Here is a 64,857-nt window from a genome sequence, read left to right on the forward strand (position 1 = left end):
GCGTATCGGCGTGGGGGTGGGCCGGCGACACACAGCGGCGTGGGGGTGGGCCGGCGGCGCGTGTTGTGACCGGCGGCAGGACGTTGAGATGGGATTGTTTTTTTACGGGATTGGGAGGCAGGGACGTGCGGGTGGGTGGGTGGGTTATTTCTTTTTCTCTCTTGTCAGTATCGCTTCAGGTTGACTTATAATAGTACTGCGGGTTGAATAGCCAAAATAGCAGGGGGGTTTCTGTAAAAATGCCGATGACGTACGACAGAAACCCTACATGCTTTATTATTAGGTAAAGATACACAGCATGTTGTGCAAAGTTGTAACACCGTGGCAAGAAAAGAAGAAAATAAAAAGAGAAATTTTTAGGGTACGAGACGTATCCTTAACTATCAGTTTTTCTGTCGCGTGTATTCATCGTACTGTGATGTGATCGATCCTGTGGACGGAATTCCAACACAGGTAAACCAACTAGGGTATGACCTAGGGTTTTCATCCCGGAGCCCGAGACCAGGTACTCAAGGAGCACCACCCATTCGAAGTCATCATGTGTTGTATCCTCCACTTGCCTCATCCCGGCAGCTGCATACTCGCAAGGTCCTAACGCCAGCAAAGGCCATGCCTGCACAAGTGGGCTGACGAGCCGCGGCAAGAGCCACTTACCACAACATGGCGAAGTCTTTGACAGGGAGTAAGGACATCGACACCACCAAAATCCTCAGTTTGGGACGATTTGGAGGCCTCGCACCGTCCACACAAGCGGCAATGGATGGTTGATCTGCATAAGACAACACCACCCACGCGCTGCCACTAACTCCGTTGTCCTCGCTTATGGCAGCACAGACCGTATCGAGGGAAAGGACATGACCGCCATCATGCACAGCCATCCAACACGCACTGCCAGCCCACTAGGGAACCATGGACAGCTCCACACCTCTGATTGCAGATCTGGACTGAACTAACTCGTCAAGGCCGACGTTGCCGCTGGATCAGAAGGTCGAAGTCCCTTGGGCGACATTCGTAAGGCCGATGCCGCCTGACCTTGAGCACGAGTCCGAGCGGAGGCCGCCAGGCGCGGAAACCGCTGCTTGCCTGCTTGGCCATCACCTCCGCAAGCTACACGCTATGCTCGGCGCCAAAGAGGTACTCAGGACTCAGGAGAAGTGGCCCTCTCATGGGCGCGATCTCCAGGTTGAATCATGGCTGTTGCAGGTCCCGCCTTCAACGAGGCCATCGCCTAGCCAAGAAACACATCCATGTAGTCCGCACGAGGGTGTCGCCCACATCCACGAACTGTCGCCGCCACTGCAACTTCCCTCCTTCAGAGCGTCTAGCCGCTGCCTGCAACTCATCAAACGCTGCCCAAAATGCCCAAACGATGCAGGCAGGGGCTAGACAGCGGCTAGAAATTGGGCAACGCTGTTTCATCCACTTAGAGAGCCAAAGTCGTCCGTCTGCATCGGCATCAACAGGGATCCACCACGTGTGGTGTGACCCATCGGCCACCAGCACCGGCGTCTTCACCAGACGAAATAGAAGAAGTGCAGCGGTGCCACCCGTGCCAACGGCCAAAGCTGCCTCGAGCCAACTGCCTTTCTGTTACCCCACACCTGCATAGGATGGGAAAAATTGTGGAAGACGATGAGTTGGACATAGAAGAGGAAAAACAGAGGTAAGGGATAGCAGAGGAGGGGCAACACATTGGATAAGTTAATCGCACCACCACCAAACTTGTCGCTAATATTGCAGCAGAAGTACCGGCCGCCGCCATAGAGATTCAGAGGACGCCATCAGTAGTCCAGATCCACGCGGATGAGCATGGCGACCCACCACTGCTCCAGGAGGTTGGCATGAACGTTACAGAGGAGATAGGGGAGGGGGTGATATGACATGCGCTCGCGAGCCCAGAAGAACGCCCGAGCTCTAACTACGCCGCCCCCGGAGAGGGTATACCATCGTCGGGCCTTGATTTTGTCAGGTTTGGAATGCTGGAAGGGCTAGATGAGCTGATGGGAGTGGCATTTGCGGGTAATTTCATAGGAACTTTAGTAACATCGAAGCTGTCTGTTTCAAATCTGATGGTTGAGATGGTCAGAAGGCAGACACACCATCATCACCAACTGTATTTTTTATAGGAGTAGAGATAAACTTGTTTTCACTGAGTACAACCGTCTTTGCCAAGTAGGGAACCGTCTTTGCAAACCACTACATTACCGAGTAGTACACTTTTCCGTCTGAGCGAAGCAAAGCCATCACAACCGAAGCGCGAGCCCGACACTTTTTCGTGTAGTACACTTTTTCGTGTGAGCGAAGCAAAGCCATCGCAGCCGAAGCGCGAGCTCGGCACACTCGAGATCGCGAACACCCAGACCGTACTCTATCGGACGGAGACATGCCGTCAGTTGACGTGGCAGTGCCCTCCATTGGCAACAACGCGCCCAACCCAAGGAACCCCCTCTATATCTTCTCAAGTTGCCTGAGAGTTTTTTTGGGGCAGCGACCCCGAGCATCTGACATGCTGGGATTGCGCTAAACACGATTTTGTTTCATCAACTACAGCTACCATGCTGGGAGTCGTCTGGCAATCGAATCGACGAGGGATTGCAGCCGGGCAGCAGAGGGGCATCGTGTCGTCAGCGGGATGCCAAGGTAAGTGATGGCTACCTCCACTTTTGGGGAATCCCAACTGCGCTATCATCTCGACAGCCAACACATCGCCATGAAGAACGGTGGCCGAGCTCTTGGCGTAGTTCACCTGTAGGCCAGAGGCCATGCCGAATAGGGATAGGATTCCCTTGACAACGGCTACGTCACCCGGCATGGCATGGCAGAAAAGCATCACGTCATCAGCGTAAAGGGAGATCGCCAAGACCTCCCGCAGGGGATGGAACTGCTGCAAGATATGCCGGGTTGAAGGGCGTGTCGCATCAAACGGCCAAGGGTGTCCACGGCGAGCACGAATAGCTATGGGGGTAGGGGGTCACCTTGGTTGAGCCCACGGCGATGCCAAATTGGCGGGGCGGGGTCTCCATTAAGTAGGGCTCGAGTGCTGGACGTCGACACGAGGATTGCTAGCCACTCCCGGGAGTTATTGGCGCAAAACCTCGAAGAGGAATGGCTGGGATATAGAGTCGAAGGCGCGTGTTTAAGTCCAGTTTGAGCGTCACACTCGGGGTGAAACATATGGTGAACGTCAGCAAAGAAGACAAACAAATAGTGACAGCAGCCGCACGACATTGACCAAATCGAGTACAACACGTTAAAAAGTTTGCTTATTCAACTTGTAGAACAAACTATACTGCCATAATCAGAGGTGATTTGGAAGACCATAAACTAGGGGTCCGTTCGGAAACACTCCGGCTCCCAGCTCCGCGGAGCGGAAGTGGAGGAGCGGAGTGGAGCGCAGTTCATATTTCCGGAGCTGCTATTCTGTCACTCCGCGTTCCAGCGCTGAGCGGAGCGGAGTAGCCAGAGCGGTGCGTTGCCGAACAGGCACTAGGACAGAAGAACTAGCGTACAGCGATAATCATTTTTTTCGCTCTTCCTGGAAAACAAACCTGGCATGGCGCTCAATATTGGTGCCAAGATGCATAAGAACATCTCCAACAGGTGCGGCAAAAGGCGCGCCCGGACAGTAAAATTGGATTTTAGCACGCGCCGGCTGGTTTCGCGCGCTCCAACGGTGACGGGAACTTACCGCGTGCGGGAAGAGTTTGCGCGCGCGCGGAGAAAGCGGCACGCGGCGCGGTAGATTTAGCGCGCCGCTTCGCGCGCGCCTATAAAATCCCACGCTCGCCACGCGCACAGCACACAGCCACACGCCCTCCCCTCGCCACCTCGCCACCTCGCCGCTTCGCCGCTTCACCGCTTTCCCCGCCACCACCGCGCCACCATGCCGCCGCGCCACCGGGGTTCTTCGGGCTACCGCGGCGTCCGCGAGCGCCCCAACGGCAGGTACTCCGCGGAGATCCGGTCCGGCGACGTCTGTCTTGGCCTCGGCTCGTTCCAGAGCGCGCACGAGGCAGCTCGCGCATATGACGCGGCGGCGTGGCGCTTGGACAGGCCCCGGTCGCGGGTGAACTTTCGCGGCGTCTTCACGCGCGAGCAGGCGCAGCGCGTCGCTCCTCCGTCGCGTCTAATCACCGACCAGGACCGTGCGGACCACGTGCGGCAGCAGCGCCGCCTCCTCATCGTCGAGGAGGACGAGCGAGCCATGGCGGAGTGGCGCCGTCCCCACCCTTAGGACGTCGTCGCCGAGAACGAGTTCTGGGCAGGGAGGACCGCAAGGCGCCGCGCGGAGCGTGCTGACAGGCGTCGACGCAAGGCACTGGCTTTTATCGCAGTCATGGTTTTGGTAACCGCTCGAGATATTCGGTTACCGCGTTTACCGCTCCCCCACGATAAGCACTCATACCGAGCAAAAAATCCTGAACTTTTTGAAAATTTTGAATTCAAACGCTCACCTTATAGTTAAATAAGCTGCATCTGTATTCTTAATGGAGAACTTATCATGGCCCAGTGGTAAAGGTGTTGTATCCCCAGACCTAAGTCGCGGGTTCGAGTCTGGCTACGCACTGCCGTTTTAACTTTTTGAGATGCAAAAGTTTTTACCTATGAAAAATTCTAACTAGAGAATACAGGGATCGAACTCGAGGCGTCTGAGCAAGGGATAGCTGCGGGTTGAGAGCCACTACGGTAGAGCAACTTCACTGACTATTAATAGTTAAACGCTTATCTATATCCAATTCAAAAAAATTGAATTCAAAATTTGGTTTTAAATTTCGTTCGAAATTTTTTGGTAATTCATGGTTACCGAGAATCTCGGTTCCCTCGAGAAAAAAGCTTCACTTGGGATCCAAAACCTTGATCGCAGTGCAATATCGTCGAGAACGGCGGGCAGTCTATCTTCTCCCCCAACGATCTGCGTTGGGAAGACATGTGGCTCGACACCTCGGACGACACCACCGAGGATGATGACGGTGATGATGATGGTGGCTGGGAATCACCGTAGTTTGTCATTGCATCGTAGTTTCTATTTAGTTGCACCGTAGTTCTATCTATCTATGCTTTCGAACGATGTAAAATACCTTTGTATCCGTAGTTTCTATCTAGTTCCACCGTAGTTTTATCTATGCTATGAACTATGTATCGTGTTTTATGCTAGAACTATGTATTGTTTTTTTATCTATGCAAAGTTTTCATACAAAAAAATGTTGTAGCATGCGCGCGCGCTGCATTTTAGCGTGGCCGCTGGAGCCACCATTGCGCGCCACGTGAAACCAGGCGATGGGCACGCGGCAAAGTAGTTTTTAGCGTGCGGCGCGTCCGGCGGCTGTTGAACATGCTTTAAGTACAGTACTAAACAGTAGACCTGCTTTTTACTTCATTTCCAAGGAAAATAGGAACATAACAACACACGTGGACAGTTGACCAAGCACAAAGAAACAAAGAAGAATTTCAATTGAATAAAATCTACTGCAAAAGAATCATACTTTGGTGACATTCTTTTGCGGTTGCAGATCAGCCACAAAGTGAAGAACTCTCGAACCCCCTTTTGGTTCTTAGATTAAAAAAAATCAATTTCTTCTAGTATATATACCCCTTTTTCCCGCTTAGCCTAGAGTTTCTACTACTCCCTCCATTCCAAATTACTTGTCGTGGTTTTAGTTCAAAATTTAAACTAAAACCATGACGAGTAATTTGGAACGGAGGGAGTAGTATCTGTACCAAAGTGAAGAATCCTTCTTTCTAGTATTATCGACCTTATAGCGCGCTGATATGAAGACTGAAACCAAATTAAACTTCAACAGGGAATACCCATGCAGGGAACCTTCGGATCCACGGCATCGACTCAGCCACCGCCGTGGGCTCTGGCAGCAGCGGCCGCGTGATCGCCCCATCTCTCATGTTGTACACCCCGGAACCGCCGATGGGATTGTCCGGGTTCCTCCGACCCCACTGGTGCACGAAGTAGACGCACGCCATGACAGAGTCCGGCCGGCTAGTGCGTTCTGAAGGCAGCGAACTAGCTCAGCCACACTAGCCGGCCGGACTCCGCGCGCGCTCGCTGGCCGCCCGCACTTGTCCTCGGTTTCTCGTGCTTGCCGGCCACCCATGCCACCACGCCCGCCTGCCGCGCTCGCCGGTCGCTTGTGCCACACTCGCAACAAAAACAGATTATGTTGTAGCAAAAATAGATTACAGTGGTAGTAAAAATGCTCGCCGTCGATGCTTGCCAGCGACGCTGGCAACAAAATTACCCAAGGTAGTTATGAGTCAACGTCCCATTGGATCCTTTGAAAAATACTGGTTCCAGCAAAAAAAAACTACGGTGGTAGCAAAAGATGTTTCCAGCAAAAATAATATCAGAAGAACAAATCTGGAGAAAGGTCGATTGTAGCAAAAAAAAAAGCCAGTTTCAGCAAAAAAATCACTGGTTCCAGCAAAAAGTTCTCCCCAGCAAAAACACTGCTAGTCGATTGTAGCAACAGAAAAAGGCAGTTCCAGCAAAATTTGATGATGGTTCCAGCAAAATAAAAATCTCATCACCAAATATATGTGTCGATTGTAGCAAAGAAAAGAACTACTTCCAGCAAAAATCGTTGTCGGATGCAGCTCCTCGTCACCGCGGTTGCAGCTCCATGAACCTGGGGTTGCAAGTCCTGTCGCCGCCGGGAGCATCAAGTCGTGGCACCTCGTCGCAGAAGCGAGGCCCCCAGTTGCATCCACCGCCTGTCTCCGCGCGTATGCGCTGCTCCTCTGCACGCGGTGCCGATGGTCGCCGAGGCCGGTGCCAGTGGTGGCCTTGTAGCACCCGTGGTAGTCGTCCCGCGTTGCCGCCGGTGACCGCATCTGCAGCAGCCAAAAAGGTGGGTGGGGAGAAGAACGAGAGAGGATATGCATCATGCCAGAGAGAGAAGGGAGTGGCTGAGAAATCTCCCCGTGAAGAGATAAGATAAGGTCGAGGCAAAGCGGTGGGCAGTTACTAGAGCAATAAGAACGGTTGATTTTCATCTGATGTAACGACGCGCGCTCGGCCAGCCGAACTTTCAGCCGGCGTGCCGGTTTCAAACGTTTCCCTTAAACGAGTCCTCATGATATGCTGCGGACTTGCGGTACCAGTTGGGTTTCGTAGGTTGACCCATAATTACGGTAATGTGGACTATATGGCATTCTCGTAACAGAATGACCCATGATAGAGATCCGATTGATCCAGCCACTTAGGTTTTTTTTTAGGTAATGGGCAGCTACACCCTTTCATTCATTCATAATTAATTCATTACAGATAATGGTCCTAATTATATCAGGAAACTCATTAATCCAGCAGGACCAAACATCATGCTCTGCTGATTTCGCCAGAACATGTGTTACCTCATTACAAGTACGACACATTTTCTAATATCATGGACTATGGCTCCAATAGGGGACCTATCAAAACCTAAACCCTTGACCTTGTTGATCAATAACAGGCAATCAGATGCTACCATGATGTTCCGTATGCCAAGGTTATTGGCAAGGATTAAGGCTTGACGAAGTGCCATGGCTTCTGCTACTTCAGGAATTTGAATTCGTTCAAAGTAACCTCTATTTGCCGCCTGCACCCTTCCCCGGTGATCGTGTATTACCACACCAAAACCCGCTCTTGCAGGTTGGGAGAAATTCGCTGCATCCACATTGATAAGCATCGACCCATCCGGCGGCGGAGACCATTTTTGGTTTGACTTCAAGGTCTCACGTCTAATGGAAGTGGTCGAACTAAAAGAATGCATATTGATAAATTCAACATAAGCTTTGATCTTTCCCACCACACGAAGAGGATGATTTAAAGTTTTGCCATTACAGTAGGCATTTTTATTTTCCCATATGTGCCATATTGCCACTACCATAACCATAGAGTGAAAATCTGTAGCATTTTGTATCCACTCTAAAACCCATTGCCTAATGTGAATAAAATTTTTCAGTTTCAAAAAAAATGGCATACTCTTTTTTAAGCTCTTTCCAGATTTCGTTAACATAGTGGCACTGCAAAAAGCAATGTTCAACCGTTTCCTCCCTATTGCAAAAATGACAATCATACCTTGTGGGTATTGATCTCACTTGAAGTTGAGCGCCTGTTGGAAGACAGTTATGGGTGAGTCTCCATAGAACTACCTTCATTTTATTTGGGCATTGGATTGCCCAAAGTTTCCTCCAAATTTTCTCCATGATCTTCTGATCTGAAATAGCCCCTTTGTCATTTGTACTCCTGTCACTCCAAAAGTTTAGTGTTCTCAGAAAATTATATGCCGACCTCACTGTATAAACACCATCTTTTGTGTGGGGCCATGACACGAAATCTGGGCATCCTTCTGTACTCAACGGTAAGCTAAGGATTTTCTCTGATATATCCTCTGAGAAAATATTTCTAATGGTTTCTTCATTCCACTTGTGTTCACCTTTTATTATCAAAGAACTCACCGTATCATTACCACTTCTAGGAGGAATATGTTGTAGAGTTGTAGGGGCAATACCAGGGATCCAATTATCTTCATATGTATGAATTGTGTTGCCATCTCCCACTCTCCATAGTAGGCCCTTCTGCAGCAATTTTCTCACATATATCAGACTGCGCCATGTATAAGAAGATGATCTCGGACATTTAGCTGTCCAAAAGTCGCCTTCCGGATAGTATCTTCCTTTTAATACCTTGGCACATAATGAGTTCGCATTTGTTAAAAGGCGCCAACATTGTTTACCCAGCATGGCTTGATTGAATATTGCCATGTCTCTAAATCCCATGCCACCTAAATATTCGGTGAGGACAACCACTTCCAAGATTTCCAATGTAATTTCCTTTTTCCATCTTCTACACCCCACCAATAGTTGGAAATAGGCTTTCTCATCTTTTCACAGACACCAATAGGGATCTGAAAACAACTCATTACGTAAGTTGGTATTGCTTGTGCGACTGACTTTAGTAGAACTTCTTTCCCAGCCCTTGACAGAGGTCTATCACTCCAACCATTGAGTCTTTTCCAAAGTCGACCAGTGAGAAAGTTGAAGTTGTTCGTTGGGGATCGTCCCACCCAGGTCGGCTTGCCGAGATAGGTAGCCTGTAGTGTATCATCTTTAATTCCCATCTTCTGCTTTATCCTTTCCTTTATTTGCTCATTGCAGTGGGTGCCAAAAAATATAGATGATTTCTGAGTATTGATCTTCTGTCCAGACCCTTCGCAATATTTTTCAAGAGCTAATTTTAGAGTATCAATACTCGGAGGGGGATTTTTGGTCTATGGGGACATATGCACCCTATATGGGAAAAAAATTAGTAATTCAACAAAAAGTCAAAAATTCCTGAAAATATTTTTGAAATAAACTTGACCTTCTATTGCACTCGTGAAAAACTAAATCCACAAAAAAAATCCCTTTGACTCCTTTTCAAAAAAGGCAAATTTTTGGCTAAAATAGTGTGAATAGTGACCTATAATAGCAAATAAATTTTGTCTTTTTTGCTGTGAGGTCAACGTTGGTTTTTTTTTCGTCAAGATTTATATTCTAGTGCAAAAGTAAGTCAAGTGTTTTGTCAAAATAGTTCTTACCTATTTTGACTTGTTATTAAAATATTATAAAAAAAATCCCCATATAGGGTGCATATACAGCCAGGAACCAAAGTGTATTTCCCATCAATACTCCTATCATCTTCTCTGGTAAAGAACACACTGTCATCAGCAATAGATGAGAAATAGGAGGCCCATCCAAAACAATAAGGTGTGCATCAGGGTAGCCCTCTTGCGTGTGCCACGTCGGACTCAATAAACGCCAATGAACGAACTAGTTGCCGTTTGGATGCTGCCCTCGTTTTCTCCAGTTGCCAATTGGGCGAGGCTGCTGTCAGTGAGCGCGCAGATAACACCTCCCCCAGTCTTGAAACCCCTTCCCCTCTCTCTCTCTCTCTCTCTCTCTCTCTCTCTCTCTCTCATTTCCTCTCCTCTCCTCCAGTCCCACGCCCCTCCCCTGCTTCTCTGTCGTCGCCGCCGCCGCCACGGATGAGATGGGCGCTAGTGGGCAGGCTGCGAAGTTGTGGTGGGCGGTGCAGCCACCGTGGCCGTCGGGCTGCGGCGGCCAGCAGAGGACCGCCGCCGACTGGAGCTCCTTCCTCGTCCACCGCGAAGCAACCTCTTTCCCCCACGAAGGAACGCCACCGCGTCCGACCTCAACCGCCGACCGAAACCCTAGCGAGCCCCACCCATGGCGCCCTACCCTAGGTCAGATCCCTCCTCCCCTTCCTCTTGGTTTCTTCCTTCTTCCTGTGATGCGTGAGTGAGTGATGTGCAGGCAGCTTCTTTCTCTGCTTTTCTGCTCTCACCCTGTCTCTCTTTTCACTTCTCTGTAGGTGGGTGGTACAGCGGCCAGAGGAGAGCAGAGGAGAGAAGAGGAGAGGAGGTGGAGCAGCCAGCGCCTGGACGTGAGGTGAGCTTCCCATTATAGCTGGCCAAACGGGCCGGCCCGGCCCGGCACGGCACGGCCCATCCTAATCGTGCCTGGCATGGCCCGGCCCACCTAGGCACGATTATTATACGGGCCGTGCCGTGCCAGCCCGCGTGCTGCAGCCTGCAGCCCAGGCACGGCCGTATGCTAATCGGGCCGGCCCACCGGCACGCCAGGACCACTAATCTACCTCCTATTTTGCACACTGAGCGTTTTTAGCCTATTTTTACCAGTTGGCCCATATTAGGATACATAAAAAAATATAAAAAAAGTTAATCAGGTCGTGCCGTGCCGGCCCGCGTGCTCGCCCTTCAGGCCCAGGCACGGCCCATGGCGTGCCGCGTGCCGGGCCCGGCTTGTTTAGCACGTGTCGTGCCGTGCCAGGCCCGTGCCGTGCCGGCCGTGCTACCGGGCCGGCCCAACTATCCCGGCCCATTTGGCCAGCTATACTTCCCATCGACACCTGCAGTTTTGGACGTTTTTCTTCAGTTTTGGTTCAACACGTTTGTGTGTGTGTGTGTGTGTGTGTGTGACCTTTTGGTTCAGTTTTTTGGATGACTGAAACTGAACCAAATTGCGTGTGCATGCATCCATTGTATGCATGTATCTACGCATCACATTTTTCTAACTGGACTGCACCACACTCGTGTATTGCCATGAAAATAAAATGTTGTGGTCTGGTTTCATTTCTTAGCTGCTCAAGTGTAACAATCCACACACTGTCTTTCAATCTACCAACCAAGAGATATTGCTACCTATCTATTTGCCACTTGCTTGCATTCAGAAATTATGTTGATTTCCTCTGCTGCAAAAAGTCCATCTTGTGTTATTACGCTTGATTTCTTCATTCAGAGAAAGAACATTGAGGCGTGGAAAGGTCTATTCCCAAATTTCTGTACCAAAGCACATTCTAAGACCTTCTTATGTGGGTGCAAACATACTGCAAGAACTACCCGTCGTGCGCCAAATACACAATGCCGAAGGTATCGCTGGGATGAGAGCTGCTTGCAAACTTGCTTCCCGTGTACTGAACTTTGCAGGAACATTGGTTAAGGTATATTCCTTTTTTCATAGATAACTAGAATCCTTTTATACCTAAATCATCTGAAGACTCTGCATTGTACACTTAATAACAATAATTATTTCACTGTCATTTCAGCCATCAATTACTACAAATGAAATCGACATGGCAGGGCATCATATGATAGTTGAGGCGGGTGCTTATCCTTCTCCACTTGGCTATGGCGGATTTCCTAAAAGTATCTGCACATCAGTAAATGAGTGTGCCTGCCACGGACTACCTGATTCAACACAGCTGCAGGTTCTGTAGGATGAAATGTGCATCTTCCTTTCTTTATTTTTGTGTCATGCCTATGTACCGTGGGATGAAAAATGTTGTTTCTTCTGCAGAATGGAGACATCATAACTATTGATGTAAATGTGTTCCTAAATGTAAGTTCTCTCTCCTAAGATTGTGCATATGGCTAGTTGGTATGTTTGGCATAGAGTCGGATTTTGCTGACAAATTGCTTGCAAGGCTGATAGGTTTATTGATATGCCTCATATGCAAGCTCCTAACCCACTGTAGCAGTTGTCTGTTGTGGAGATGACTGGGTTCCATGGCTAACATAACACATTTTACCTGTTATGTACTCCATCTGGTTGGATAGCAAATTGCATTTTAATGCTGATTCAATGCTTATCATTAAGTATTTCTTATGGAGAAAGAAAGCAGAGTATGCCATTTCAGCGCACTACGATCACACCTGTGTCTGGGAGGAAGTTCTTCAGAACAAGTGCTTAAACAAGTACAATCACACTGCTATCGACGGGCAATTTTACTTTTATCAGTTTGAGGGCCTGTGAAGTTTAATGCCTCTGGCCAAGATCCTGTTCTAGCGAGTTGTAAGTAGCATTTACTTATGTTTGATAAATTCTTCGATGAGTAAATGAATTGATCAAGTGTATAACAATTGTGCAGATGTGCCTGAAGGTTCTTTCATGCCTTTGGTTCAATGAGGTCAACCGTTTCACCTCACGTGATAAATCGAGTTTTACATACACTTGCTTGAAGCTCATGAGAATGAACGCTGGAAGATATTTTCACCTAAATATGTTTAAGGTAATAAATATTCTGATAGAGCATTCCTTCTGCTGGCCGAGCTCCTCCTGATATGCTGTATTTTATCTTAGTTAAATCTTAATAAATAGTTACCGTCAATGGTAGTACATGCCTATGCAAAAAGAAAAAACGTCGAACTTGTGTTATCTATGTTAACATTTCTTTTCATCGTATCAATGCTTACACAGGTTCACATAGAATCTTAATATGGTTATTTTCATTTTATTGTTAAAACAGGACTGTGAAAGAAGAGCAGTACCTAAACTGTTCCATCACCAAATTAAAGAAACTACAGATCCACCCCCGACAAACCTTCGTACTGATAAAAATCATTCATCGATGCCAATCTAAGACTGCCATTGAGGAATTGAGGGCGGGGATACTCTATTCATTTTGATGCATGTACCATGCATCCAGTCTGTGGTGGGGGTGGAGCAGCGAGGCTCGAGAACCCAGGCAGCGGACGCCTCATGACTTGGAGGAGTGACGATACAGACAAGGAGCAGTAGCCTCATGGATCTACAGGGAAGCGTCATCGAGGAATGGCTGATGTCAACGTGAGCTTCTGTCAATCCTTCTCCCCCTTTAACTCCTGATCTGTGTCACTCCCTCTCTCTCTCTCTCTCTCTGCCCATATATGCAAAGACCGCTCTGTTCATTTCATTCTCAATGTTGTTACCGTGTTCATGTTTTTTTGATAATTTGTATGCACTTTGTAAGCATATAAATGTTTTTTCTCCTATCATTTTTGTTGACATGATGATAGGTTCTGGAATTTTGGAGTTAACAAATCTGTTTACATATTTGTTTGTCAGGCACACATAGCTCCGGCTGCCGCGGATAGGCAGTACTCAACGAATGATATCCTCCTGACTCTGACTGAACCCTGTTTCATGCAAACATGCTCTGTATTTTTTTTGGTAGGAACATTAAGCTCTAAAGACATAATTATTCAGACTGCAAGATTTTTGCTTTGGGTTTCAGAAAAACTATACAGACCTGCTTGTTGTAGTATCCGTGTTATGTATTTAGTGTCAAATACAAAGTTCAAATATCATATGATACAAGGAACAGGCATCCGAACTTTATAAAAGTAGATATAGCAAACATTAGGCTTGATTGCATTAATAATTTATATAGTTGCAGATGAACTTACTTCTGGTACTAATCCTTTGATGCTTTTCTTTTTATTTTCACCAGTACAAGATTAAGCTTGACAGTGAAATCTTGGATAGTATGTAACACCCTTTCTGCATATTTAGAATCTGTATGCAAACTCACACCAGGTGCCAGGTAAGCTGGTTTAATTTTACTTTGGTTTTACTAACCAAATTAGTTTTAATAATCCAGTTCCATTTTTGTCTTCCCTGCTAATTTGTGCCTTTCTGTGTCAGATGCATCATAGTTAATAAAAAAACTTCTGCTGTAAATAATGGAGGTACAGCTCTTTAGTAGTTTGCTTAATTTGATTTTATCACCTCAAGTGTTTTACACAAAATTTGAACTATGTGCATCTACTGGTGAGTCCTTGGCCCTCGCTCTATTTCAGTTTTCAAGATGGAAGAATGTCTTAAAGTTTCAACTACTATTTACTAATTGTAGGTTCCTTTGAAGATTCCGCCTAATCTTTAGAAACAGAAAATTAGAAGTATATATTGTCCGCTAGATGCAAGCATAAGTAGCTTAAAACTGAAACGCCGGCATCTTGGACCTCCTCCAGGGTTTGCCAGGCTACCAAGATCAATAATGTAGCGGCATGAGGAGGGAATTTGATCAAGGCATAAGTAGGTAAATACCCCTAGCTATTTTCTTTATTATATTTTGCCCTTCTCTCACTTTATTCTATTCTAGCTTTTAGTGATTGTATAATTGAAACATTCAAACATACATTTACTTATGCTTCGGAGGATAAGACTTCTATAAATACACCCACCCATGCCTAAGATTTTAGCAAATAAATCTTGGCTCATTAAATTTTGTTTTTAATGAAAGGAACAATTTCTTCAATGACAAACTACATCTTTTTCTTTGTTAGGCTATAGATAAGATAGGAATGTTTCCTCACACATATCCTCTCTAATCGACGAGAATAATTGAGGATGTAACAATGTGAACATTGGTTGTTTATCGACACAGTACTAATGTTGCCTTAATGCACAATAAATTGAAATATCCTTCTCTCAGTATATGCCTCTACAAAAGGATGCCTAATGAATTCAATGGTTTGCCTCATTTTTACAAAAAATTGGACCATTCTAGCTCATTGAGATAGTTTCTAATTTAGTTTGTTGATTATATTTTATTACTACAGTTTTACTGGGCTGTGTCCTCATGGATTTCAAGTTTCGTTGGAGATATGTCATCTGCCAATGTTAGAAGAACAGGTGCTTCCATAGAAAAAGGTCTTCGTCTCGATTCCTTCCCTTTGAAGGAAACTCCAAATCGAGTCGTCCGTGACATGTGTAGGCTTGCTAAAAGCTGACTCATGTCTTAGAGATTTTTAGTAGTGAATTTAAGTGCATGGTTACTGATATGGCTATGGAATGCATGGGTTGTACAACAACTAAGTTTGTAGAGTGAATTCATGTGCTCATAAAGGAAGTGGTGAAACCCAATAAACAATATCATATGGATACATCTTAAGAGGTGCACAATTGGCGTATATTTCGATTGTGCTCCTTCAGGCCATCTTTGATGCTCAGATTGTGATTTCATTGACATTCACATATTCTTGTTGTTATTGTGTATGTGCGGCTATTGAGATAGGTCTCTTATATGAATGTTAGATGTGATTTCTAAATTCATGTTGTAACTATTTCTGCCTTGCTAAGATGAGATCAGGGACTGTTGGTCATTTCTAAAGATCAGGACCCAACCAGCCTCATTTCTAAAGATCAGGACCCAACCAGCCTCATTTCTAAAGATCAGGATCCAACCAGCCATCCTAATATGAGTGTCGGATATTGGGAAGTTTGAAGAAGTCTAACATGCATAACATTAGGAGCCCCCCTCTCCCAGTCGAGATTAGGCAAGGCAGATGGGAAGCAGCGGCACCCCCTCTCCCTCGAGCTCTAGATCCATGGTACCAGCAGCGAGGTAAGCGGCGACACCTCCTCTTCCATCATTTTTTCACCATCTCCGATTAAGTATTAGATTTGCTTGGGTCTGTATGAAAGGTTTACTAAAATTTTGAATGATGTCCCATATACTTTAGTGCTTATATGTTTGTCTTAAATTCTTATGGCCTGATCTCTGTCCATAGGAATGTGACTATTGGCTCCGTTGTCTCTTAAAAGGGAGAATGGATAATGCAAATTTGGTGACTAAACTTGGAGACAAGTTCCCCGTCTCCTCTGCATGTATCCCTGTCTCTGTTCTTAGGAGACATGTTGAAGAGTGTCTTCCTCTTGTTGCTTTGTAGGGCACGTCTCAGAATCCACCATGTCAAGAAATGGTAGCCAAAGATCTCCATGGAACTGAGTGGCATTTCTTGGTGACTTTACAATTTGAGTATTCAGCTTGAAGCCCTTAAATTTCCAGTCCTTGTATTCTTATTGTTTTGGTGTAGCACTTCATGTAACAATTGAATGCTGAATTCATTACTTCATGAGTATGTGTGGCCTCTCTCCCTCTGATTCTATATCATGTCTTTCAGTGTTTTGTGTTTTAGATTCCCTAATCTCCTTGTATTTGAGTGTCATTTATTTAGCTCCTTCAAAATTTATAGTGCAACTTCCTAAATGCCATGTCCATGTGTTACCAAAGATAGAAAAAGAAACTGGAATGAGCGGCTGCCAACCTAGCACCGCAGAACTTCCTCTCAGGAGGCGCCACAAGGTGGCGCCCCAACCCCTAGTTTCTACCATTGTGGATCCCTTTTAATTCACCAGAAGCTTCTTTTTGCTACAGTAAACAAGATAAGCCTTCAGCACACAACAAGAAAAGGTAGGGGCTAATTGGATCCCACTGCCTAATGCCTCTAGTGGGTTTAAAAGATTGAGTTAATTCTCCATTAACTCTAACCACATATTTCACAGAGGTTACACATCTCATAACCGTCTCGACCCATTTATCATTCAAACCCATTTTCAGTAAAATACCGTTGAGGTAGTTCCACTCCACCCTATCATAAGCCTTTGTCATATGAATTTTGAGTGCAAAGAATGGGTGTTTGACTTTCTGCTTTCTTATTGTGTGGAGACATTCATAAGCTATAAGCACATTATCAGTAATTAGTCTTCCTAGCACAAAAGCACTCTGTTGTTTAGAGATTATTTTCGGCAAAAAAAGTTTGAGACGATTGGCTAAAACTTTGGAAGCAATTTTATACATAACATTGCACAAACTTATTGGCCAAAAATTAGAGAGCACATCAGGAGAATTTACTTTTGGGATTAAAACAATTACCGAATCGTTGAAGCCTTCTGGAATTTCCGATCCCAAAAGAAAACCCTTCACTGCGGCACAAACATCCTCTTCTAACAGCTTCCAATGTTTTTGGTAAAAAAAAGGGCAGGGAAGCCGTCAGGTCCAGGGGCCTTGATGGGCCCCATTTGGAAGAATGCGGTCTTGATTTCTTCATTTGTATATTCTCGACAGAGGGCTTCATTGATTTCTTCGTTCACTTTAGAAGGAATTGCTTGAAGCACCGCATCTAATGAGGTACAAGGTTAAGAGGTGAACAGATTAGCATAGAACTCATATACCATACTCTTGATAGCTTTGTGATCTTCACATCTTGTTCTGTCAGCTTGCTTCAAGAAATTAATTCTATTAGTTCTCCTCCTAGCTGAAGCTCGGGCATGGAAAAAGGAGGTGTTACGGTCCCCCTCACGCAGCCAATCAACCCTTGAGCGCTGACATGCCATAATCTATTCTCTCTCAAAAAGTTCACACAGACATTTTTCAATCTGCTTCTCTTCAACACAGCTATCTGTCACCAAACTATTCCTTCTTAAATCAGCCAGGCGTTTCTCAAGTCTTCTGATGTCTTTTCTTATTTGTCCAAATGATGTCTTACACCAGGTCTGCATAGCTTTGGATAATTTATTTAGTGCAGACCATGTGTTGTTCAAGGAAGGAGCACCATCTTTCAGATTTTTCCAATTTTCCTCTATCATTTGATTATAATCCGGAGCCCTCATCCATGCAGCTTCAAATCTGAAGGAGTTATGCACTGGACTGGTAGCAGTCTGATCACCACTCTTGGCTATTGTTATCAATATCGCCAAGTGGTCTAAAGATGTAGTTATAATGTTTTCGACAGAGCAATTATCAAACCTTTTAAGAAACTCACTATTTGCCAAAGCTCGATCTAGTCTAACTCTTATGTTCATCCCGTCATGTTGTCGGTTAGACCATGTAAATTTAGGGCCAATATACCCAAGGTCCAAAAGTCCACATTCATCTATGCAATATCTAAACAGGGCCATTTGATTCTCGTTTCTATTTTTAAAGCCCATGTGCTCATCCCCATGTAAAGCTTCATTAAAGTCACCAGCACATATCCACAGACCATTCCATTGAGCCTTCAAGAATCAAAGTCTATCCCAAAAGATGTGCCTCAACTCTTTCTTTGGTTCTCCATATACCAGTGTTGTGCGCCATTCGACTCCATTTTCTGTTTTGACTCTTATATCCATCAATTGCATGGAGTAAGCTTTTAATGACACCGAGAGGGAGGAGGACCAAAATAGAGCTAGCCCACCACTCAATCCATCACTGCTAACTGCAAAAGCTCCTGAGTAACCCAGCGACCACATGAGGTTCCGAGCTCTCGAATCCCTCATCTTCGTCTCGGAAAGGAAGAGGAGGGAGGGACGATATTTACTAACGAGCCATTTCAGCTCGCCAATTGTCGCGTCCGTCCCCAGTCCGCGACAGTTCCAGCACAAGAACCTCATAGCGTGTGGCGGGGTTGCCCTGTAGCAACCTCCGCCCGATCCGCCGATCCTGATGGTAAGTTGTCAGAGTCCTTCTTCTGTTTCTTGTAAGGTTTAGAGAGACATACATCTCCAACTGGAAAGGAAATTGGCAGTGAGCAGCCAACACTATTGTTTAGTCCTCTAATTGCAGGAGCTAAGTTACTTGTTGCCGCACTAATATCTCCTCAGAATTCAAAATTTGGTTCTTGGGCCTGTAGACTTTTAATTGCTTCCTTTTCTGCCCAACCACTTTAGTCATGCTAGGTTGCAAAGAATATAGCTCTTTGCTCTCCTCAACATGTCCTGCTTTGTTTTTCTGCTTGTAATCAAGTTCCTTTTTTTTTCAATGGAGAAGTGACACCGTCCTGCATCTCTTTTATGTCCGAGTCCTTCTCCTCTGAGTTACTTCTTGGAGATCTTTGAGCACCAATATTCTTCTCTCCATAGCGAGAACTTTTGCCACTAGACTGTGGGCTTTGTCCTGACCATGAGGTCAAAATATTTTTTTCTGTCATCCTTCACGCACATCCTATCTGCATTATAAGGAAGTTTACCCTCCTCATCTCGCTCTCCCGGGGTTGGACATTCTAGTGAAGAATGGCCAATGATGCCGCATGAGAAACAATAGTGTGGAATTCTTTCATACTGCACTTCATATCTCTCATAAGCTTTCTTTTTCTTCGAGTATGCAGTGACCCATCTCAATAGCGGCTTTGAGATTTCCACAGAAACTCGGACTCGCAAATAGTTGCCCCAAGCTCTGCCTTGGCTGTCTACATCAACCTTCTCCACTGTACCAATTTTAGCACCTAGAGATTCTCCCCAAGTTCTATTCATTAATTCAAAACGAAGGTCTTTGATTCTTGCCCACAAAGAGATTTTGTCAAAAGTGACTTCAGAAGGCTTCAGTCTTGGATCAAAGTTTGCCAACAAAACAGCATGTTTTCCCACTGTCCAAGGAGCCCCTGCCACAACTCTGTCCAAGTCTTCCTTGTTTGCAAATTCCACAATAAACGTATTATCTCCCGCTGGTTTTGCTGATAATCCTCTTGGGTTCCCCCATGCTGGTCTCAATGCAGACATGATAGTTTGGATATGGAGGATATTTGGGGACAATACCTTGCAAATCAACGCCCAATCCAGGCTCAACAAATCCTCTTCATTCTCGTCGTCGAGGATCACCACCGAGGCCTCCTCTGAGGTGAGGTTGAAGCGCCCCAGCAATTCCGCCATGCCGTCCTCTGGTCCGGCTGTATCTTTGCCGGACCTGTCCACCTTTTCCTTCAAATCCAGCGCCGCCGTTACCAAATCGGAGTTGGTGTTGGCTGCTAACATCGCCTTCTTGCTGCTTTCCCTCGAATCTGCCAAGAACACCCTCTAATTTCAGCCACCAAAGCTACAGCCAAGGGTGGGCAGCGAATCTCCATTCGCCCCTTAATCACCCCGAACTGCAGTGTTGGAGTTCGATCTCGGAGGGAGGGGGAGGAGGCTAGAGTTCGAGGGGATCGATTTTGAGCAGAAAACACACTTGGATGGATTCGAAGTGGGATCGAGTCCACCAGATCGAGAGCCTCAGCTGAGAAGTGTTCGTCTCCAGTGGAAACGAGAGAGTTCTACAGCAGGCAAAAGACCATCCACTTAGGTTCGGTTAACTAACGAAGCCCTCGCGCTCCTGAATATCCCGCGGCAACAACTTTCAGTTTTGCCGGGGTTTGGCTGGCGCCCTCCGGACATCGAGCAAGTGAAGATCAATACAGACGCAGCGATTGCCATGGATGATGATTCCGCCGGTGCCGGGGGCGTCGCACGTTCTGCCAATGCACTCCTAGGTCTATGGTGTAAACCATATCCGGGAGTAACAGACCCAATGATCGCAGAAGCTTTGGCTCTTCGCGACGGTGTTATTTTTGCAAATGTACGAGGCTATACGCATGTGGTGATGGAGACCAATTGCTGGGAGGTAGTGAACCTCTGGAAAACTCGCCTCAACTCTCGCTCTGTTGTGGCATCTATCTTATCAGAAATAGGAGAGCTAGCTCTTAGTTTTACACTTTTTATAATTCAGCATGTAAACATGTCAGCCAACAGTCCAGAGCATTTGTGTGCCAAACGAGCTTGCACATTAGCTGTGACTGAGAGTTGGCTTACTGAGACTCCCAGCTTCCTGATAAGCAGCCTCCTGGCTGATTGTTCAGAGAACACTTTTGCATAATAAAGCTCTCTCTAAATTCCCTGCAAAAAAAAAAAGATATGCTGCTGGTTTATCCGAGTCCGGCACATATACCTACAACAGTCCTAGCAAAAAAAGAAAAAAAAGGACAATGCTAATGCCCACACGTGTGGTGGGAGCGAAACCCGCCCACACGTTTTATATCACATAGACTTCGCCACGTCACTGCATGCATGCATGTGAGAATATTTTTGAATTTTCAGTTTTTAAAATGTTTTATCTCTTAAATGAAAAATCTGATTGGATATTCGTTTTCATCATTAAATCCCTGCGACGAGATCTTCAAAACTAGATCTCATATCAATATATTTTGATGAATTTTTTTTGGGTTAAAAGTTGCCATGTCTATTGCACATGAACTGCCATGAGGGAAGAACTAGTATACGATCGGCACTTCAGGTGCGATCATACTATCAACTACGTAGACCCTTGGATGAGAAATGAGTTGTCCAGATTTAGCAGCGTGAGCAAGATGTGAACACTTCACGCAAACCCCCTTCTTTCATTTGTCAATGCCTCGGCGAGTCCCTCACGTGAGCAAGATGTGAACACTTCACGCAAACCCCCTTCTTTCTTTCGTTATCGCTCTCTCCCTCTCAGATCTACCCATGAGAGCACCGCCATCGGACCTTCGCGAAGGACTCCACTGCCTCCGATGCCGGTGAGCCCACTCATCGTTTGGACTGCTTCCTCGTCGCAGCCTCCATGGAGGCCGGCCAGATCTGTTTCCCTTTGCCCCCTTCTGGCCTGGTCCCCAACGTCGTCGTTCGTCATCAGTACCGCATGCCGTTTAGCCTGTCGCCGGCGGCGGCATAGTCGGCAGTGGATGACACATCTCGAACTTGTGAAAAAATTCGTGCCTTTTTTGTTCTTGATCTGTTGTTCATGTACGTAGATCTGTTCTCTCAGCAAAGTCTGTACACGATATTCAGTGAAATCTTGTTTCATTTACATGTGTTCGTCAATGTAGTAAATCTTATTTCTAGTGCACCTGATTAGCAATTTTTTTTTTGTTTTGTACATTTCTACTTCAGCATCTGCCAAGGATGATTTTTGTTGAGGGATGTTCTTGAGGCAAAGAGAACATTTTGATAGTTTGATTGTCTTGAATTTTGAGGCGAAAAACATGTTGTTGTGTAGTATAGTACTAAATATGGAGATAACATTTCAAATTTGTGTTCCTAGAATAATTTGAAATGAATTGGATTCAGTATGTTTTGAGTTATGGCACAATTAGGATTTTTTCTTTGTTAATAGTTTGTACATTTGCGTAAAAGCTTGCGTACCAAATATGGAGATAACAAAATATATGTTTTTCTTTTCATATATTTCCCACGCACACTGCTGTGTAAATTCATTTTGTCCTACATTACACTGTACTAGAGTACTGGTAAATGCTACATTATCTACCTTAAGGAATCCAGATGCAAAATGTACCATCTTATCCCACCTTCCGTTTCTGTACCACTGGATGGAGATCCAATGCTCCATATAACTGGACCGCATGATCTCATTGGAAGCCTTGATCTCATACAAGTTGTCCCCACCGCCATGATGTTTACACTGAAGTTGCCATGATATGTTTCAGCTATTTTCTTCTACATTTTAAAGTAAATTTTAGTATTTATAAAACAGAAAATTAAGAAATTAGATTTGCCATAAACCATAAACTAAAATTGCCATGATACATGCACTTAAAATTGCCGTGGTTCATACAAAAAATAATTTTCATGGTCAAAGTACTAGATCATCAAAATACTAAAATTGCCATGCTCTATAAACTGAAATTGCCACATGGCAACTTTAATTTAAGCACTATGACAACTACAGTGTAAACATCATGGCAACTTTTGAGAAAAAAGAATTTCCGTCGAAACATATCAACATGGGATCTAGTTTTGAAGATCTCATCGAGACGGATTTAATGATGAAAACAGATTTTTAATTCAATTTTTTAATTAGGAGATAAAACATTTTTAAGCCGAAAACCAAAAAGATTCATGCCGACGTAATCTGTTCACATGTGGCAAAATGAGTGATAATGGAGGCGTGTGGGCGATGTGCAAGATGCCACACGTGTGGGCGTTAGTTTTTTCCAAAAAAAGACCTCGATGTCTCTCGATGGTTCGGTCTGGAGGAGCCCAAGACCGAACATCTCGCTCGCATTGGGGATGCACGTTTTACCGAATGAAAACATTCGATGGGAAAACCGCTCAGCTGGAACGATTCCATCAGCATGGTCTAAAAAAGGCCTAATAGTCCATTTTACTGGGCCTCTTGACAAACATGAATAAAATAACCAAAAAATGTAAAAGTAAAAAAACAAAAAATGGTAATGAAAGAAGAAGAAAAAGTAGAAAAAATAGTTTAGTGTAAAAATGCCATGGTTGCTGATCGTAAAAAATGCCATGGTCGCTGATCATAAAAAATGCCATAGTTGCTGATCATAAAAATAGTTTAGTGGAAAAAAGATATGATGAAAATGTTTTCTAGGCACATAGAAAATTTAAAAAAATGGAGAAAGCATCTTAATTTGTAATGATACCGCACATGTAATCGTCATGACAAAACAAATTTCAAAGCATCAAAATTTTTTGCCGTGGCAAAACAACTTTGGAAGAACACACTTGTCCTGTTCTCAAACTAATATATAATGGCCATGGCAAACATTCTATGGAACCAAGGCAAAAAATGCATTTAGTTGCTATGAAAAAAAAACACATCTATAAAAAAAATACTGATTTTAGTTGCCATGGCAAGTTTGCCATGTTTTTGAACATCGTAGGTTGCCATGTTTTCGAACATCTTTAGTTGCCATGGCAAGTTTGCCATGTTTTTGAACATCTTAATTAAAGAAGTTTGCCATGTTTGCCATGTTTTTTAACAAACTTAATTAAAAGAATTTTGCCATGTTTTTTTGCAAATCTTAAGTTGCCATGGCAAGTTTGCCATGTTTTGAATGTCTTTAGTTGCCATGGCATTGAACATCTATAACTTTGTCATGTTTTTGGACATCTTAAATTGCCATGGCAAGTTTGCCATGTTTTTAAATAAAAAGGTGACATGGTAAAATCACATGAATTTTGTCATGTAGAGCATTTATACAGTATACATTTTTCATTGTTTATGAACAAAGACAGACATGAAATTTCCCATGATGCAATTTTAAAATTTTAAAAAGTCATGGTACATATACTAGATTTGCCATGACGCGTAGACTATAGTTGCCATGGGCTAAATTTGCCGTGGTCTAGAAAGCAAAAATTTCCATGATACATAGATAAATTCAAAAAATTAAATTGCCATCGTACATACACTAAATTTGCCATGTTGCATATACTATAGTTGCCATGGGCCTAAATTTGCTGTGGTTTAGAAAGCAAATTTGCCATGGTCAATTTTAAATAAAAATATTCATGGTAGATACATAAAATTTGTCATGATGCGTAGACTATAGTTGCCATGGGGCTAATTTGTTGTGGTATAAAAAGAAAATTTGTCATGGCCAATTTTAAAAATTAAAAAAATGCCATGGTACATACACTAAATTTGCCATGGTGCATAGACAAAAGTTGCCATGGGCCATTAAATAAATTTGTTGTGGTCCACAAAGCAAAAAAATGCCATGATACATAGACTAAATGTTAAAAAAAATCCATGGTAAAAACACTAAAATTTTCATGATGCATAGACCATAGTTGCCATGATCGATACACTAAATTTACCATTGTCCCATAAAAAGCTATTTTCCCATATTGCAAATAAGAAAAAAAAATGCCATAGGTCCTTAAAACATACACTAATGGAAAAAATATGTAAGTTTCTCCATGGTGGAAAAAAGAAGTGTAAATTGCCATGATGCACACAAAGATGCTTGTCATGTAGTTAGGAAAAGTGCACAAGGGTTAAAAACCCGCAATTGATGAGTTTGTTTCTCTGAAAAAACGCATGGTAATTTTTTGGAAATTGGTAATGGTGACATAGCAAAAATAGAGATTTATATTCATGTGTAGAGGATGGCAAAACTTAGGGATATAGTTCTTTCAAAAAGATGGGAATTTGCAATTGGGCACATGGAAAAACTAAAGAAGTTCTTCTCTAGAAAACACTTGGCAACTTTTGAGGGGATTTGAAAAAAGGGTACATGGCAAATATACGAAAAATGGATTCTATGAAAGCAATAGAAAATCTAGGGAATTTGCAATGCACACATGGCAAGTTTTAAGAATTTTTTTCTATAAAAAAATGGGAAATTTTCAAAAAATGAAAAAAGGGGACTTCAAAAAATTAGGAGGCCTGTTCTTTAAAACACAAAATATAGGATGGCAAATTTAGCAAAATATCCACGGGCACATGGAAAATTCAATAATTCCTAAAAACTTGCCATGGTATAAATAGTATATTTTCCCTGAATTACAAAAAACAATTACACTAATTTTCTTGTGTGAGAAAATAACATGGCAAAAGGGTCATAAGTTTTGCCATGGGTAAAGCAAAGTTAGAAGATAACAAACTGCCATTTTCTCAAAACGAAAATGCAAAAAATTGCCATGGCAACATTGTTTGGATAGGTAGGCAAGGAGCACAATAAATGTTGTCATCATGGCAGCATAAGTTTCTTGTTGCCATGGCAACCAGACCTAAGAAATTAACAAAAAAACTAAATACATGGCAACAAAAGCGTGTAGTTTCCATGGCAACACTTCTATAAATTTACACCGCAAACACAACATTCATTTAGTTCCATGGCACACACATCAATAAATTTAACATGGAAAAAACACAAACATTATTTTAGTTCCATCAGCTTCTAGTTGCCATAGCAACAAATCATAAATATACATGGCAAAACACAACATTGTTTTAGTTCCATGGCAACACATCATGGCAAAACTATAAAAATTGCACTAATATGAGAATCCTAAAAAAATATGTTCTGCATTCCTGGGGTAATCACATGGCAACTGAAGAGATAAACTAACAAAAATGAAGAAACAAAGGTTGAGCAAAGGTGCTACCTGCAAATGGATGTAGATAGCACAGGGAGCTTGTGCAGTGCGCCGTCGTAATGGTCAAGGTCGAGTTGGGTCCCAGTCCTTGACCTCATCTGTTGTCGTCTGATTCTACCCTAATGAACCTGCAATAGCTGCTGCGGACGTGCTCAGGCCGGACCCCATCGGGAGACAGATGGGAGCTCATGACCAACGTGTCGGGAAACAACAGATGTGCGGTGGTTCTTGCTGTCATCGCGGGGGTCGTCGATGTAGAGCCCTCCCTCATTCTTCAGTTGCTCAGAGCCTCTCGTCGGATCACGCGACGGCAGTGAGGCACAACGGCATCCTCCCCGTTTCCGCGCAGTGCCCATCACAACTCGACTGCCATAGGCAACTTTGCCTCACCCAACACCAATCCGCCATAGGCCACTCAGCCTAGCCGCCTAGAGGTCTCCATCATCGCAGGGTGTTGTGCATCCGCATCACCGGAGTGTTGCGTGCCGCATAATAGCGGGGGCGTGGGGCACGTGACGCCGGGAGGTAGTGCGGGGCGCGACGCCGGTAGGGTGTTGGGGTTGCCGCACGTCGGTGGAGGTGTGGAGCACATCAACTGGGAGTGGTGCCGGAGCGCGTTGTCGGGAATGCTGCAGTGGGCGGCGGAGGGGAAAAGGGGATGAGACTGGGAGAGAGTGAACAAGTGGTGGGGTAAGAGGAAAGGGATAAGAGAAAATGAAAAAGCCTAAAAAATGAAATCCTTGTGCATGGAGACCTTTTGTGTGAACTAGTTACTACGAAAAATCATGGACTTGCAATACCTAAATTTTGAAAAAAAACTTCGCAACATAAATTCCTTGTGCATGGATCCCTTTTAAGTAAGTTTTGCATGTTCCTATTTTTGGTAAGTTTTGCATGTTGCTATTTTTGGTAAGTTTTGCATGTTGTTGCTACTTTAGTTAAGTTTTGCACGATGCACACATGCAAAAACCCTTAGAACATACAAAATCCAAAATGTAGCATAGACCAATTCATTAAGCACATTCAAATAACATAAACCTTTTCATTTAACGATGGGCATCCACATGTTGGATCCTCATCACTTGCTAGAAGGGGGTTGGAGACGCTTAAGATGACGAGCCACGCGTTGGTGGGACCATTGAGCATTCTGCTCAAACTGAGGGTTGATCTCATACTCCTCCACCACAGTTGGGGCAGTCTTGTAGCCCGGCTTGGCCTCCAATCTGAGCAGCGGTAGATCCTCCCCAGCATCAGCATCGAAAAGCTCCTCGTCATCCATCTGATCATCCTCGTTGTCCAATGCAATCGCCAGATCCATGTCTGCTTGCGAAGGATGAGCCATGATCTCCATACCCCCTTGAAAGGATTGAGATGGACCTAGAGGGGGGGTGAATAGGTACAGTTACAAATTTTAATTGTTACTTAGCAATTTTTAGGCAATAATGCGGAATATGAAGTTTAGCCTAACAATTGCAAGTATGATGCTAAGTGCTAAGCAAGGAAAACAAGTAACACAAGTAAGTGACGGGTAAGCACAATATGATATAAGTAAAGACTAAGAGACAAGTAACCACAAGTAGAGAGTTAGGGTTAGGAATAACTGCAACTCCGAGAGACGAGGATGTATGCCAATGTTCACTTCCTTGGAGGGAAGCTACGTCACCGTTAGAGAGGTGGATGTTACCAGGAAGGCACACCAACGCCACGAAGGCTCGCCCTATTCTCCCTTTGAGACAACACCACGAAGGCATTTCTCAACCACTAGTGGTAGACCTTGGGGTGGTCTCCAAACCCTCACAAACTTTCCGGGGGTAATCACAATGGCCGATTCCTCTCCAAAAGACTCCTACCGCCTAGGAGTCTCCAACCTCCAAAAGTAACAAGAACGATGGGGAAAAGCTCAAGACTTGCTCAAATCAAGAATTCCTTTGGTGCAAAGAAGCGGAAGGAGTGGATCTATCACTTGGGTGGACAACTTCTCTCAAATGCTCTCAAATCCCTTAGGATCTAAAATTTGGTGTTGGACACAGAGAGAGAGAGAGAGAGAGAGAGAGTGAAATGTCTTCTTGAGGATGTTTGAAGTGAATGGTCAACCCACACACGGGATAGGAGAGAGATATTTATAGTATGCCTCAATAAGTGGTCGCTGGAACCCAAAATAGCACTGCAGCGTCAGACGTCCGATGCACAATGGTTGACCGAGGGCTCGGCAGACACTGGACGTCCGACAGGAACCAGACTTCCGATGTTTTGGCACGGCATAGAAGGTACCGGACGACCGGGGACTCCCGGATGTCCAATGTTTAGGCTCGGTGGAGAAAGTATCGGACGAGCAAAGAATATCAGACAAACGAGGGCTCGGCAGACACCGGACATCCGATAGGGACCGGACGTCCGATGTTTTGCCACTGCATAGAATGTACCGGATGACTGGAGGGTCCCGGAAATCCGATGTTTTGGCTCTGATGAAAGATTGCCGGACGTCCAGTGAATACCGGACGTTCGATGTTTTGGCTCTATATAGGAGGAGCCGGACGTCCGGTGAGTACCGGTCGTCCGACAGAGATGAAGATCAGATAATGAGTTTGAAGAAGATTTTGAGCAAGACTCTCACAAGACCCCATGTTCCCCTCTTAATAGTGCGGGATCCCTATACTCAAGAATAAACATAAAAATAGTCTTGTTTCTTCGTTCTTGATGAAGTTAAATATTTCCAAAATCATAATCCACACACACAATTGATTCCGAGGGGACTAAAACCTGAGATATACTTGACAAACTTTGTTAGTCCCCTATGAGTATATTGTCATCAACATCAAAATAATATTAAGGGCATGATTACACTTCCAATCTCCCCCTTTTTGGTAGTTGATGACAATATACACATAGTACAAAAGAAATAAGGTTGTTTTATGCTTTAAGAAAAATTTATTTAAGAGCTCCCCCTCTCAAACATAATTATTGCAAACATTATATGGAGAGCTCCCCCTCATAGAGACAACCATTGAGAATATATGAGAAAAATATCACAAAAAACTCAATTAAAACCATCATCATATAAGCACATCACCATAATATCGTAATATCTCATCATTCATAGGACATAGTGGTTCAACATTACAACATAAGACATAGATATAAAGTCATATACCAACTCAAAACATAATGGTTCCACATAAGAACATAGATAGCTAGTAGTAGTTCTCCCCCTTGGCAATAACTACCCAAAAGGGACAGAGAGAACCCACAGACAGTCACAGGTCATCATCATCATCATCATTAGGAGCTCCACTACCACCAGCATTGTCGAGGAAATCAGCCCACTCAGGCCCCGAAGGAAAACCAAAGTCGGAAGGAGGAGCCGCCAGAAGACGCTCATCGTCACTCACATTAGTAGCCCCAGAGTCACGGAGACGAGACTTAAAGGCATTCTTGGAAGTGATCAAGTGAGTGACAACATCATGGTTGTGTGTGCAGTTGAAGGAGAACGCCTTCATCATGGCAGAGTGGGCCTTGCCAATAAAACGAGCAAAACGCCCAAAGGACGCCGAGCTGGCAGTACTAGGATGAGACCTAGCAGCAGACCCAAAGTGACAAGCATTAAGCATGGCAAAGTCATAGCAACATCAATCTAAGAACATAGTGGATACTAGGGATCGGGCCCTAACAAAACCAACTTGATTACATGATTAATCTCATCCAACTCCTCACCGACCAGCGAGCCTACGAAGGAATTACTCACTACCGGTGGGGAGCATCATGGAATTGGCGACGGAGATTGGTTGGTGATGACAAAGAACTAAGATCCCCCTCTCCGGAGCCCCGAACGAACTCCAGATTTGCCCTCCTGAGGAAGAACAGGGCTTGGCGGCAGCTCCATCTCATGGATCGTGATAATTCCTTCTCCTTGATTTTTTTCTGGAAATATGTGATTTAATAGTATTAGGGGGGTCGTCAGCGGGGCCACCAGGTGGGTACAACCCACATGGGTGCGCCAGGAGAGGGGGGCGCACCCTGGTGGGTTGTGCCCACCCAGGGCCCCCTCTCTGGTGGGTCTTGGCTCCAGAAATTCTTATTATTGGTATAAAAAATCCTTGTAAAGTTTTGTTCCATTCCGAGAACTTTCATTTCTGCACAAAAACAACACCATGGTAGTTCTGCTGAAAACATTGTCAGTCCGGGGTTAGTTTCATCCAAATGATGCAAATTAGAGTCCAAAACAAGAGGAAAAGCGTGAGAAAAAGTAGATACGTTGGAGATGTATCAACTCCCCCAAGTTTAAACCTTTGCTTGTCCTCAAGCAATTCAGGTTTTGCCACTCTAGCTTTTGACCACTTTGCTTATTCCACTCTAGAATTTGACATTTCACTTTTGCCACTGAGGGAGTCCTGGATTAGGGGGTCCTCAGACAGCCGGACTATGTACTTGTGCCAGACTGTTGGACTATGAAGATACAAGATTGAAGACTTCGTCCCGTGTCCGGGTGGGACTCTCCTTTGCGTGGAAGGCAAGCTTGGCAATTCGGATACGTAGATTTCCTTCTCTGTAACCGACTCTGTGTAACCCTAGCCCCCTCCGGTATCTATATAAACCTGAGGGTTTAGTCCGTAGAACAACAATCAGAATCATAGGCTAGCTTCTAGGGTTTAGCCTCTACGATCTCGTGGTAGATCAACTCTTGTAATACTCATATCATCAAGATCAATCAAGAAGGAAGTAGGGTATTACCTCCATAGAGAGGACCCGAACCTGGGTAAACATTGTGTCCCCCACCTCCTGTTACCATCAGCCTTAGACGCACAGTTCGGGACCCCCTACCCGAGATCCGCCGGTTTTGACACCAACATTGGTGCTTTCATTGAGAGTTCCACTGTGTCGTCATGGTAAGGCTGTATGGCTCCTCCAATCATCCACAACGATGCAATCCAGGGTGAGGTTTTCCTCCTCGGACAGATCTTCGTATCTGGCAGCTTCACATTGCGGGCCAACTCGCTTGGCCATCTAGAGCAGATCGATAGCTGCACCCCTGGCCATCAGGTCAGGTTTGGAAGCCTAAACTACACCGCCGACATACGCGGAGACTTGATCTTCGACGGACTCGAGCTCATGAGAGGTGCACTGTACAGTCACGATGAGCATGACTTAGATCTGCCATCGGACGACATTCAGGAAATCACACCTGTAACTGCCCCGGCTCCAAATCCGGAGTAGATCGTGCCATCCGAGGACAGGTGGATGGACCCTGCCATGGAGGCCGCACACCCAGCGGCGATAGAGCCGAACACAGACTTCACCTCCAATGAGGTCTGCGTCATCGGACCCTTGGACTCATCTCCGGCCATAGGCTCCGAACCGCATACATTCGTGCCCATCGAACCTGATTGGGCACCGATCATGGAGTTTACCTCCGTGGATATCTTTCAGCACTCGCCCTTGGGCGACGTGCTAAACTCATTAAAATCTCTCTCCCTTTCAGGAGACTCTTGGCCGAACTATGTCCGGCTTGAGTGGGAAGTAGATGACGAAGAAATTCATTACTCACCCACCACCCACTTAATAGCCACTGTCGACGACTCAACCGACATGCTTGATTTCGACTCTGAAGTCATCGACGGTATGAATGACGATGCCGAAGAAGAACAGGAACCACCGCCCACAAGGCGTTGGGCAGCCACCTCATCATATGATATATACATGGTGGACACACCCAAAGAAAACAACGTCAAGGAATGGAAGGATGCAACGGACGATAGTCCTCTTGAGAAGCAACCAAAGCACCGACGTCAGCGGCGCCGCTCTAAATCCCGCCACAGCAAAAACAGCAATAATGACACAAGAAAGATAATACCCCGGATGACTCCAATGGTAACGGCGACCCCATGGACCCAGCGATGGAGCAGGATGAGCCAGGGGACGACGAACATAGTCCGGGGCCGCTGTTCGATCACAGCGATGCCAAAGATAAAACTTATAAACCTATCTCCGGAGAGGAGAACAGTCCGGACGATGATGCACTCATCATCCTGGAAAAGCACTTGGAACAAGAGAACCTCCACAAAAGGCTTATCGCCACCGCAAGGAGATTGAAGAAGCAGAAGCAAAGGCTTAAGGCTGCGCAGGATACGCTCAACCACAGATGGAATAAAGTGCTCGACACTAACGAAAAATACAGTGGCGATCACCACACAAAGAGCTACCCAAAGCGCAAGCTGCTGCCCGAATTTGATGACGAGGCTATAGAGCCCATCCCGCCGAAAAATAATATGGACGATCTCCCGGACCGACCACCCCGTGGCCGAGACAGAGTGGCTAATGACGCCGCACACAAGTCAACACACGATCTACGTGAGCACCTGGACAAAAGAGCAGGTATGGCCAGGTCCATCTATGGATCTAGGAACTGTGCTCCTACGTAGGATCACGACCACCAAAACAATCGAATACCAGCTCGGAATCAACACCGAACACTACATCTGTCGGAAGCATGCTACGACACATCCAAATACAGGGGTGCCGCGCACCCCCTGTGCTTCACCGATGAGGTGCTCGATCATGAATTTCCAGAGGGATTTAAACCCGTAAACATAGAGGCATACGACGGAATGACAGACCCTGCAGTATGGATTGAGGACTTTATTCTTCACATCCATATGGCTCGCGGAGACGATCACCACGCCATCAAATACCTGCCCCTAGAGTTCAAAGGACCAGCTCGGCACTGGTTGAAAAGCCTCCCCGAAAACTCAATTGGAAGTTGGGAGGAACTTGAGGACGCTTTCAGGGCTAATTTTCATGGGACCTATGTCCGACCTCCGGACGCAGACGATTTAAGTCACATAATCCAACAACCCGAAGAGTTAGCCTGTAAGCTTTGGAACAGATTTCTCACCAATAAGAACCAAATCGTCGATTGCTCGGATGCTGAAGCCTTAGTGGCTTTCAAACACAGTGTCCGGGACGAATGGCTCTCCAGACACCTCGGCTAGGAAAAACCAAGGACAATGGCAGCCCTAATAAGCCTTATGACCCGCTTTTGCGCAGGCAAGGACAGTTGGTTGGCCGGCAGCGGCAGCAGCGACCCAGGCACATCCGAAATCAGGGACGGCAATGGGAAGCCGCGGCGCAATAAAAAGAAGCGTCGAAATAATGGAGACAACCCAGACAACACCATGGTAAACGCCGGATTCAGGGGCTCTCGACCCGGTCAACGGAAAAAGCCATTTAAAGGCAGTAGAGATGGACCGTGCAGCCTAAACAAAATTCTAGACAGATCATGTTAGATTCATGGCACCCCTGAGAAACCTGCGAATCACACCAACAGAGAATGCCAGGTCTTCAAGCAGGCCAGCAAGCTAATCGCCGAACACAAGGGGAGGGAGCCGCCAAGTGAAGACGAGGACAAACCTTGCTAGCCGAACACTGGGGGACAGAAAAATTTCCACCAGAGGTCAAAACAGTAAACATGATTTACGCAACCCACATACCAAAGAGGAAGCGCAAACGAGCACTCCGAGACGTATACGCTGTAGAACCAGTCGCCCCCAAATTCAACGCATGGTCGGCCTGCCCGATCACTTTCGATCACAGGGATCATCCGACTAGTATCCAGCATGGAGGTTCAGCTTCCTTGGTGCTCGACCCAATAATTGACGAATACCATCTCACCCGAGTCCTCATGGACGGCGGCAGTAGTCTTAATCTGATATATCAGGACACTGTCCTTAAGATGGGGATAGACCCGTCAAGAATAAGCCAATGCAATACTACCTTTAAGGGAGTAATACCAGGCGTAGAGGCCCGCTGCACGGGCTCTCTAACACTAGAGGTTGTATTCGGTTCTCCCGACAACTTCCGAAGCGAAGAACTAATCTTCGACATCACTCCATTCTGAAGCGGCTACCATGCACTAATCGGTAGAATGGCCTTCGCTCGTTTCAATGCAGTTCTGCATTATGCTTATCTTAAACTTAAGATACCCGGTCCACGTGGCATCATCACAATTAGCAGAAATACAGAGCGTTCCCTGCGGGCGGAAGAATATGTGGCAGCTCTAGCAGCCGAACCACTGACTGGCCTCTCCAACCCAAGTAACTAATCGGTCGTCGAGACCACGGACAAGGCTAGACGTGTCCGTCGCACCACTATTTGCAACAGCCCAGATAAACCTGAGCTTGACTAATGACTATACCCCCATATGTGGTGCTAGGGGCTGCCCGCACGAAAAGAATCCATTGTTCGGCTGGATCATATTCACACTCAAGAAATTGAATTTTCACGATTCATCAAGTTTAACCGACGTTATGCATGGTCATACAAAAAGATTCTTTTCACTGAGTTTTTCTTTTTCACAGATGACTACCGTGTTATATCCTTACAGGATACGGCACAACAGAGACAAAGGCGCAGACGTGCAGCAAGGCCCCATCCTAAGGTTTCTTTTTAGATTAAGACCCTGTATAAATCTTTTTATTGTCTCTTGTTGGCTCATACCCTCCTGGTACTTAAAATGACTAAGAGGGATACCGGCGTTATTCGCTAACTTATTATTCGCCGATCTAAAATGGACATTACAAGGGCAGCATCCAATGTGTTTTTTGTTGGGGGACGTAGTAATTTCAAAAAAATTCATACGCACACACAAGATCATGGTGATGCATAGCAACGAGAGGGGAGAGTGTTGTCCACGTACCCTCATAGACCGAAAGCAATGATAGCGGAGAGTGTTGATGTAGTCCCAAACGGCAGTGCCACAAATAAGTTGCACTATCATTATCAACATCACGATATCAACTTTACACTGATATCAACTTTACCTTCGTCAACTTTATTATTGTCTCTAGGGCATATTTCCTTCAGTCTCCCACTTGCACTAGAGTCAATTATCTAGTTCACACCACCATGTGATTTAACACCAATATTCACATCTGTATGTGATTAATACCCATAGTTCACATCGTCATGTGATCAACACCCAAAGGGTTACTAGAGTCAATAATCTAGTTCACATCGTTATGTGATTAACAACCAAAGAGTACTAAGGTATGATCATGTTTTGCTCGTGAGAGAATCTTAGTCAACGGGACTGTCACAATCAGAGTCGTATGTATTTTGCAAATATTCTATGTCTACAATGCTCTGCACGGAGCTACTCTAGCTAATTGCTCCTACTTTCAATATGTATCCAGATTGAGACTTAGAGTCATCTGGATCGGTGTAAAAGCTTGCACCGATGTAACTCTTTACGACGGGCTCTTTTATCACCTCCATAATCGAGAAAATATTTCCTTAGTCCTTACTAAGGATATTCTTGACCAATGTCCAGTGATCTACTCCTAGATCACTATTGTACTCCCTTGCCAAAATCAGAGCAAGGTATACAATGGGTCTGGTACATAGCATACTTTATAGAACCTGTGATTGAGGCATAGGGAATGACTTTCATTCTCTTTTCTATTTTCTGCCATGGTCGGGATTTGAGTCTTACTCAATTTCACACCTTTTGCAACACATGCAAGAACTCTTTCTTTGACTATTCCATTTTGAACTACTTCAAAATCTTATCAAGGTATGTACTCATTGAAAATCTTATCAAGCGTCTTGATCTATCTCAATAGATCTTGATGCTCAATATGTAAGTAGCTTTATTGAGGTCCTTTTTAAAGAACTCCTTTCAAACACTTCTTTATGCTTTCCAGAAAAATTCTACATCATTTCTGATCAACAATATGTCATTCACATATACTTATCAGAAAGGCTGTAGTGCTCCCACTCACTTTATTGTAAATACAGGCTTCACTGCAAGTCCGTATAAAACTATATGCTTTAATCAACTTATCAAAGCGTATATTCCAACTCTGAGATGCTTGCACCAGTCCATAGATGGATCGCTGGAGCTTGCACATTTTGTTAGCACCTTTAGGAGTGACAAAACCTTCTGGTTGCATCATATACAACTCTTCTTTATGAAAACCATTAAGGAATGCAGTTTTGACATCCATTTGCCAGATTTCATAAAATATGGCAATTGCTAACATGATTTGGACAGACTTAAGCATCGCTACAGTTGAGAAAATCCCATTGTAGTCAACACCTTGAACTTGTCAAAAACCTTTTTGCGACAACTCGAGCTTTGTAGAAAGTAACATTACCATCAGCGTCAGTCTTTTTCTTAAAAATCCATTTATTCTCGATGGCTTGCCGATCATCGGGCAAGTCAACCAAAGTCCACACTTTGTTCTCATACATGGATCCCATCTCAGATTTCATGGCTTCAAGCCATTTTGTGGAATCTGGGCTCATCAACGCTTCCTCATAGTTCATAGGTTCGCCATGGTCAAGTAACATGACCTCCAAAATAGGATTACCGTACCACTCTGGCGCGGATCTTACTCTGGTTGACCTACGAGGTTCTGTAGTGACTTGTTCTGAAGTTTCATGATCGTCATCATTAGCTTCCTCACTTATTGGTGTAGTCGTCACAGGAACCGGTTTCTGTGATGAACTATTTTCCAATAAAGGAGCGGGTACAGTTACCTCATCAAGATCTACTTTCCTCCCACTCACTTCTTCGAGAGAAACTCCTTCTCTAGAAAGGATCCATTCTTTGAAACAAATGTCTTGCCTTCGAATCTGTGATAGAAGGTGTACCCAACAATCTCCTTTGGGTATCCTATGAAGACGCATTTATTGGTTTTGGGTTCGAGCTTATCGGGTTGAAACTTTTTCACATAAGCACCGCAACTCCAAACTTTAAGAAACGACAGTTAGGTTTATTGCTAAACCATAGTTCATACGGTGTCGTCTCAATGAATTTAGATGGTGTCCTATTTAACGTGAATGCAGTTGTCTCTAATGCATAACCCCAAAATGATAGTGGTAAATCTGTAAGATACATCATAGATCGCACCATATCCAATAAAGTACGGTTATGACATTCGGACACACAATTACGCTGTGGTGTTCCATGTGGCGTGAGTTGTGAAACTATTCCACATTGTTTTATATGAAGGCCAAACTCGTAACTCAAATATTCTACTCCACGATCAGATCGTAGAAACTTTATTTTCTTGTTACGATGATTCTCCAATTCACTCTGAAATTCTTTGAACCTTTCAACTGTTTCAGACTTATGTTTCATCAAGTAGATATACTCATATCTGCTTAACTCATTTGCGAAGGTCAGAAAATAATGATACTCGCCATGAGCATCAACACTCATTGGACCACATACATCGGTATGTATTATTTCCAACAAGTCAGTGGCTCGTTCCATTGTTCTGGAGAACGGAGTTTTAGTCATCTTGCCCAAAAGGCACGGTTCGCAAGCATCAAATGATTCATAACCAAGTGATTCCGAAAATCCATCTTTTATGGAGTTTCTTCATGTGCTTTACACTGATATCAACTTTACCTTCGTCGATTTCAACATCACGAAGAGCTCGGGAATCGTTTTCGTCATCCCTTGCATACTATAGTTTATCACGAAGTTCTAGTAACTTGGTGATGGTGACTAGAGAACTCTGTCAATCACTATCTTATCTGGAAGATTAACTCCCACTTGATTCAAGCGATTGTAGTACCCAGACAATATGAGCATATGCTCACTAGTTGAGCGATTCTCCTCCATCTTTTAGCTATAGAACTTGTTGGAGACTTCATATCTCTCAACTCGGGTATTTGCTTGAAATATTAACTTCAACTCCTGGAACATCTCATATGGTCCATGACGTTCAAAATGTCTTTGAAGTCCCGATTCTAAGCAGTTAAGCATGGTGCACTAAACTATCAAGTAGTCATCGTATTGAGCTAGCCAAACATTCATAACGTCTGCATCTGCTCCTGCAATAGGTCTGTCACCTAGCGGTGCATCAAGGACATAATTCTTCTGTGCAGCAATGAGGATAAACCTCAGATCACGGATCCAATCCGCATCATTGCTACTAACATTTTTCTACACAATTTTTCTCTAGGAACATATCAAAATAAACATATGAAAGCAACAACGCGAGCTATTGATCTACAACATAATTTGCAAAACACTACCAGGACTAAGTTCATGATAAATTTAAGTTCAACTAATCATATTACCTAAGAACTCCCACTTAGACAAACATCTCTCTAGTCATCTAAGTGATCACGTGATCCAAATCAACTATACCATGTCCAGTCATCACGTGAGATGGAGTAGTTTTCAATGGTGAACATCACTATGTTGATCGTATCTACTATATGATTCACGTTCGACCTTTCGGTCTCCGTGTTCCGAGGCCATATCTGTATATGCTAGGCTCGTCAAGTTTAACCTGAGTATTCCACGTGTTCAACTGTTTTGCACCCGTTGTATTTGAACGTAGAGCCTATCACACCCGATCATCACGTGGTGTCTCAGCACGAAGAACTTTCACAACGGTGCATACTCAGGGAGAACACTTCTTGATAATTAGTGAGAGATCAGCTTAAAATGCTACCGTCAATCAAAGCAAGATAAGATGCATAAAGGATAAACATCACATGCAATCAATATAAATGATATGATATGGCCATCATCATCTTGTGCTTGTGATCTCCATCTCCGAAGCACCGTCGTGATCACCATCGTCACTGGCGCGACACCTTGATCTCTATCGTAGCATCATTGTCGTTTCGCCATCTATTGCTTCTACGACTATCGCTACCGCTTAGTGATAAAGTAAAGCAATTACAAGGCGCTTGCATTTCATACAATAAAGCGACAACCATATGGCTCCTGCCAGTTGCCGATAACTCGGTTACAAAACATGATCATCTCATATAATAAAATATAGCATCACGCCTTGACCATATCACATCACAACATGCCCTGCAAAAACAAGTTAGACGTCCTCTACTTTGTTGTTGCAAATTTTACGTGGCTGCTACGGGCTAAGCAAGAACCGTTCTTACCTACGCATCAAAACCACAACGATAGTTCGTCAAGTTAGTGCTGTTTTAACCTTCGCAAGGACCGGGCGTAGCCACACTCGGTTCAACTAAAGTTGGAGAAACAGACACTCGCCAGCCACCTGTGTGCAAAGCGCGTCGGTAGAATCAGTCTCGCATAAGCGTACGCGTAATGTCGGTCCGGGCCGCTTCATCCAACAATACCGCCGAACTAAAGTATGACATGCTGGTAAGAAGTATGACTTGTATCGCCCATAACTCACTTATGTTCTACTCGTGCATATAACATCTATGCATAAAAACTGGCTCGGATGCCACTGTTGGGGAACGTAGTAATTTCAAAAAAAAACCTACGCACACGCAAAATCATGGTGATGCATAGCAACGAGATGGGAGAGTGTTGTCCACGTACCCTCGTAGACCGAAAGCGGAAGCGTTAGAACAATGCAGTTGATGTAGTCGTACGTCTTCACGGCCCGACCGATCAAGCACCGAAACTACGGCACCTCCGAGTTCTAGCACACGTTCAGCTCGATGACGATCCCCGGATTCCGATCCAGCAGAATGTCGGGGAAGAGTTCCGTCAGCATGACGGCGTGGTGACGATCTTGATGTTCTACCGTCGCAGGGCTTCGCCTAAGCACCGCTACAATATTATCAAGGACTTTGGTGGAGGGGGGCACCGCACACGGCTAAGAGATCAAGAGATCAATTGTTGTGTCTATGGGGTCCCCCCCCCTCCTCCGTATATAAAGGGGGGAGGAGGAGAGGGCCGGCCAAGGGGAGGAGGCGCGCCCAAGGGGGGCAATCCTACTCCAAGTAGGATTCCCCCCTCTTTCCTAGTCCAAGTAGGAGAGGGGAAGGAAGGGAAGGAGAAGGAGAAGGAAGGAGAGGGAGGAAAAAGAGGAAAGGGGGGCCAGCCCCCTAGTTCAATTCAGTTTGGGCTAGGGGGGCGCGCGCCCTGCCTCTTCTCTTCCACCACTTGGCCCATGAGGCCCATTTCTTCTTCCTCGTATTCCCGTAACTCCCCGGTACCCCCGAAAATACCCGAATCACTCGGAACCCTTCCGATGTACGAATATAGTCATCCAATATATCGATCTTTACGTCTCGACCATTTCGAGACTCCTCGTCATGTCCCCGATCTCATCTGGGACTCCAAACTCCTTTGGTACATCAAAACTCATAAACTCATAATAAAACTGTCATCGAAACCTTAAGCGTGCGGACCCTACGGGTTCGAGAACTATGTAGACATGACCGAAACACGTTTCCGGTCAATAACCAATAGAGGAACCTGGATGCTTATATTGGCTCCTACATATTCTACGAAGATCTTTATCGGTCAAACCGCATAACAACATACGTTGTTCCCTTTGTCAACGGTATGTTACTTGCCCGTGATTCGATCGTCGGTATCCTAATACCTAGTTCAATCTCGTTACCGGCAAGTCTCTTTACTCGTTACGTAATGCATCATTCTGTAACTAACTCATTTGCTACATTGCTTGCAAGGCTTATAGTGATGTGCATTACCGAGAGGGCCCGGAGATACCTCTCCGACAATCGGGGTGACAAATCCTAATCTCGAAATATGCCAACTCAACATGTACCTTCAGAGACACCTGTAGAGCTCCTTTATAATCACCCAGTTACATTGTGACGTTTGGTAGCACACAAAGTGTTCCTCCGGTAAACGGGAGTTGCATAATCTCATAGTCATAGGAACATGCATAAGTCATGAAGAAAGCAATAGCAACATACTAAACGATCAAGTGCTAAGCTAACGGAATGGGTCAAGTCAATCACATCATTCTTATGATGATGTGATCCCGTTAATCAAATGACAACTCATGTCTATGGCTAGGAAACACAACCATCTTTGATCAACAAGCTAGTCAAGTAGATCCACACTAGTGACACTATGTTTGTCTATGTATTCACATATGTTTTATGTTTCCAGTGAATACAATTCTAGCATGAATGATAAACATTTATCATGAAATAAGGCAATAAATAATAACTTTATTATTGCCTCTAGGGCATATTTCCTTCATTTTTGGGATTTATACCCTTACCACAGCTGCTCTTTCGTCACGCCTAATTTATGCATGTACCCGGAAATTCAGGGATCATTATCGAGGGCGGTACTCAACCCAGTATATGTTGTCAAGTCCGACTACCTTCAGGAGTGTTTGGCGTCGCGAGTTTGGCCTTATATGCATCAGCTCCGAATCATGTCTTTGGTCAATAGTTGGGTTTGCCCGGCTCCCGTGTTTTGCTACCTTACGTTCCGCTCTATCGGCTAAGGTGGCACCGGGAGAACTACTGCGATAGTGCCCTGGTTCATCTGGATGAGCACCTCAGTAGAGAAAGCCGAAAACTGACTGTCATGATAAAGCGATAGACTGGTCAACCACTCGATGACCCAGCGGAATCTTCGTGATTCCTCCACATTAACGAAGGACCGGTTTCCCGATCACGTATGTACACACACCATATTCGGATGAGCGCAGACATACCAGGGGCTATATAGTAGCCCCACCGTCAAACTCCCATGGCTAAATGAAAGTGTTAAAGCTATATAGTCCGATTGCCTTGTTCGCCGCGCTATCACCTCCTTAACGGACCAAGACGTTGGATCAAGTGTGATTATGCGCTTTACCAAACACCCCCGCATTATATGCGTGGAGGCTGAAGCCAACAACTGCAAACTTTCAGGTTATATACATACATACATAAACGGCCGCACAGGAGGCACTACAATACTTTATGGGCGAAAGTATAAATATAGCCTTTATTATCAAAAAAAGCATTGTTTTTACAATCAAGATACATGTCACTTGAACATGGTATTCTTTGAGCACTGAGCCTCTATTAAACGGGAACCTTCTAGGACTTCGTCAAAATAGTGCTCGGGCGAGTCCTGACCCCCGTGCGGACCCCTGGTTGCAATATCGGTGGCCTCCATCTTCGCCCAATATGTTTTAACACGGGCAAGAGCCATCCGTGCACCCTCTATGCACGCCGACCTCTTGACTGCGTCGATATATGGCACAACACGAAGAAATCATTGCACCAAACCAAAATAACTACCCGGGCTCGGTTCCTTCGACCACAGATGATCCACGACAGCCTTCGTGGCAAGCCCGGACAACCTATGGAGCTCGGCCCACTCTGCCATTTGCTCATTCTACATCAGCAGACGCTTTGGAGCACTGAACTGCGACCAGAACAATCTTTCCACCTCATGATCTTTCCGATCCTTGAAATAGTCTGTTGCATCAGCAACACTCTTTGCTAAATCCAAGTATGTGTCTGCAGAACTCCACAATTGATCAAGAGGGGCATATTTCGGATCGCCGAACTTCGTTCACAATACAAAGGGCTTCCCAGCCGTGATATCACCGGCTTGCCGAAGCTCCTCCTGCGCCGCTCTGATTACAGAGACAGTTTCCTTTGCTGCCTGCAAGGCCTTCTCTAGGTCAGCCGTTTTCATTTGGTTTCCCTTTCGAGAAGCTCATATCGGCAAGGCCTCCTCTGCTCGCCACGTCTGGACGCCAACCAGAGTCTCAGGGGCTACTATCTATACAAAGCACACCTTGCGCGTGCGGTACAGTCAAATATATATCACTTTACGTACCTCAAAGCCTCTTAGCAGGCGTAAAAGCTTCATTCAACCCGATTTTTGCGGATGAAATCCTCTCAACAACCGTACCCATTAAGGTACGATGTGCCTCTTAGATAGCCGCTTGCTCCAGAAGACCCATCAATGTGCCTGGTTGTACACCGGACAATCCCGGGCTTTTTCTGTCGGTTTCCTTAGGAGCCTAGAACTCCAGACTTCGGCTGGCCGAAGAGTTACCTTCTGGCCCTTGGGGATCAGGAGAAATCCTCCGGGATGACACCTCAAGGTCGTCCGCCTCATGAGGCGGGGAAGCAGGAGGAGGTGTTTCACCCTCCATCATCTCCGGAAGAAGATCCCCCGAGGACGAACATTGTTGAGAATGGCTATGAGCAGGACTGCAAAACATATGTCTCGGTTGTTATTCTCAGGAAAAGAGCAGGGCATATTTACTAAAGTGCCTTTGTTCACTTACAGCTCGGTTGACGGCTGGCCCCCTTGTGGACGCTGTGCGGTAAGGATGCCCTCCGAGGCAGGGCCCCCTGGTGAAGGTTTATTCCCTTGTTTGGAAACCTCCGTTTCCAAGTCTTCAGAGGCGGTCCTTTTCTTCCCGTGGGGAGAGGGGATTCTAGATTCACCTCCCCGACCATCATCCAACACGGAGGCACTAATTCCCCCGGTTAGGATGCGTAACATATGAAGCCCGCTCTTGGCTTCTCTATTCCTTCCCTCGTCTTCTCCTGATGGCACTTGATAAGGTGTGCGAGCCAGCATCCTGGTTAGTACAGGATCCGGTGAGCCTTCGGGTAGAGGGGCCGAACACCTGATCCTCTCCGCCTTTCTTATCCAGTCCTGGCTGAGCGTTACTTTTTAGAATAATGTTGTGACAAATATAATGACAACATGTTCGGTCGTGGAGTTACTTACTTGGGTATCTGGACGGTTGCAGTTGAGACCCGCATCCTCGTTGGTGTCCGGACACTTTATTCGTGATCCAAAGAATAATCGATACATCCCTTCAAGCGTCACGCTGAAGAAGTGTTGAATGGTTCGCGGTCCTTCCAAGTTGAACTCCCACATACGGAGAGATCGGCGTTGGCATGGCAGGACCCGACGCACTAACATTACTTGAATTACTTTGACAAGACTGATATCCCTCTTGAGGAGATCTCGGATACGGCTTTGCAATGTCAGCACATCATTAAATGGTCCCCAGTCCAGTCCCTTGTTGACCCATGATGCCAGTTGTGGCGGAGGGGCAGAGCGGAAGGCTGGGACGGCTGCCCACTTTGTACCTCGGGGTAATGTGATGTAAAACCGCTCCCGTTGCCATAGGTCGGACACCTCCGGGAAGGAACCCTTTGGCCATAGGGCATCGGCACCTTTGCTTATTATAGCGCCTCCGCACTCCATGTGTTGCCCGTCAATCATCTTCGGCTTCACATTGAAGGTCTTGAGCCATAAGCCGAAGTGTGGGGTAATGCGGAGGAAGGCCTCACACACGACGATAAATGACGAGATGTGAAGGAAGGAATCTGGAGCTAGATCATGAAAATATAGCCCGTAATAGAACATGAGCCCTCTAACAAAGGGATCAAGACTAAAGCCTAGCCCTCGGAGGAAGTGGGAGACGAATACAACACTCTCGTTGGGTTCGGGAGTGGGGATAAACTGCCCTTGAGCAGGTAGCCTGTGAAGGATTTCAGCGGTCAGATACCTAGCCTCCCTAAGCTTCTTGATGTCCTCCTCTATGATGGAAGAGGCCATCCACCGGCCTTGAAGGTTGGATTCGGACATGGTTGAAGGTCCGAAGCGCTTAGACTGAACCTTGGGTGTTGGAACTCGAGGTAGGGGAAGGGAAGGATCGGGTGTGGAAAGAAAAGGACAGGTCTTGACCTTTTTATAAAGAGGGTGAATATCAAGCGTCCTCCGCGTGGCCGTTTGGAACTTGCCTAAAATCGAGGAGTCATACTAATGGCACGGTTCGGTTACCCATGCCCGTATTGATTAGAATCTTGTGATAAGGGGAACAAGATCTCTGCTTCGACAAGACGTGCCAATAAAACCACCTCGCAAGACGTGCAACAGCAGGTTGAGAAAAATGGTTCGTATAATGGCCGGGCCGCGGCGTGATGTCATGCTATGAAAATTGTCAGCAGATTAGATTTGTGGAATATTGTGCTCTCTACGATGGTACATGGAATTTGTTTTGCAGAGCCGGACACGATTCATGTGTGCAAAATCTACCTCGGCGTATTCGGAGAATGAACCCGCCTTGCAATGCCGAAGACAATCTGCACGCCGGACTCATCGTCATTAAAGCCTGGTTTAGGGGCTACTGAGGGAGTCCTGGATTAGGGAGTCCTCGAACAGTCGGACTATGTACCTGTGCCGGATTGTTGGACTATGAAGATACAAGATTGAAGACTTCGTCCCGTGTCCGGGTGGGACTCTCCTTTGCGTGGAAGGCAAGCTTGGCAATTCAGATACGTAGATTTCCTTCTCTGTAACCGACTCTGTGTAACCCTAGCCCCCTCCGGTGTCTATATAAACCGGAGGGTTTAGTCCATAGAACAACAATCAGAATCATAGGCTAGCTTCTAGGGTTTAGCCTCTACGATCTCGTGGTTGATCAAATATTGTAATACTCATATCATCAAGATCAATCAAGCAGGAAGTAGGGTATTACCTCCATAGAGAGGGCCCGAACCTGGGTAAACATTGTGTCCCCCGCCTCCTGTCACCATCAGCCTTAGACGCACAGTTCGGGACCCCCTACCTGAGATCTGCCGGTTTTGACACCGACAGCCACTCTTAGTTTTTGACAATACACCACAATTGCCATTCCGTGGCAAAAGCAATAATTTTAGAGCGGCAACTGCGATACGTTGTCAAAATCTACAGTGATAAAAGTGAAATGAAAAGTTATTGCTTTTGCCACTGAATGGCATTTGTGATGTATTGTCAAAAACTAAGAGTGGCAAAAGTGATATGTCAAATTTTAGAGTGGCATAAGCAAAGTAGGCAAATGCTAGAGTGGCAAAAACAAAGTTTTCCCTACCAACATCAGTCCCAGGGGAGTTTTGTTTAATTATTTGCATTTTTGTGTTCGGGACTGGGAATCCCTATTACCGCCCATTTCCTCGTGCGATGGCGACTGAATAAACACTCGACCTGAGGATAACCTGCTTAGCAAGGAAGATAACGACCACCTCCTGTTGTTCCATGAACGATCCAGGCACACAAAACGGATAATTTTTTAGAAATTTTTAGAGGTGGCACATGCAAATTTACTTAGGATGGCAGGGTAATACCGCATATAAGTAGGTATGGTGGACTCAACTGCAATAACTTTGGGTTCAAGGTATTTGATGTACAAGCAGAATTCCCACTTAGTACAGGCGAGGGCTAGCAATTAAGATTGAGAAGCGGCCAGTGATAACCCGCAAGTATACGGGATAGTTGTAGCCTCTTTCGATAAGTAAGAGTGTCGAACCCAACGGGGAGCTAAAGGTAGAACAAATACTCTCTCAAGTCCTATCGGCCACTGATACGACTCTACGCACGCTTGACGTTCGCTTTACCTAGAACAAGTATGAAACTAGAGGTACTTTGTAGGTGTGATAGGATAGGTTTGCAAGATAATAAAGAACACGTAAATAAAAAGTAGGGGCTGTTTAGATAAAGAAGCAATAAAGTAAATATAGCGAGTGTGGAAAAGTGGTGGTAGGAGTTGTGAAATTGTCCCTAAACAATTGACTACGTTACTAGACCGGTAATCACTATTGCAATTCTATTTGAGGGAGAGGCATGAGCTAACATACTTTCTCTACTTGGATCATATGCACTCATGATTGGAACTCTAGCAAGCATCCGCAAATACTAAAGATTCATTAAGGTAAAACCCAACCATAGCATTAAAGTATCAAGTCCCCTTTATCCCATACGCAAACAACCTACTTACTCGGGTCTGTGCTTCTGTCACTCACGCCACCCACCATAAGCAAATCATAAACATATTGCAAACCCTACAGCGGGAATCCCTCACGCTTGCGCAACACGAAGGGCACAATAGGACAGCACCAATAATAAAACATGCAACTCAAACCAATCATAGCAATTCATCAATCACCGATAGGACAACGAATATCTACTCAGACATCATAGGATGGCAACACATCATTGGAAAATAATATGAAGCATAAAGCACCATGTTCAAGTAGATGGTACAGCGGGTTGCGGGAGAGTGGACCGCTGAAGATAGAGGGGGAAGGTGATGGAGATGTTGGTGAAGATGGCGGAGGTGTTGGTAAAGATCGCGGTGATGATGATGGCCCCCGGCGGCGTTTCGGCGCCACCGGAAGCAAGGGGGAGAGAGCCCCTCTTTTCTTCTTCTTCCTTGACCTTCTCCCTAGATGGGAGAAGGGTTTCCCCTCTGGTCCTTGGCTCCCATGGTGTGGGAGGGGCGAGAGCCCCTCCGAGATTGGGTCTATCTCTCTGTTTCTACGTTCCCAGATTCTGCCCCTTCACCATTTCTTTTATATCTGGAGATCCGTAACTCCGATTGGGGTGAATCTTTCGCCCAAATCTTTGTCATAAAATTAGCTTTCTTGCAGCAAAAGGAGAGCATCAACCACCTTACGGGGGTGGGGGGCAGGAGAGTCCAGGGCGCGCATGCCTCCCTGGGGCGCGCCCCCCTATCTACTGCCCCCCTCGGGCACTGTCTCGCGTTGATTTTACTTCCCAAAAATCACAAATATTCCAAAATAATTCTCCGTCCGTTTTTATCCTGTTTGGACTCCGTTTGATATTGGGTTTCTGCGAAACAAAAAACATGCAACAGACAGGAACTGGCACTGGGCACTGGATCAATATGTTAGTCCCAAAAAATAGTATAAAAAGTTGTCAAAAGTATATGAAAGTTGAATAATATTGGCATGGAACAATCAAAAATTATAGATACGACGGAGACGTATCAGCATCCCCAAGCTTAATTCCTGCTCATCCTCGAATAGGTAAATGATAAAAAAGATAATTTTTGATGTGGAATGCTACCTAGCATAATCTTGATCATATGTCTAATCATGGCATGAATATTAAGACACGAGTGATTCAAAGCAATAGTCTATCATTTGACATAAAAACAATAATACTTCGAGCGTACCAATAAAGCAATCATGTCTTTTCAAAACAACAAGGCCAAAGCAAGCTTATCCCTACAAAATCATATAGTTTGGCCATGCTTCATTTTTGTCACACAAAATGCCCCCCATCATGCACAACCCCGATGACAAGCCGAGCAATTGGTTCATACTTTTTAACACGCTTCAGCTTTTTCAACCCTCACGCAATACATGAGCGCAAGCCATGGATATAGCACTATAGGTGGAATAGAATATAATGATGGAGGTTATGTGGAGAAGACAAAAAAGGAGAAAGTCTCACATCGACGCGGCTAATCAACGGGCTATGAAGATGCCCATCAATTGATGTCAATGCGAGGAGTAGGGATTGCCATGCAACGGATGCACTAGAGCTATAAATGAATGTTCAACAAAATAAAACTAGTGGGTGTGCATCCAACTTGCTTGCTCACGAAGACCTAGGGCATTTGAGGACGCCCATCGTAGCAATATACAAGCCAAGTTCTATAATGAAAAATTCCCACTAGTATATGAAATGACAACCTATGAGACTCACTATATGAAAAACATGGTGCTACTTTGAAGCACAACATATGAGACTCACTACATGAAGAACATGGTGCTACTTTGAAGCACAAGTGTGGAAAAAGAGATAGTAACATTGCCCCTTTTTATTTATTTTCTTTTTCCCTTTTTCTTTTTCTTTTATTTTTTTCTTTTTTTTCTTTGGACTTTTTTTTTCTTTTGGCCTTTCTTTTTCTTATTTTTGGGCAATGCTCTAATAATGATGATCATCACACTTTTATTGATTACAACACATGAATTACAACTCAAAACTAGAACAAGATATGACTCTATATGAATGCCTCCGCCGGTGTACCGGGATGGTGCAACGAATCAAGAGTGACATGTATGAAAAATTATGCATGGTGGCTTTGCCACAAATACGATGTCAACTACATGATCATGCAATGGCAATATGACAAAAGTAATGTATGTCATGATGATGAACGGAACGGCGGAAAGTTGCATGGCAATATATCTCGGAATCGCTATGGAAATGCCATAATAGGTAGGTATGGTGGCTGTTTTGAGGAAGATATAAGGAGGCTTATGTGTGATAGAGCGTATCATATCACGGGGTTTGGATGCACCGGCGAAGTTTGCACCAACTCTCGAGGTGAGAAAGGGCAATGCACGGTACCGAAGAGGCTAGCAATGATGGAAAGGTAAAAGTGCGTATAATCCATGGACTCACATTAGTCATAAAGAACTCATATACTTATTGCAAAAGTTTATTAGCCCTCGAAGCAAAGTACTACTACGCATGCCCCTAGGGTGATAGATTGGTAGGAAAAGACCATCGCTCATCCCCGACCGCCACTCATAAGGAAGACAATCAAAGAAACACCCCATGCTTCAAATTTGTCACACAACGGTTACCATACGTGCATGCTACGGGACTTGCAAACCTCAACACAAGTGTCTCTACAATCCACAACCACCCACTAGCATTACTCTAACATCACCATCTTTATATCGCAAAACTATTGCAAGGAATCAAACATATCATATTCAGCGATCTACAAGTTTATGTATGATTTTATGACTAACCATGTGAATGACCAATTCATGTCATCTCTCTAAAAAGATATAAGTGAAGCAAGAGAGTTTAATTCTTTCTACAAAAGATATGCCCGCGCTCTAACAAAAGTGAAGCAAAAGAGCATTCTATAAATGGCGGTTTTCTATGTAAAGAGAAATAGGCAATCCAACTTCAAATGATATAAGTGAAGAACATGAAGCATTCTATAAAGCCACACTCAAAAGATTTAAGTGAAGTGCAATGAGCATTCTATAAATCAACCAAGGACTATCTCATACCAGCATGGTGCATGAAAGAAAAATGAAAATGAAATGCAAAAGACGCTCCAAGACTTGCACATAATGCATGAACGAAACGAATTCGAAAACATACCGATACTTGTTGAAGAAAGAGGGGATGCCTTCCGGGGCATCCCCAAGCTTAGACGCTTGAGTCTTCTTGAATATTTACTTGGGGTGCCTTGGGCATCCCCAAGCTTGAGCTCTTGCCTCTCTTCCTTTTCCTCATATCGAGACATCCTCGATTAGACACTACATCCACACAAAACTTCAACAGAAAACTCGGTAAGATCCGTTAGTATAATAAAGCAAATCACTAACCTAAGTACTTTTGAAAACCAATTCATATTTTGTTTTTGCATTGTGTCTACTGTAATATAAATTTTCCATGGCTTAATCCACTAATATAAATTGATAGATTCATCAAAACAAGCAAACTATGCATCAAAAACAGAATCTGCCAAAAACAGAACAGTCTGTAGAAATATGAACATACACCATACTTATGGTACCCCAAAAATTCTATGAAAATTAGTAAAAATAAACAAGTTGTATATAAAGACAGTGCAAAAAGAATCAGAACCGTTTGAAGTTTCAGTTAAAAATGTAAAATCGCGCACTACAGCCAAAGTTTCTGTCCTACACCGTACAAACCAACAAGCATTGTAAGCATCATAAAGGCAAACCTTAGCACATTAATTTTATAATACAATGGAATTATACAAGGGGATAATTATTTTTGTTGAAAAGTTTCTGTAATCAAGATTCACAAAGTTTCCGTGAGCATGAACAAAGTTCAAGGAGCTCTCCCACTTCAACAATGCTTGTCTCTCTCACTTTCACTTTCCTTTTTGAAAAGTTTTAGGTTACCCTCTTTATTTTTTTGTTTTTAAACTATATAAAAGCACTCAACAGAAATAAATGACTCTCTAAAACTTCCGGGTTGTCTCCCTGGCAGCGCTTTCTTTAAAGCCATTAAGCTAGGCATATAGTGCTCAAGTAATGAATCCACCCGGATCCCAAGGTATATCAAAGCCAATTTTAATTAACAATGATTTGTAATTTAGTAGTGAGCACAAAGTAACATATATCAAGCAATGACGAAGCCTAACTCTCTTCCTATGCATCGGCATGTCATAAAAGAACAATTCATGCACACCAAGTAAAGGCCAATGCATAATATAAGCAGTTTCTTGCAATTTCATCGTGTTGGAAACATAAAGAGGCGGAGATGTAGTTCCTCTCTCATAATAATTGCAAGTAGGAGCAGCAAGCACATGCATATTATATCTATCAAAATCATCATGTGCAATGGTAAAAGGCAACCCATCAATGTAATCCTTAATAAGCACAAACTTCTCCGATAAAGTGTAGTAGGGAGAATTCAAAAAGATAATAGGACTATGATGTGTGGGTGAAATAGCAAAAATTTCATGTTTAACATAAGGAACTATAGCAAGTTCATCTCCATAAGCATAATTCCTATTGGCATCTTGACCACAAGCATAGCAAGCATCATCAAAAAGGGATATTTCGAGAGAATCAACGGGATCATAGCAATAATCATCATAGCAATCATCCTTCGGTAAGCACGAAGGGGAATTAAACAATGTATGAGTTGAAGAGTTACTCTCATTAGAAGGTGCGCACGGGTGATCAATCCGATCTTCCTCCTTTTGTTCTTCGCTCTCCTCATCATCTTTTTCATCTAATGAGCTCACAGTTTCATCAATTTCTTCTTCCCTAGCTTCCTGCGAAATATTAGTCTCTTCTTGGACAGCGGAGACTTTCTCAATAAATGCATTAATATAGTAATTGTATTCATAATTTTCATAGCAATATCTAAGTATAGCAATATTTTCTGGTCTATAAACTGAATCATCAAAATCATCAAACACTTTAAACATAGATTCAACCTCATAAGCACCCATAAAAGCAACAAATTCTTCTATTTGTTCCACATCATAGTAATCATAGATACCATTAGCATAAGAAGCTAAGGTTTCATTATCATTGAATTTGCATGAAAAGGGAAGGTGTGGAGCCTTCATCCTAGAGCAACAAGTATAATCATGTATCACGCATAGTTGACGAGCATACCAACGCAACATAGAAATTTGATCCCATAATAGTTTCCCTTTTTGTGTCAAGCGATAATCCCTAAAGTATTCACGTTGATCCAACGTGTCTCCCATAACATAACGGAATGGGGTTTTCTTAGGATTATTAAAGTAGTACATAATTTCTTTCACATAACGAGCATCGAGGGTTTTAGGAGGTTCCCCATCTCCATGAGTAGCATCTACACCAAATTTTTTTGGTATTTCGTGTTCCATATCCATAACTAAAGATAGAGAACAACTAGGAACAGCAAATAAAAATTACTTAGTGATAAAGCAAACAAGCACACACGAGAATATTCACCCACACTATGACTCCCCGGCAACGGCGCCAGAAAAGGGTCTTGATAACCCGCAAGTATATGGGATAGTTGTAGCCTCTTTCGATAAGTAAGAGTGTCGAACTCAACGAGGAGCTAAAGGTAGAACAAATACTCTCTCAAGTCCTATCGGCCACTGATACGACTCTACGCACGCTTGACGTTCGCTTTACCTAGAACAAGTATGAAACTAGAGGTACTTTGTAGGTGTGATAGGATAGGTTTGCAAGATAATAAAGAACATGTAAATAAAAAGTAGGGGTTGTTTAGATAAAGAAGCAATAAAGTAAATATAGCGAGTGTAGAAAAGTGGTGGTAGGAGTTGTGAAATTGTCCCTAAGCAATTGACTACGTGACTAGACCAGTAATCACTATTGCAATTCTATTTGAGGGAGAGGCATGAGCTAACATACTTTCTCTACTTGGATCATATGCACTTACGATTGGAACTCTAGCAAGCATCCGCAAATACTAAAGATTCATTAAGGTAAAACCCAACCATAGCATTAAAGTATCAAGTCCCCTTTATCCCATACGCAAACAACCTACTTACTCGGGTCTGTGCTTCTGTCACTCATGCCACCCACCATAAGCAAATCATAAACATATTGCAAACCCTACAGCGAGAATCCCTCACGCTTGCGCGACACGGAGGGCACAATAGGACAACACCAATAATAAAACATGCAACTCAAACCAATCATAGCAATTCATCAATCACCGATAGGACAACAAAAATCTACTCAGACATCATAGGATGGCAACACATCATTGGAAAATAATATGAAGCATAAAGCACCATGTTCAAGTAGAGGGTACAGAGGGTTGCGGGAGATTGGACCGTTGTAGATAGAGGGGGGAAGGTGATGGAGATGTTGGTGAATATGGCGGAGGTGTTGGTAAAGATTGCGGTGATGATGATGGCCCCTGGCGGCGTTCCGGCGCCACCGGAAGCAAGGGGGAGAGAGCCCCCCTTTTTCTTCTTCTTCCTTGACCTTCTCCCTAGATGGGAGAAGTGTTTCCCCTCTGGTCCTTGGCTCCCATGGCGTGGGAGGGGCGAGAGCCCCTCCGAGATTGGATCTATCTCTCTGTTTCTGTGTTCCCAAATTCTGCCCCTTCACCGTTTCTTTTATATCCGGAGATCCGTAACTCCGATTGGGGTGAATCTTTTGCCTAGATCTTTCTCATAAAATTAGCTTTCTTGCGGCAAAAGGAGAGTGTCAACTGCCTTATGGGGGGCCCAGAAGAGTCCAGGGTGCGCCTGCCTCCCTGGGGCGCGCCCCCTATCTCCTGGCCCCCTCGGGCACTGTCTCACATTCATTTTACTTCCCAAAAATCACAAATATTCCAAATAATTCTCCGTCCGTTTTTATCCCGTTTGGACTCCGTTTGATATTGGGTTTCTGTGAAACAAAAAACATGCAACAGACAGGAACTGGCACTGGGCACTGGATCAATATGTTAGTCCCAAAAAATAGTATAGAAAGTTGCCAAAAGTATATGACAGTTGAATAATATTGGCATGGAACAATCAAAAATTATAGATACGACGGAGACGTATCAGCCAGCTAGAGAGCAACAACGATCATAACCATGCATTGTGCATAAGTAACATTGGACACTAGCATGAGTAGGATATGAGCACCATGAACATAAATATTATAGAGGCTATGTTGGTTTTGATTCAACTACATGCATAAACATGTACCAAGTGAAGCCACTCGAACATTCAGAGGAGGATACCATATCATCATACTACATCACAATCATTTTAACTCTATGTTGATGTCCAAGATAAATCATTATTAACTCCCAGCTACTTATGCATGGCATGAGAAACTATAATCTCTAATTGTCATTGTAAACATGTTTAATCATAATGGGCTGAAGCCTGGATACTAGGTTAAACATATTTACACAAACAGAACAAGTCGAGTTCATACCAGTTTCTCTTTGCCACGGCCAGCTCATCAAATATCGTCATTATTGCCTTTCACTTGCACGACCGAATGATATGAAAATAATAATAGTGCAAGAGTGTCGTGGACAAAGCTGGAATCTACAACATTTTATTCAACAGGAGAAGACAAGGTAAAATGGGCTCTTTATTAGCTCAACAGTTATTCATATGAGAGCCACTCAACATTTTCATCGTGGTCTTCTCCTCGGTAAGACTCGAATAAGAAGAAAAGAAATTCAGAGAAACACATTGAAATATTTTTGGAGTTTTTGGTTTGCTTCAACAAGAAAATAAAAAGCAAAAATGATAAAAACTATTTACACGGGAAAGTTCCCAACAAGCAAAAGAAGGACAAGGAAATCTTTTTGGGTTTTCTTTTCAATTCTACTACTAAGCATGCATAGAAAGTAAATTACTACAACTAATTTTTTTTGTTTTTTCTAAAGTTTTGCAAACACACAAGAAGAAAGCAAGAAAATAAATCTAAGCATGGATGATAAAATGAAAAAAATGTGAGCAGCAACAAATATAATGATATGCGTGAACATGAATATAATGTCAGTGAGAACACGTACTCCCCCAAGCTTAGGCTTTTGTCCTAAGTTGATAATCGCTCAGTAGCCTGGAGGGTAGTAGGGATCCTGAGGAGCGGGCATCCACTCATCCCACTGCGGAGGTGCCTGGTGTGCTGCCTCAGCAGCAGCCTGAGCATTCCGGTAGGCGATGATGTCTGGAGGCATAATCATGTATCTGCCCCTGGCAACAGAATCAAACAAAGAAGGAGCAGGCAATGGAATAACATCACGAGTCCTCACACTAAAAACCAGGTTATACGGAATAGTGATGTGAGGGGATTCGATATCAGTAAAGTGGTGGTGATCCATGGCTGCACGGTCTAGGTAAACAGTGGTAAGAAGGAAATCATGGGGGCGTATCTCAACCTCGAAGTGAGCCGCCAAACGAGTAGCAAAAATCCCACCATGTATTTTACCCTGGGATTTATTAAGGTGCAGGCGACGAGCCACGATAGCTCCCAAGCTATACGTGTTGTCACCCTCAAGTGCACGACGTAAAACAACAAGGTCCGTTGAACTAAGTGCACCTACCTTCTCCCTAGCAAGCAAGCATTTGGTAATAAAAAGTGCAAAGTAACGAATAGCAGGAAAATGTAAACCAGCGACAGTGATGGTCGACACTCTTCTCTCATGACCCACTGTCAACGTGCGATAAAAATCCTCAAACTCGGCCGGCCTAGGCTCAGCCAAGCTCCCATCAGACGGGATCATGCATATGTCACAAAATTCAGTAAGTGGTATCTGATGGTTTTCAGCATATAAATCAAAGCTCATTCCAAGAGGATTATTTCTAGGCAAGAAAGTAAAGCTTTGAACAAAAATATTCGTGAGGATTTGGTGCTGGTCACACTCATCTGCAATGAAGTCGGTGAGACCGGCATTGGCAATGAATTGCATGAACTCCTCATGAATTCCATCCTCTTGCAGGAACGGGATGTGCGGCCATTCGCACAGTCGTACCTCCGCCAACCTCCGAGGGTGGAGATCATTGTCAGAAGACTCCCCAATAACACCCTTGGAGTTCTTCTTCGAGCCAAACTTCCTGAAGATATTCATGTCGGTGTACAATTTTTTGAAAATAAAAATTTTTGGGTGACAAAAATTTGTCAACAAAACTTCACAAAATTAATAGCAACTACTCATAGGGATACATAGAGGCCATAGCAAGCATTCAAACTACTTAGAACACTAAGAATTCAACATGCAAGCATATCTATAGCAACACCAAGAGTAGCTAATTATTCCAAGTATAAACCACTAAAACGAAAACTAATTGGACAAATGATGTAGCCACATACCAAGTAACAATCCCCCGAAACAGTTTCGGAAACGGAGCTTTGAGCAAAGAGACTGAAATCCGTGGGTTTGAGCTCAAGAACATGGTCGGGAGAGAGAGAGCAATGTGGATTTTTTTTCTGGAGGAGAGTGATGATGTGGGGTAAAGAGATAAGTGAGGGGCCCCACATGGGGACCACAACCCACCAGGGCGCGCCCAGGTGGGTTGTGTCCACCTGGTGGCCCCCCTCTGGTGGTTATCGGCTCTAGTAATTCTTACATATTCCATAAAAAATCTCTGTGAAGTTTCACCTTATTTGGAGTTGTGAAGAATAGGTGGCCCGACGTAGCTTTTCCAGGTCCAGATTTCCAGTTGCCGGAATTCTCCCTCTTGGTGTGTACCTTGCAAATTATGAAAGAAAAGGCATTAGAATTACTCCAAAAAGCATTATTATGGATAAAAACATTATAAATAACAGTAATAAAACATGATGCAAAATGGACGTATCAGTTGCGTACGTGATGTGACCCCAAATGATGTCGTTAAAAATATTGTCAGTAAGGTGAACCAGAGAAATACTGAAAAGTATATAGTTCCTGCCAGACGTTATGAGAAAAAGAAACAAGCTACTGATGGACATGTTCCTGTCCAACTTGTTGCACCGGAGGACGTGGAGCCACGATTCAGAACTCCATGCAAACAAACACATCTACATGAGCGTACAAGGAAGTAGTACTAGTTTGTTTGTCCTTTTGTGATCAGTGTGACGTATTTTTAAATTAGTTAATTAGTAATTAATAAGATAGATGAACGAGAGAGTTGTATTAGTACTAGTAGCAGTACATAGTTATGTTCAGGTTTGAGTCCAACTAGTATTCAGTCCACAATAGGAGTCCAGGATGGTTGTACCTTGTGCCTGCGTGCACTATTAATAGGGCCAGCCGGCCGTGTATCTAGGGGAGTTTTGGGATTGTGTTTGTTAAACCGGAAACTCGCCATGTTTCGGCGGCCAAGTTCTGTGTATTTTTGTTGAGAATCCAGCTAGGGTTTGTGTTCTTGGCGAGGATATTAGACGGGCCAACCTCTAATTTGCTGCCGATTCTTGTTGAATCGTCCATGCACTTCTTCTGCCCGAGGATGTACGTGTAGTTCCGGCTGGTTTGCATCTACAGATTGTAAGCTTGCTGTTTTCTTTTCCTGTTATTTGATGTACACCGGAGATTGGACTTGGAGTTGCTGAGTTTGTACTGTGAAAGATTTGGTAAAAGCGTTCACGCCATCAATTTTCTGTCGAGGGTTGCATCAGTACGTTCGGTGCTTGATCGGTCAGAACGAGAAGAAGTTCGACTACATCAACCGTGTTGTCAAACGCTTCCGCTTTCGGTCTACGAGGGTATGTAGACACACTCTCCCCCTCTTATTGCTATGCATCTCCTAGATAGATCTTGCGTGAGCATAGGAATTTTTTTGAAATTGCATGCTACATTTCCCAACATTGGCATTAGAGCCAGGTCTATGCGTAGATCATATGCACGAGTAGAACACAAAGAGTTGTGGGCGGTGATCGTCATACTTCTTACCACCAATGTCTTATTTTGATTCGGCGCTATCATTGGATGAAGCGGCCCGGACCAACCTTACATGACCACGCTCATGAGACCGGTTCCACCGACAGACATGCAACTAGTTTTGCATAGAGGTGGCTGGTGGGTGTCTGTTTCTCCTACTTTAGTTGAATTGAATTTGACTGTGGAGGGTCCTTATTGAAGGTTAATACAACAAACTTGATAAATCATCGTTGTTGTTTTTGTGCCGTAGGTAAGAACGGTTCTTGCTAGAAGCCCGTAGCAGCCACGTAAAACTTGCAACAACAAAGTAGAGGAGGTCTAACTTGTTTTTGCAGGGCATGTTGTGATGTGATATGGTCAAGACATGATGCGATATACATTATTGTATGAGATGATCATGTTTTGTAAAAGTTATCGGCAACCAGCAGGAACCTTATGGTTGTCTCTTTATTGTATGAGATGCAAACGCCATGTAATTGCTTTACTTTATCACTATGCGTTAGTGATAGTTGTAGAAGCAATAGTTGGCGAGACGACCACGATGCTACGATGGAGATCAAGTTGCAAGCCGGTGACGATGGAGATCATGACAATGCTTTGGAGATGGAGATCAAAAGCACAAGATGATGATGGCCATACCATGTCACATATTTTGATTGCATGTGATGTTTATCTTTTCTACATCTTATTTTGCTTAGTACGACGGTAGCATTATAAGATGATCCCTTAACTTAAATTTCAAGGTATAAGTGTTCTCCCTGAGTATGCACCATTGCGACAGTTCGTCGTGCTAAGACACCACGTGATGATGGTGTGTGATAGGCTCTACATTCACATATAGCGGGTGCAAGACAGTTTTGCACATGCGGAATACTCGGGTTAAACTTGACGAGCATGGCATGTACAAACATGGCCTCAGAGCACTGGAGACCGAAAGGTCGAACGTGAATCATATAGTAGATATGATCAACATAGAGATATTCACCATTGATGACTACTCCATCTCACGTGATGATCGGACATGGTTTAGTTGATTTGGATCACGTATCATTTAGGTGACTTGAGGGATGTCTATCTAAGTGGGAGTTCTTAAGTAATTTGATTAATTGAACTTAATTTATCATGAACTTAGTCCTGATAGTTTGGCATATCTATGTTGTAGATCAATAGCTCACGATTTAGCTCCCTTGTATTTTTGATATGTTCCTAGAGAAAACTAAGTTGAAAGATGATAGTAGCAATGATGCAGACTAGGTACGTGATCTTAGGATTATCCTCATTGCTGCACAGAAGAATTATGTCCTTGATGCACCGCTAGGTGACAGACCTATTGCAGGAGCAGATGAAGACATTATGAACGTTTGGCAAGCTCGATATAATGACTACTTGATAGTTTTGTGCGCCGTGCTTTACGGCTTAGAACTGGGACTTCAAAAGCGTTTTGAACGCCACGGAGCATATGAGATGTTCCAAGAGCTGAAATTGGTATTTTAGACTCATGCCCGTGTCGAGAGGTATGAGAACTCTGACAAGTACTTTGCCTACAAGATGGAAGATAATAGCTCAGCCAGTGAGCATGTACTCAGAGTATCTGGGTACTACAATCGCTTGAATCAAGTGGGAGTTAATCTTCCAGATAAGATAGTGATTGACAGAGTTCTCTAGTCACTATCACCAAGCTACTAGAACTTCGTGATGAACTATAATATGCAAGGGATGACGAAAACGATTCTCGAGCTCTTCGCGATGCTAAAATCTGCGAAGGTAGAAATCAAGAAAGAGCATCAAGTGTTGATGGTTAACAAGACAACTAGTTTCAAGGAAAAGGGCAAGGGAAAGAAAGGAAACTCAAGGATAATGGGAAGAAAGTTTCCACTCCCGTGAAGAAGCCCAAAGCTAGACCCAATCCTGAAACTGAGTGCTTCTACTGCAAAGGAAATGATCACTGGAAGTGGAACTGCCCCAAATACTTGGCGGATAAGAAGGATGGCAAAGTGAACAAAGGTATATCTGATATACATGTTATTGATGCGTATTTTACTAGTGTTCATAATAACCCCTAGGTATTTGATACTAGTTCAATTGCTAAGATTAGTAACTCGAAATAGGAGTTGCAGAGAGTAGTTAAAAGCAAGGTGGCGATGTGCGTTTGAAAGCACAAGTGCTCCCTAGGTGGTTTTGGTAATTAATGACAACATATCTCTTGTTGGACTAACACTTTTATCTAGTATATTTCAGACAAGTTCAACAATGGAGTGGCATGGACTAAAGGATGTGGGAACTCCTTCAAGATGCTAAGGACAAAGGATCAGCTCAAGCTTCAAGCTCAAGACTCTTCATTTTACATTTTAGTGATCCAAGATCACATTGAGTCTATAGGAAAAGCCAATACTATCAAGGAGGGATGAGGTGTTTCTTAATGAGCCTCTTGCTTCAAAGTGCTTAGTGATATGCTCCAAATACCCTCAACTACTTTCCCACTTCCACACATATGTCCTAAACCTAAAGTCAAACTCGGCCCCACTGATTCTTTCTATCCGGCGCCACCGAGTTTGGATGTCTTAGCCACTGCCACAAACCCTAGGCAAATCGGTCTCACCGATAGGGATCTCGGTCTCACCGAGATGGGATTGTAATCTCTCTGTGTATGTCCATTATCAAAATCGGTCTCACCGAGTTTGAGATATCGGTACTACCGAGATTACAATGCAAACTTTCTGGTTGACTCATTATCAAAATCGGTCCCACCCAGTTTGATAATCGGTCCAACCGAGTTTGCCTGACCAACACTCTGGTTAGCTTGTTACCAAAATCGGTCTCACCGAGATTACGTTATGCCCTAACCCTAACCGAATCGGTCCTACCGAGATGCATGTCAGTCCCATCGAAAACCCTAACGGTCACATTATTTGCTAAATCGGTCTGACCGAGTTTAACGATTCGGTCCCACCGAGTTTGGTAGATTGTGTGTAACGGTTAGATTTTGTGTGGAGGCTATATATACCCCTCCACCTCCTCTTCATTCGTGGAGAGAGCCATCAGACTGAATCTACACTTCCAACTTACCATTTCTGAGAGAGAACTACCTACTCATGTGTTGAGGCCAAGATATTCCATTCCTACCATATGAATCTTGATCTCTAGCCTTCCCAAGTTGCTTTCCACTCAAATCCTCTTTCCACCAGATCCAAATCCTATGAGAGAGAGTTGAGTGTTGGGGAGACTATCATTTGAAGCACAAGAGCAAGGAGTTCATCATCAACGCACCATTTGTTACTTCTTGGAGAGTGGTGTCTCCTAGATTGGCTAGGTGTCACTTGGGAGCCTCCAACAAGATTGTGGAGTTGAACCAAGGAGTTTGTAAGGGCAAGGAGATCGCCTACTTCGTGAAGATCTACCGCTAGTGAGGCAAGTCCTTCGTGGGCGACGGCCATGGTGGAATAGACAAGGTTGCTTCTTCGTGGACCCTTCGTGGGTGGAGCCCTCCGTGGACTCGCGCAACCGTTACCCTTCGTGGGTTGAAGTCTCCATCAACGTGGATGTACGATAGCACCACCTATCGGAACCACGCCAAAAACATCCGTGTCTCCAATTGCGTTTGAATCCTCCAAACCCTTCCCTTTACATTCTTGCAAGTTGCATGCTTTACTTTCCGCTGCTCATATACTCTTTGCATGCTTCCTTGCTATATGTTGTGAATGTTAAACTTGTGCCTAAACTCCACTCAAATTTAAAGAAACCTAAAAACTGCAACTTTGGTACTTAGTGTCTAATCACACCCCCCCCCCTCTAGACACCTCTTCTCAAGGTCCTACAGCGTTGGAAATGATTCCAAGGTTGATATGATCACCATCGCACACTCCCTCTACCTTCAGGATTCGTGTTGAACCTAAATAAATGTTATTTGGTGTTTGCGTTAAGCATGAATATGATTATATCATGTTTATTGCAATACGTTTATTTATTTAAGTCAGAGAATAATTGTTGTTCTGTTTATAGAATAAAACCTTCTATGGTCATACAGCCAATGTGAATGGTTTATTGGATCTTGATCATAGTGATCCACATATTCATAATATTGATGCCAAAAGATGCAAAGTTAATAATGATAGTGCAACATACTTGTGGCGCTGCAATTTAGGTCATATTGGTGTAAAGCGCATGAAGAAATTCCATGCAGATGGACTTTTGAAATCACTTGATTATGAATCATTTGATACTTGTGAACCATGCCTCATGGGCAAGATGACTAAAACTCCGTTCTCCGGAACAATGGAGCGAGCTAAAGACTTATTGGAAATAATACATATCGATGTATGCGGTCCGATGAGTGTTGAGGCTCGCAGCGCGTATCGTTATTTTCTAACCTTCATGAATGATTTGAGAAGATAAGGGTATATCTACTTAATGAAACACAAGTCTAAAACATTTGAAAAGTTCAAAGAATTTCAGAGTAAAGTGGAGAATCATTGTAACAAGAAAATAAAGTTTCTACAATCTGATCGCAAAGGCAAATATTTGAGTTACGAGTTTGGCCTTCATTTAAAACAATGTGGAATAGTTTCACAATTCACGCCACCTGGAACACCACAGCGTAATGGTGTGTCCGAACATCGTAACCGTACTTTATTAGATATGGTGCGATATATGATCTCTCTTACCGATTTACCACTATCGTTTTGGGGTTATGCATTAGAGACAGCTGCATTCACGTTAAATAGGGCACCTTCTAAATCCGTTGAGACGACACCGTATGAACTATGGTTTGGCAAGAAACCTAAGTTGTCGGTTCTTAAAGTTTGGGGTTGCGACACTTATGTCAAAAGGCTTCAGCTTGATAAGCTCGAATCCAAATCGGAGAAATGCGTCTTCATAGGATACCTAAAGAAACAATTGGGTACACCTTCTACCACAAATACGAAGGCAAGATCTTTGTTTCCAAGAATGGAAACTTTCTAGAGAAGGAGTTTCTCTCGAAAGAAGTGAGTGGGAGGAAAGTAGAACTTGATGAGGTAATTGTACCTTCTCTTGAATTGGAAGGTAGCTCATTACAGAAAACTGTCCTGTGATGCCTACACCAACTAGAGAGGAAGCTAATGATAATGATCATGAAACTTCAGATCAAGTTACTACTGAACCTCGTAGGTCAAACAGAGCACGATCCGCACCAGAGTGGTACGGTAATCCTGTTCTGGAAGTCATGTTACTAGACCATGACGAACCTACGAACTATGAAGAAGCTATGATGAGCCCAGATTTTGATAAATGGCTAGAGGCCATGAAATCTGAGATAGGATCCATGTATGAGAACAAAGTATAGACTTTGGTGGACCTGCCTGATGATCGGCGAGCCATAGAGAATAAATGGATCTTCAAGAAGACTGAATGTTACTGTCTACAAAGATCGAATTGTTTTCGACAAGTTCAAGGAGTTGACTACGATGAGACTTTCTCACCCGTAGCGATGCTTAAGTCTGTCCGAATCATGTTAGCAATTGCCACATTTTATGATTATGAAATCTGGCAAATGGACGTCAAAACTGCACTCCTTAATGGATTTCTTAAATAAGAGTTGTATATGATGCAACCAGAAGGTTTTGTCGATCCTAAAGGTGCTAACAATGTTTGCAAGCTCCAGCGATCTATCTATGGACTTGTGCAAGCATCTCGGAGATTGGAATATATGCTTTGATGAGGTGATCAAAGCATATGGTTTTATACAGACTTGTGGTGAAACATGTATTTATAAGAAAGTGAGTGGGAGCTCTATAGCATTTCTGATATTACATGTGGATGACATATTGTTGATTGGAAATGTATAGAATTTCTCGATAGCATAAAAGGATAATTGAATAAGAATTTTTCAATGAAAGACCTCGGTAAAGCTACTTATATATATTGGGCATCAAGATCTATAGGGATAGATCGAGACACTTAATAGGACTTTCACAGAGCACATACCTTGACAAGATTTTGAAGAAGTTCAAAATGGATCAGTCAAAGAAAGGGTTCTTGCTTGTGTTGCAAGGTGTGAAGTTGAGTAAGACTCAAACCCGACCATGGTAGAAGATAGAGAGAGAATGAAAGTCATCCCCTATGCCTCAGCCATAGGTTCTATAAAGTATGCCATGTTGTGTACCATACATATTGTGCACCTTGCCATGAGTTTTGCAAGGGGGTACAATAGTGATCCAGGAGTAGATCACTGGACAATGGTCAAAATTATCCTTAGTTACCTAAGAGGACTAACAAAATATTTCTCAATTATGGAGGTGACAAAGAGTTCGTCGTAAAGGGTTACGTCGATGCAAGCTTTGACACTAATCTGGATGACTCGGTGTCTCAATCTGGATGCATATTGAAAGTGGGAACAATTAGCTAGAGTAGCTCCGTGCAGAGCATTGTAGACATAGAAATTTGCAAAATACATATGGTTCTAAATGTGGCAGATCCGTTGGCTAAATCTCTCTCACAAGAAAAACATGATCACACCTTAGTACTCTTTGGGTATTAATCACATGATGATGTGAACTAGATTATTGACTCTAGTAAACCCTTTGGGTGTTTGTCACATGGCGATGTGAACTATGGGTGTTAATCACATAAAGATGTGAACTATTGGAGTTAAATCACATGGCGATGTGAACTATATTATTGACTCTAGTGCAAGTGGGAGACTGAAGGAAATATGCCCTAGAGGCAATAATAAAGTTGTTATTTTATATTTCCTTATATCATGATAAATGTTTATTTTTCATGCTAGAATTGTATTAACCGGAAATTTGATACATGTGTGGATACATAGACAAAACACCGTGTCCCTAGTAAGCCTCTACTAGACTAGCTCGTTAATCAAAGATGGTTAAGTTTCCTAACCATAGACATGTGTTGTCATTTGATGAACGGGATCACATCATTAGGAGAATGATGTGATGGATAAGACCCATCCGTTAGCTTAGCATATTGATCGTTCAGTTTTATTGTTATTGCTTTCTTCATGTCATATACATATTCCTTTGACTATGAGATTATGCAACTCCCGGATAACGGAGGAATACCTTGTGTGCTATCAAACGTCACAACATAACTGGGTGATTATAAAGATGCTCTACAGGTATCTCCAAATGTGTTTGTTGGGTTAGCGTAGATCGAGATTAGGATTTGTCACTCCGAGTATCGGAGAGGTATCTCTGGGCCCTCTCGGTAATGCACATCATAATAAGCCTTGCAAGCATTGTGACTAATGAGTTAGTTGCAGGATGATGTATTACGGAACGAGTAAAGAGACTTGCAGGTACCGAGATTGAACTAGGTATGTAGATACCGACGATCGAATCTCGGGCAAGTAACATACCGATGACAAAGGGAATAACGTATGTTGTCATTACAGTATGACCGATAAAGATCTTCATAGAATATGTAGGAACCAATATGAGCATCCAGGTTCCGCTGTTGGTTATTGATCAGAGAGGTGTTTCGGTCATGTCTACATAGTTCTCGAACTCATAGGGTCCGCACGCTTAACATTCGATGACGATTTTGTATTACATGAATTATGTGATTTGGTGACCGAATGTTGTTCGGAGTCCCGGATGAGATCACGGACATGAAGAGGAGTCTCGAAATAGTCGAGAGGTAAAGATTCATATATAGGACGATGGTATTCGGACACCGAAAGTGTTCTGGGGGTACCGGGTACATATTGGGTCATCGGAAGGGGTTCC

At 43.9% G+C, this 64,857-nt stretch overlaps 1 protein-coding gene and 1 long non-coding RNA gene across 2 annotated transcripts; both read left to right on the forward strand.

Annotated features, from left to right (window-relative positions):
- The first annotated feature begins 10,909 nt into the window (after positions 1 to 10,909).
- On the forward strand, positions 10,910 to 12,561 carry LOC119302104 (methionine aminopeptidase 1B, chloroplastic-like). The gene is made up of 5 exons (XM_037579126.1): positions 10,910 to 11,512; positions 11,618 to 11,779; positions 11,869 to 11,910; positions 12,187 to 12,363; positions 12,440 to 12,561. The coding sequence occupies exons 1-4, from the start codon at positions 11,453 to 11,455 to the stop codon at positions 12,322 to 12,324; spliced, it is 402 nt and encodes a 133-aa protein (XP_037435023.1). The 5' UTR covers positions 10,910 to 11,452; the 3' UTR covers positions 12,325 to 12,363; positions 12,440 to 12,561.
- A 739-nt stretch (positions 12,562 to 13,300) lies between these two features.
- LOC119302114 lies at positions 13,301 to 16,117 on the forward strand. The gene is made up of 5 exons (XR_005147337.1): positions 13,301 to 13,873; positions 13,975 to 14,100; positions 14,183 to 14,368; positions 15,422 to 15,676; positions 15,843 to 16,117. It is a non-coding gene; the product is annotated as an uncharacterized LOC119302114 (long non-coding RNA).
- Positions 16,118 to 64,857: the final 48,740 nt, after the last annotated feature.

This window comes from Triticum dicoccoides, chromosome 1B (assembly GCF_002162155.2).
Source record: "Triticum dicoccoides isolate Atlit2015 ecotype Zavitan chromosome 1B, WEW_v2.0, whole genome shotgun sequence".
Taxonomy (NCBI): Eukaryota; Viridiplantae; Streptophyta; class Magnoliopsida; order Poales; family Poaceae; genus Triticum; species Triticum dicoccoides.

Excerpts from the sequence above, each read along its gene's own strand:
- LOC119302104 (XM_037579126.1), top strand. The coding sequence starts at position 11,453 with ATGAGAGCTGCTTGCAAACTTGCTTCCCGTGTACTGAACTTTGCAGGA. Across the intron at positions 11,513-11,617 it reads TTGCAGGAACATTGGTTAAG|CCATCAATTACTACAAATGA; the intron begins GTATATTCCTTT and ends CTGTCATTTCAG. Across the intron at positions 11,780-11,868 it reads CTGATTCAACACAGCTGCAG|AATGGAGACATCATAACTAT; the intron begins GTTCTGTAGGAT and ends TTTCTTCTGCAG.